The following is a 72,089-nucleotide window of genomic DNA, read 5'->3' on the forward strand; positions in this document are numbered from 1 at the left end:
TACTAAATTAAAAGGTAGAATTTATTTTTAGCACTGTACATTTTGCAATTGGGGAAGATGCAGTAAAACTGAAAGGGAAGCAAACAAATCCACTCTCCTCCCGCTGCTCCCCTTGCAGCAAACCTCTCCCCAAACTAGTTGCTCAAACTTCAGAAACTGTCTCACGTTTTACTTTTTTGAGACACTAGTATCGGAGCCAAGCTTAGGCTATTCAGAAATTGACAAAATCACAATTTGGAGAGATCACGATTAACTCCCTAACTTTGAGGAAACTGAAGTGTACTTCGTGGCAGAGAAGAACAATGCGGTTTTAGGAGGGACAGAAGGCGGATGAGCCTTGATGGAGCAGAAGTGACCGGGGCGGGAGCGCTGTAGAGCGTTGCTCTGGTTGAACTCGCTATCCGGGGAAGCCTGGAACATCCTGAGGTTCTGCGGCCAGTCGTCAACCAGCCTTCTCGCCTGGCCGGGCTCAGGCGTCTGGCAGTTCCCGCCTCCGTCTGTGCGACACCTGGGCCGCCGTGAAGTTCGGAAACATGAGCTGAGCGGCACTGACGGGCGCTCTGGGAAGAACCTGGCAAGGCTTTCCTTTCGCTTGGTCTACAGACCTGAAGAATGAGACTGCGAGTTTCCAAGGAAACGGATGCATGGGTTAAGTCGCCGGTTTCAAAATCTCAAAATGGAGAAGACTTTTCCTTTAAACTCTGCGATCTGCTCGCGTCCCTGGCTCTTCAAGCTTTCGCCTCCGGGCCACGAAATACTTTGCGTTGGTTTTTATTGTGGAGGCTTCCCTCGCAGGCCAGGGTTCTCGCCCCCTAACCTCAGGCTGGGATTGGTTGCTTGGTTTCTGCTCTGGCGGGTGATTGGGTGCTGGGAGTCGAGGGGGCGGGAGGCGGGAATTCGTTCGGGAGAGCGCGGGCGGGGGGCCTGGAGACAGCTGAGGAGGGAGCGGGTGAGGCGCCAGAGTCAGCACTCGGCCAGGGAGTGGCAGCCCAGTGAGGAGGCTAGAGGTTTGGGGCCTCTCCTCTCTGCCAGGCTCTGCAGTGTGTGCTCGCAGATACCATTTCCTTTTCTCCCGGGACTCGGAGCCCAGGCAGCGCTGCCTCGGTTTTCCTCAGAACAGGACAGCCTGTCTCTCGTGGGGCGGCACGCAGCCTGCACGAAGGGAGCCTTCTGCTCTTGCCTGGCCGCCATGCGGGCCGTCGGGGTGACCGTGTCCCCGGGCCTCGGGGGTCTGAGCACGTGGAGGCTGGAGGGAGCCTGTCCCAAACCCCGAGGAGAGGGCCCAGGCCCCCTCGGGTCCTGCTGACCCATGGCGGAGGAGGCGACGGCGGGAGGCGGATCAGGGCTCTTCCTTTATCCCCTGGGGGATGGCAGCGACTGCGGGCGGGATGGATTTCTAGGCTGTATCTGAGGAACTAGCCAGCGTTGCCTTATTGGCTGGAGTGAAGGGGTTAGAGTCCACCAAATCTCTACTCAAGAGTTGCACAGATAGAATCACAGAATATTAGAACTGGGAAATACCTTAGAATAGTGGTTCTTAGCTTGTTTTGGAACACATAGGCTAGGGGTCAGGGTATAATTGGCTTCATAAGCTGTTGAATTGCTCTTGTAACCATCCCTCCATCCCCAGGTCGAATTTGCCGTTTTTTCACTATTGCAAGGAAGTCCTCAGTTGATAACAGTGCATATCAGTCTCCCCTCTGTTTTCAGTTATTTTATTAGGATATAGTTCTGGGAATGAGAAATCCACGGACTTTCTGTTCAGAGAAACGCAGTCATGTACCAAGATTTCTGCACGCAATAGCAAGAGATCACAGTCTCCGACTTCCGTCTCTGGATCCTAGATTAAGCATAGGTGGTTTAGAAGAGGTGGGGATTAAAGTAGATCACCTCCTCTGTGTCAAATACTGGAGTTTAGGCACGTTCTATCCATTAACTTACTTAATTCTTAACTCAATGCCTGGTTAATTGTCGTCAAAACTCGATCAGGTGGATAATCTTATCTCCATTGCACAGATGAAGAAACAGACTGAGGTTCAGTGATTCACACAGTGGGACTCACACTTAAGCTTGCTTTACTCCAAAGCCCATCTTCTTTTCATTATACCCTTCTGACCTTTAAATCAGAATTATCAAGCACCTACTGTGTGCCAAGGCATTTTCTCCCTTACAACAGTTTTTCAATTAGGGATTAATACAGATAAGGATCTTAGTCTTGAGAAGTGAAGACATGATCAAGGAAACACATCTGAGTTGTGGGAACCTGATCTAGATCTCGTACTTCTACCTCCTGGTCCACAGCTTTGGCAGAGTAGGGATACAAATCCGGATTTGTCAGATTCCGAGACATGTTCTCAACCACTGTGATGCTTAAGACTAGGAAATTCTTTTACTTGCATTTGTTTTGTTTATACATTTAGGAATCCCCTTTTTATTTCTAGACTTCTGTCCTAGTCTAGTTGGGTATCTGGTTTTCTTTGAATGGCATTGTTTCAGTCTTGATTTTCGTTTCTGCTGCAGTTAGGAATCTAAGTAAACAGGAAAGCATGACTTTTCAATATGGTCTGAATGTACAGTTGGTGGGGTGAAGATGAACTTTCCTTGTCAAGCTTGTCCATCATAGCTTGCTATAATGAATTCTGCAAGTATTTTTCAGCAGTTAAGTCTTCATTAAGATAAAGATGCTGATAATTCATGATGTATACTGAATCTGTGACTACATTCATTTTCTCAGATAGTAAATGGATTGAAAATATTTGCTGGGTTCATGGAAGAACATGTAACCATTCGAAAAATAATCCTGATCCCCATAAACTGTATATGGTTAGGAGGCAAAGGAGAATATTCTGAAAACTATTCTCAGCTCATTTGGCACTTCTATTTACTTTACGGAATTACTACATTCTACAAAGTATTTACTGTCTTTTACACAGAATACTATATTTCTCACCATATTTTTTGAGATGTTTCAATCATATAGACAATCAATAGACAAATCAGTAAGCAAACTTTCCAGAGTTGTTCAATCTTTATATTTTGCCATATTTACTTTATACCTTGTTTGCAAGTAACATTACTAGTATGCTGAATTTATTGTTTTTCTTTCCTAGAGGTGTTATACTTTTGTTACGTATGTATGTATCCGTAAACAATATAGAGCATTACTTTACCTGTTTTTAAACTTTGTACAATGATATGATACTGTACCTATATTAGTTCAGAAGTGTTTTTAGTTGCTTAACATTATTTTTAAGTAGCCTTATTGATTGTTAATCTATTTTAATTGCTGTGTAGTATTCCATTGTATGAATATACCAGAATTTTTTTAACCATTTTCCTTTTGACAGACATTTAAGTTGTTTACATTCTTTTGCAATTCTATACAATGCTGCTATGAACTTTCTTATGCATGTTTCCTTATGTTCCTGTGGGAAAGGTTTTGGATATATACATAGGACTGGACTTCCAGGTGTTGGGTATCTTCAACTTTGCTAGAAATTGTTAATTTCTGTCCAAAGTGGTTGTAGCGATTTACACTCCCCCTAGCAGAATCCTCCATTAAGTTTTCATCCAAGATATTAGTGTACTCTAGTTTTACAGAAATGACGGTGCTTGCATCATTAAGGCACAAATTGCTTTGTTCATTTCTTTTATGCCTACATGCTTTTAAGTCCAACATAATTTTAGGGAGAATGATAAAGGAATAAGGTCTAGATTGAACTAAATACTAATTCTCCCTTCTGCTATTGCTATGTTCCCTCAAGTACAACCTTACTTCTTGTTGTGTTTGTACTTGTGATGGAGGCAGACCCTAATGAAGTAAATTGTTTGCTGATTTTTTTTATTGTTTTTGTGTCAATAGATTGTCCGAGGATTAAAAAGTAAGCAGCATTGTTTGTTGGAGAGCCCTACAGAAAGTGGGAAAAGCTTAGTCTTACTTTGTGCTGCTTTAACGTGGCAACAGTCTCTTCTTCGTGGTAAGTATTTGGTTGATATATTCAGGTTGATTATTGGGACTTGAAAAAAATATAATAAAGTATTTTTTATCCAGAATGATTCATTTAAAGAAATAGCAGTAACTAAGAATATACTTTTGGTCTTTCTTTTAATCCTCCCTGCTTGATATTTTAATAAGTCTCAATATAAACGAATACTCAAGAGGTTGTGTCTTTATTACATTATTAATCTTTGACTATTATCTTTTTGTAAGTTATGCAAATTGATGATAACTTCTCTATAAATGTCTCTGACATCATAAGTGTTTCTCTCCTGTCCTAATTTCATGCTACAGATAGGGTGACCAACTTGTCCAGATTTGCCAGGTACTTTCCCAGGTTTAGCACTGAAAATCTTACAGCCTGGGAAACCTCCCAATCCTGGGCAAATTCGAGTGGTTGCTCACTGTAGCTGCAGAAGATGATTAATGTTTGTTTAACTAGAAATATTATAAATAGAGGTTCTTTCACTTTTAGGGAAGCCAGCGGATGAAAGCTTAAGCGAAAAAGCTGAAGTACCCTTGTCACCTCATTGTACGTGCCACTCAAAGAATTTTACAAAGGATGGCGAGGACCGAGGAACTTCACGTCATTTCAACAGTCCAAATACACCACGTTCTGAAAGAAATGGCACTTCGTCAACTTGTCAAAGTAGGTTATATTTTTGCCTGGGTCTGTTGGTATGTGTAATAGGAACCTTCATTACTGTTGTTATGAGACCTAATTTGATAAATTTGATGAGCATAATTGGTTAGGTACCTCCATCTAATTTCTCTGGAATTATTTTTAGATAACACAAGAGTGGTCAGAAATCCTTGGACTACTTTATTATTGGCTTGGTTTTTAATTGATTTGCACATTTTGCTAGCTTAAATCATTTTTTGAAGCAAGCAAGGAAAAATAAATGATATTCAGAAATTGCTGTTATTTGTAGGCAGGATTGTTAATTATAGGTTAGAGTTTTAGAAAACATTGATTTGTATTGTAAGACAAAATCTACTTAGCCTCATTCATTCTTGATAAGTTTGCATGAACTTCTGAAGCCAGTATCCTGCATGAGGATGAGATATGTTTTAGGTATGATCCTTGACTAGTTCTAATTAGGTTTATTTAAGAGAAATATATTGAGTAACATAAGACTATTCATTTTTAAAAAATATTTCTCTGGCTTTGACTATATGGAAAAGATTGATCGTTATTTGTCTAAGCCAGAAACTTAGGAGACATCCTGTGCACGTTGCTCTACCTTATTTCTCCGTGCAAATCTCTATCTCCATTGACAACTCCCTGGTCCAAACTACCATCTCTTGTTTAGAGCATGCAATAACTTCTTTTCCTGCTTTCCCTCATGCCATTCTTTAACTAATCACTGGCAGGGAGAAAAGAGATGGCCATGACTGACTTAAGTCTCAACAGTATCCACTTCCTAAAATCAAGAATGGAGTCATCTTCCTCTAAAGCACATGACTATGTGTGGAGCAGGGTGGCTGCAGGAACCCAAGTGTGATTCTGTTAGGAGTGAGGAAGAGGAGATGGTATAGTTACTGGAGAGGTGACCAATAGTGTTTTCTACACTATTTTGACCCTTAGCCCTTTTGACTTTCTTTCCATTCCTTCAAAGGAACATGCTTTCTTCTGCCTCAGAGACTTTGCTTGTGTTAGTGTCTCTTCTGAGGAAAGTTACATCTTCAACTTGTTATCCTCTTCTTCCATTAGGTGTTGCTTAAATGTCGCTTCCTTGAGGGAGCCATACTGACCTTTCCGTTAGATCAGATTTGGTTTCCCTGTTATTTTGTGTCATCTCACTGTGTTTGTCTCCTTGACAGCACTTGTCTGTGAAGTTTTTATTATCCATGTGTCTGTGTGCATCTTTTATTAATCTCTGCTTCCCCTAGCAGACTGTGTTCTCCATGAGGTCAGGAACCATGTCAGTTTGCTCACCATTGTAACCCTGGAACCTAGCAGAGTGCTTGACATATAGTAGGTGCTAGATAAATATTTGTTGAGTGAATGAATGGAGTTGATTTTGAGCTAATTATAAGAACTCTGGTTTACAATATTTTATACAACCTGTATGATTTTTAGAAAAGCTTTATTGAAATATACTTGAGAAAACAAACTGCATTTATTTAAATGGTATGCTTTGATAAGTTATGACCTCCACCATAAGGTGTACCTCCATGAAACTTTCAGTCAGTGTCAAGATAGTGAACATATCCATCACCTTCAAAAGTTTTCTCATACACCTTTGTTATCCCTCCTTCCCACCCCTCTGTGACTTACTCTCCCCAAAGAACCACTGATTTGCTTTCTATCACTATAGATTAGTTTGCATTTTCGAGAGTTTATATAAATGGAATCAGACAATTTGTACACTGATTTTGTCTAGCTTCTGTCACTTAACATAATTCTTTTGAAATTCACCCATGTTGTGTGTATCAACAGTTTGTTACTTTGTGTTGCTGAGTAATGTTCTGTTCTGTGGATATACTACAAATTGTTTATCCAGTCAGGTGTTGATGTATATGTGAGTTGTTTCTAGTTTTGGGCTATTACAAATAAAGCTGCTATGAACATTTGTATGTAAGTCTTTGTTATGGACATGTGCTTTCCTTTTTATGGGCAAATACCTAAGAGTGGAGTGAGTGGATCACTTATGTTGAACTCTTTAAGAAACTTCCAAACTGTTTCCCAAAGTGTTTATACGTTATACCATTTTACATTCCCACCAGCAGTGTCCAAATGTTCCCATTTCTCTATATCTTTGCTTACACTTGGTATGGCCAGTCTTGTCAGCCATTCTAATAGGCATGTAGTGTTGTATTTCATTGTGGTTTTAATCAACATTTCCCTGATAACTTATGATGTTGAGCGTCTTTTCGTGTGCTTATTAGCCATCTGTATATCTTCTCTGATAAAATGTCTGTTCGAATCTTTTGCCTTTTTCTTTCTTACTGTTAGGTTTTGAGAGTTCTTTATATATTTTGCATACAAGTGTTTTTCTATCAAATATAGTTTTAGGTTTTACTGTTAAGTCTAAAATCCATTTCGAGTTATTTTTGGTATATGGTGTGAGGTATGGATCCAAGTTCATTTATTTTGCCTATGGATATCTCATTGTTCAGCACCATTTATTGAAACGGCTATGCTTTATCCACTGCATTGTCTTTGTGCCTTGGTAAAAAATCAGTTGTCAATATATACACAACTTGCATTTTAACATCATTGTGAGTTAGGGCTGTTTAGAATAATCTCTTGAAGCATCAGATGCGTTAAATCAGGGTTGTATTCTTTATATTTTTAAACAAATTCTTTAATAAGATATAAGCTAAATACAGAAAAGCTTACAAATCCTAAGTGTATAGCTTGATGAATTTTCACAAAGTAAACACACTCGTGTATCTACCACCTAGATAAAAATAGGACATTCCCAACACCCTACAGCCCCTTCTCATGCTCTTTTCTAGTCACTATCCTTTCTCTGCACAGGTATTTGTTCTCCTCCCTTCTGTCACCATTGATGAGTTTTGCTCTTTATAGAAATGGAGTGATATCGGTACTCTTGAGTCTGCGTACTTTTGCTTAACACTGTATTTTGGGGATTCATTTGTGTTGTTTCATATAGTAGTAGTTCTTGTTGTGGTATATTATTTCCTTCTATGAACATATCACAGTTTATTAATCCATTCTGCAGTTATTAGACATTTGGATGGTTTCTCCTTTAGGCTTTTAATGCTTTTATGAACATTCTTGTTCATACTTTTGCAAATAGGTAAGTATTTTCTGTTGGATATATCCCTAGGACTGGCATTGCTGGTCATAGTGTATGGATATGTTCAGCTATAATAGAGACTGCCAACATTTTCCAAAGTGGTCGAACAAGTTTATGCAACCCCTTCACTACATCCAGTAGTATATGGGAATTACGTTGTTCAGCATTCTTGTTAACACTGGATATGTACAGTCTTCTAAAATTTTAGCCATTCTGGTGCATGGACGGTGTTCTCATGAGTTTGAATTGGTATTTCTCTGGTGACTAATGAGGTTGAGAATCTTTATATATGTTTATTGGTCATTTGAATATTCCTTTTAGTGAATTGTCTATTCAGATTGCCCGTATTTCTATTGGGTTGTTTCTTACTGATTTCTATGAGTTTTTTTTTTTTTAATATCTTCTGGCTATGTCTTGTTTCTTTATAACTTTGTATTTTAAAGACTTAACCCCTCCAATAAGCTTCCTGCAAATGTCCCTGCTATAGAGAACAGGAAGATAAGCCTTTTTGTATATGCAAATAATATGTTTTTTTTTTTTAATGAACTGGGGTATATCTCATTTGGCACATGGCAGTTCAGTTTTTCTAAAATTAAATTATTGTTTTTGGTAGACGTTCCTGGCCTTTAATGGGCCCATGCAAATTTGCCCCTTGATTTATTTGGGACAGGGTTTCTCAAAAGTGGCACTATTAAAATTTGAATGGGATAATTCTTTGTTGTGGCAGCTGTCCTGTGCACTGTAGGATGCTTAGCAGCATCTCCCAGGCCTCAACCCACTAGAGGTTAGTAGTACCTACCCCCCACTTTGTGACAACCAAAAATGTTTCCAGAAGTTTCTGAATGTCCCTGGGGTGGGAGGTGGGCGTGTTAGAATTGCCCCGGTCTAGAACCTCTGATCTAGATTTGTTTTGTGGGTATTTTACCAGTTTGCCAGGAAATTACAGAGCTCAAAATTATGTATGTTTTCTAAAATACATATGGAAATACGAAGGACTAAGGATAGCCAAGATATTTTTTAAGCAGCAGGTCAAGGTGAGAAGACTTAATCTATGAGATATCCTGATTTATTATATATAAAGCTATAGTAACTAAAGCACTTTGGTATTAGCACGGTGTTAGACCAGTGGAAAACAGTAGAGAACCCAAATCCAGTTCCACGTGTATCCAGAAACTTGATTTCTTTTAATAGAAGTGCTCTTACAGAGCAGAGGGCAAAGGAGGGGCGTTTCTTTAAGTGGTCCTGGGACTATTAGATATCAGAATGGAAAAAATTCAAATTGGAACCCTACTTTACTCCGTACACAAAAAGCCATTCCAAGTAGATTAAAGACCTTGGCATGAAAGGCAAAACTATTAAGATGTTAGAATATAGTGGTTTTCAAACGATGTTCTTAAGAGTCTTAGAAAAAACATGGCTTGTAGTGGAAAGGGGACAGTGGATCAGGGAAGTTCTAGGTCTTGCGTGCTCTTTTGGAAATTTTAAACGCTATTTCTTAAAAAACTGTAGTCCTCCTCAGAAAAGGCTTGAAAACCCGTGCTGTGTGGCATAGATAGCCTTCTGTGTTTGTGCAGACTCAAACTTGTTTTTTCTTTGAAAATAGTATTGGACTTGCTTATAGGGCTTTCTCCCCTAATAGTCTGTAAATCCTTCAAGGCCAGGGACTGGTTTTTTTACATTGTTTTTCCATGGGGTCTGGAATTGTATGGACTCAATAATATAAATGCTTGTTAAATGAATTCAAGCACTGGGAGTGGAGGGAATGTATAGAGAAGAGCAGAGAGGAAGGAAGGTACTTTGAAGAACACTCTCATTTACAGAAAGGGAGAAACCACTGTATTGGAATAGTTAAGAACCGTGTTACGGACATTAAGGGAAAGCAAATGCATTTTTTCTGTTGCAAGAATACAGAGTGTTATGTTTGGCTGTATATCTAGAGGTTATACTTATGGATTTTAGAATCAGACAGCAGGAGTCAGTCATATCTAGGCTCTGCCTCTTACTAGCTAAACAATATTGGGCATGAACTTGACTTCTTTAAAACCTAGTATTCGCACTTATAAAATGGGAATAATATTATTAGGTGATTTAAGAGGTCATTGATGACCTTGAGATAGAGCTTTCCGGATTGTGGGATTAAAAGCTAGATTATAGGAGCTTGATTCTACTATATTGTTAAGCCTAAAGAACATTGAGAAGCTTAGTAGGAAACAAACATTGAGACACTGTAAAGAATGACTTTAATAGAGATGAAATACATTTTCTTGAGAGAATCTTAGAGTTATATTTTTTAAGCCACATTATTGGCAGTGGTCTACAAAAACATAAAGCTACAATTGGACTTTCCTGTTGAAAGTATATTTCTCAAAATGTTTGCTATATCTTTGTTAAGGTAAACTGAGTGGTAAAGTGCTTTTAAACATGTTGAGCATTTCATGTTTTAAAGTATGTTATGAAATTTTTAGAAATAAATCATACATCTTGATTCCAATATTTTTCTCGAAAAATTTCCTGGAGCAACCCCTGATGGCCTAGCGGTTAAAGTTTGGCACGCTCCGCTTCGGCGTCCCAGGTTCAGTTCCCAGGCGCGAACCACACCACTCATCTCTCATTGACTATGCTGTGGTGGTGGCTCATGTAGAAAAACTAGAAGGATTTACACGTAGAATATAGAACTATGTACTCGGGCTTTGGAAGGGAGAAAGAAGAGAGGCAGATTGGCAACAGATGTTAGCTCAGGGCAAATCTTTCCAAGCAGGGAAAAAAAAGAAAAAGAAAAATTGCTTAAGTGTAAGTTATTTATACACATTTTTTATGACTTCTTATATAAGACTCTCCTGAAAAAAACTATACTGGCTGCAAAGCTATCTGCCGATAAACAGGCATCCATATGGAGAGATGAAAATGGTGATTTTCAAGTAGAGAAGAATTCAACCCTTATAAACTACACAGCAGGTAAACAGAATTTGTTGGCAGTGAAATATTCCCGTTAGTTCTAGTAGAACAAGGTAGCCAAGCATCAATCAAGATTTCAGTGGTGCTTGTAGAGTGTAGATGGGTCATGTCACAGACGTAAATTGTAAATTATTGTAACTTCATTTTATATAGTTACTCATTACAAAGGAGTTTATTATTATACTAGATTATTGAGGCTAACATCATTAAAATGAAACTGCATGGTGCTTTTTTATATAAGAGGAATTTGACAGAAAAGTGTTTACTTAAGGCATATACTGATAGTATAGCTACTTTTTACTTTTAATTCTTCTGTTGTTTTGATCTAATAATGGCATTTTGGGGGGTCAAAATACCTTTTTTTAGAAACCTTGATACAACCATATGCTGTCTTCAAAATCTTACTTCAAATAAAGCAATAGAGGCAAGTTGGAAGTAAAAGCATGGAATACATAAACAAAATAATAAGGGAATTATGGTGCCAGTTATCAACGGATTGCCCCTGTGTAACAACATCAGAGTGTTGGCCTCTATTGTCTGTTCTGCAATAATGGAGCTGCACCCAGTAGACATTTCTCTTTTGCACCTGGCAGGGGCTAAGCTTTGTCAGAGAAGGTTTAGGACAAAGGGCCTTCCTTCCTAATTCCAGGGTGCTTCCATTCTTTTCTTTTTCTTTCTCCTGCAGTACAACCAGCAGTGGCATAATTCAGGGGTGTCTACAGGGACTCACCCACAGTGGGTGATCCACAGTGGATTCAGTGGATCCCCTTGCATGGCTTAATAAGGAGAGTGAGTGACATCCCTGCAAGTGGAATCCCAGTGAATCCAGTTGGCATCCCAGCCTCAGCCTACCTGCCCCTGGGAGGGGACAGGGCTTTCCTGTTTGCCAGTCTCAGCCTGCTGTTCCCTACCTGCTGAGCTCTGCCCTGACCAGGGACCGGTACTGGCCTTGGGAAACATGACAACATTCTCTACCATCCCTCTGCTGCAATCATTCCTTCTCTAACAAGGCCTGAAGGCAGCCTGGTGAGGGGGTCCTCTCCCAAAATTGTTTCTTTCTTAACTACTCTACTGTAATTCTGGGCTATTCTATATAGTTCCCTTTAAAGGTTAATGGTTAATTGTTCATTATATAAACTGTCCCTGCTCAATCTATTGGTTGGTTTCCCTGTCCTGATTGAACACTGATTCTTATCATTATATATTATTTTATAGAGTGTTAGTGCTAAGGGGAAAAATGAAAGGGGAACAAGTTGGATAGGGAGTGTCAGGACAAGAGGATAGTTTATATTTTAAATGAGATGGTCAATACAGCCTCACCAAGATGACATTTGAACACAGAATTAAAGATAGTGAAGAAGATGAGGCATGAAATCATCATGTGGAAGAGGATTCCAAGTGGAAGGAACATAGAGTGCAAGTCTACAGGTGGGAGAGTGCCTGGCATGTACCAGGAGCATAATGGAGGGCAGAGGTACAGGGGATGACTGGCCAAAGATGATGTTAGAGGGAGTGTGTGACCAACTGTATGGGGCTTGAGGTCCATCATAAGGACTTGAACTTTCCCCCTGAGAGAAATGGGGAGCCCCTGGAGAGATTTCACAATGTCAGGGTGTGACATCTGGTTTTAAAGGGTCACTCCAATTGGTGCATTGGGGATAGATTGTGGGTCAAATATAGAGGCAGAGAAACCAGTTATAAGGATACAGCGATAATCCAGGTCAGAACAATGGTGCAATGTGGTCCACCCAGCCATCAGGGAGTAACAGGGTGTGGACTTACATACCCACCGCAAGCAAAGAAAAAACTAGTCAAAATACGTGATATGATTATTTCGCTTATGATCAGTCTACATATGCAGTGGGTGAAAGTCCACTAGGCCAGAGAAAAGCAACCTTGGTGTAAAGAAAAATTCTAAGGCACTGTAAGTCACACCACCTGCAACAATCACAGATTCTAGAATTATTTGAGATACCAAGACAATGAGGAGGGAATAATCTTTTCAAAAAGTAGTGCTGGGACAGGTGGATATCCACATGTGAAAGAATAAAGGTGAACCCCTACCTCACACCATATACAAAAATGTTACATCTTCTTACCATCAAAGATGTAAATGTAAGACCTAAAACTATAAAACTCTTGGAAGAAAACATGGCCCTGGATTAGGCAATGTTTTTGTAATTATGGCACCCAACACATAAGCAACCAAAGGGAAAACAGATCAATTCAACTTCATCAAAAGTAAAACTTGAGTGCATTGAAAGACACGATCAAAAAAGTGAAAAGACGACTCACAAAAGGGGAGAATATGTTTACAGATCTTTACATATCTGATAAGGGTCTACTATTGAGAATATATAATACGTTCTCATCTCTCAACAATAAAATACAAATAGCACAATGAAAAATGGGCAATGCATTTGGATAGGTATTTCTTCACAAGAAATATATGCCTGCCTGGTGCTGTGCTGTCCCTGCCTGAGGCTGCAGTTCCTGTGCTGGCCATAAGGTGGCAGCCTCCTGTGTCAGTGGTGCCCACTGAGCTTTGCTGGAGCAATTGGGGAAAGGAGGATTCATGCAGAAGTCATGCTGACCCTCCGCCTGCCTCAGGACCCACTTGCACTTCCTAATACTAGTGTTCCTCTTCACCATCGGAGTGGAGCAAAAGCAGGAAGGAGGGATCCAAGATGCTCCTATTTGTTCATTCAGCAGCTACGTGCCAAGCACTCACCCTGGGCCAGGAGCCCTGGTGGGCCCAAGGGTGGTGCTGAAATGTACCCAGTGGTCCCTGCCCACCAGGAACTCAGTCTGGAGGCAGATGCACAAAAGCACAAAATCAGAGACACGTGAAAGAGAAGAGCATGAACTGGAATGAAAATAAAGAGTGTCCTGCAGGGAGGGCTGGGGTCTCACTGGGTAAGAGGGTCTGAAAGGCCTGACTGAAGTGACATTTGCTGTGACTAGAATGACATGAGGACCCAGCGCTGCACTCACCTGTGATCAGCGTGCCAGGGAGAAGGCACTGCTGGTGTGGAGACACCCAGGCAGAAATGAGTTTGGCCAGAGGAGGTTAGAGAGTTGGGCACTGTGGCTGCAGAGAGCCTGGAGGGGAGAGGAGGGAGAAGGGTAGGCCAGACCCGGGAACTGGGAGATGGTGTGAGGTGTCTCCTCTTCTCTGACAACTCTGCTCCCCACCCTGCATCTTTAAACCGCAAATATTCGCTCTGTCTCCATCTCTGTGGACCAGGAATCCTGCACAACTGAGCTGGAGCCTCTGCTCATCATGTCTTCCAGGTTGGGGCTGTGGCCTCCACTGAGTCTGAACCAGGATGAGATGTGCTGTCAAGCTAACTCCTATGGGCTCGGTCAGGATCAGCTTCACTGAGAGCCCGGCTCCTTTCTGTCTGTTGGCCAGGGCACTCCCTTGGTTTCTTCTGTGTGGGCCTCTGCATAAGGGAGTTCAGGACATCCATGTATGTCCCAAGGTCCAGGGGTCAGACAGACTGAAAGAGGGGAGCAATGGGAGAGGGTAGAGGGAACACAAGAGAGTGAGTGAGAGAGAATGACAGCCTCGGTGGTGGAAACTGGGAAGGTTCGTCCTGTCACTTGTGCTGGGTCTGCTGGTCAGAGCCAATCCCTAAGCTATCATTGGTCCACAGGGATGTATAAAACAGGCAGGGATATCATCCTTGCAGGGGCAAGCTGACCTTGAGTCAATTGTCCTGGTGGTGAAAGTCTCCCTTCCAACCTGGGCTCATCCTATTTTGAGCTCAGATCCTCCTACTTGGGAGTGTTGCTCTTCGGGGCCCGGGTGTGCTCTCCTGGGATCCATGGGCTCCTGTCCCCTCCAGGAGGGAGATGTACACTGAGGGGGCTGAGGCCAGAGCAAGCAGGGACCACTCCACCCTCCCAGCTCCTTTGCTTCCTTCCCCAGGAGGGCTGAATCCTCAGGAGCCTCTCCTCACTGCTCACCATCTTCTCTGCTTTGAGAGCACCTCGTTTCAGCCTCTGAAGAAGACCTGGGGAGAAGTTTTCAGGTGGGAAGGCCTCTCTCCATGGGAGCCCCAGAGTGGACAGGGATGTTTGAAAGGGCTGGGCATTGTCCCCTCAGTCAACTTGGACTTCCTGGGAGGCAGCAACCGCTGGGGGCAGGGCCTAGGCTGGTGGCAAGTCTCTAAGCATTCCCACAATGCCCATCTTCCTGGTCTCTCCTGATTGGGAACAGGCCTGCACAAGTACAAAACCTTTCAGACCCCCTGGGGTTATGTGCAGCCCATCAAGGCCGCTGTGTCTGTCTCACTGTGTGGTTGTCCCATGAGCATACAGATGCACACAGCTGAATGGGCACATTCACACACGTGCACACACACGTGCATACAAACGCAAAGGACTGAACCGGTGAACACTGCCTGTTAAGGGCACTCCTCAGTTTCCACTTAATTCCCTTAGAATTCATTCTTTTACTCTAATAAACGTTCATTGTCTTTGTAATAAAAACCTTTGCAAAGAAAAACTAAATAATGTACTTCAGTCCAAAGATGAGTGATAAATGGATAACATTAACCATGTGATTTTAATCTTGCTAGAATTATAAGAGGAATAGAGGCACATTCTATCAAGTTGAAACATCACGCAGGCCCCTAAAGGAGAACAGAAGCGAGTGGCAATTCCCATCCCCAGAGGTGAACCCCATGGACTATTTGGTGCGTATCTCTCTGGCTCTGTCTCTCTCTTTCTGTCTGTCTGTCTCTGTGTCTCCCTCACACACAGATTCATTTTCGTAGATGTGTGTCTCCCGGTTGATATCACATATACGTGGTCTTACAGATGGGACAGAGGGATCCCATCGCCTCGCCATGGACAGTAGCGTTCCTTCTAATTGCTTGCTATTGCAACCAGTGCTGTGATGAATAGTCTGGAAAATACATCTTTGAAAATTTGGGCAGGAATTTCTGTGGGGTGAAGTCCTGGGATCAGCACCGCCAGCATAGGCTTACCCCTGGGGACTGCGATGTGTCCTGCAGGCTGGTCTCCAGAGAGGAGTGTCCTTTCACACTTGTCTCTAGGGGTCTACTGGGGCCTCTGCTTCCTCACATTGTCAGCAGGGCTGGTCGTCACCACACTGGAACCCAGCCCATCTGATGGGGCCCAGTGCCCTCTCCCCAGTGTCTCCATTGCGCGTCTCCTCCTCGGGGAGCTCGAGCATCTCTGACACATGCTGCCCCTGTGTATCACGTCTCGTTGGCGTTCAATGTGTTTGCTCTTTATCTCTTTTTAAAACTCTGACTTTCGAGCATTTTTTTGGACCCCAAGGATGCGTAACCTTTCCCTGGCCTTCTGTTATGAGGAATACTTTCCGGTTTGTGGTTTGTCTTTACAGCTTTCTACCCTTTCTTGTTTTTGTTTTGGCCGCAAGAAGAGCAACGCGTTTCGTGTATGGCTTCTGGCTCTGGTGTCCCACTTAGAACAGCAGTCTGTACCCCAAGATTATACACATATTTACCAAAAGGGCTTACTTTGATACATCAAATCTAGACTCCATCTGGGATTTTCCTATCAAATTAGAGAAATTCTATTTCAAATAAAAACAGAAAAGGAAAACCTATCAGGCCCTGTGAAAATAAATGGGCAGAAAACACATGGCCACCTGTGGCATGATTTCACTTATAGGAAACATCCTGAACAGATTAAAAAAAAAAAAGTGACAGAAAACAAATTAGGGCTTGCCAGGGCCTGAGGGAGAAAGTGGGAGTGAGTGCTTTTAGAACAGGGTGTTCTTTTGGAGAATGAAATATTCTAAACCCATACAGCGGTGATGGCTGCACAGCATGGTGAATGTACTTAATGCTCATGAAGTGTACAATTTAAAATGAAAAACATTAAAGTGTTAAAAGACGAAAGTGAAATTTATTTTAAATAATCAAGATATAAACAATAAAAAAAAATCAATGAAAGAAACCAAGAAATAGAGAAACACAATTAGGAGGGTGGGGAAGGAAATTTGTGGTAAGGGAATAGGTGGACCAGGTGGGACTGGAGGTGCTAATGAGGGAGGGTCCTGAGCCAGCTCTCCCAGGCCACAAAGATTGGCCTCAGCTGCCTCCTTGTCTCCTGCAGGCGCCTGTGCAAGGGATGGCTCTGCCTGCACTGAGGCTGGGCCCTCAGCTGCCTCCTGTTCTCCTGCAGGAGCCTGTGCAGTGGATGGCTCTCCCTGCAAGGAGGCTGGGGCCTCAGCTGCCTCTTGTTCTCCTGCAGGGGCCTGTGCTGGGCATGGCTCTCCCTGCACAGAAGCTGGGTCCTCAGCTACCTCCTGTTCTCCTGCAGGAGGCTGTGCAGGGGATGGCTCTCCCTGCACAGAGGCTGGGGCCTCAGCTGCCTCCTGGTCTCCTGCAGGAGCCTGTGCAGGGGATGGCTCTCCCTGCACGGAGGCTGAGGCCTCAGCTGCCTCCTGTTCTCCTGCAGGAGCCTGTGCAGGGGATGGTTCTCCCTGCACGGAGGCTGGGGCCTCAGAAGCCTCCTGGTCTGCTGCAGGACATGGTGGATATGATTGTTCTCCCGGGTTCGAAGCTGGGTCCTCTGGTGGCTCTGAAGGTTTTATCACTGTCACTGCAGAACTTCTCCAGGTAGCTACTGATCCAGTCCTGTGCAACACCGGGGCCTCCATCGGGGAGATGGATGGAATATCACCTTCCACCAGCTCCACGCTGATCTCCTGTCTGGAGCTCTGCAAAGACAGTACTGGTTCTGTCCCAGAGACATCAGAGCCCTGCCCAGCTGTCCTTGCTGCTGCTTCTGCCCTCTGGAACTAATTCTCCCAGATCAGGCACACACCTGTGTCTGCACAGTATTCCACCCCTGAGGAAAGACCTACACCTCAGGGGCTTGGGATAAACCTCAGGCAGAAGGGCGCCACCCCCGCACTCCACGTCCCACCCAGCCGGCCTTGACCTGGGCTTTCAACCTGACTGACCCCTCCAGGCTTCTAACACCTCACCGACTGCTCCTGCTCATGTTGGTCCACCCACATGAACCCGCCCTTCCAGGCACACATGGGGAGGGGATGTAGGGCTGCCCAGATGGGACCACAGTGGTAGCCTGGTTTGGAATGGCCTTCTCTGGGCCTCCCGGTGTTATCTTCCCATCCCTCCGGGTAAACGGCCAGAGCCGTCGGCCGTGAGAGGGGCACCAGCATCTGCATCGGTCTTTGGGGGCTTTCCTGGGGCTCCGGCCCCTGGTCATCGGGAAGCAACAACTAAACATGTTGCTCCTTTTAGACAAGTGCTAGAGAAGTGAGCTCGCTTGGGGGCTGTGTTTAGGATGTGGGTGCCTAGTTACCAGGGTTCCAAGTTCTGTTGGGCTCTGTGAGGTCACTTCCTGGGATCCCCTTACCTAAGCTTCCTCCTCACACAAGACCTTCCTAAGGGCACCCCGGGCTGCTGACTGCTCACTCTCCAACTCCATACCCTGTCCAGACACAGTCAAACCAACACAGTCCACCCCACAGCCTCTGGGGAGGTCTGGACGCAACCGGGGCCCCAGCTTTGAGGACACAGAGTTGAATTCAGTCCCGATCCTGCTTCTTGCCAGTGATGTCACCCTGGACAACGTTGCGCCTCTCAGGGCCTCCCCTCTCAGGGTCTCTCCTGTGTTCATGTCCCTCTCTGTGTAGTGGGGGTCATTCTAGCATCTACTTCCTAGGGATGTCATCAGGTGTATAGACCTAGAGATCCCTTCAGAGTCTGTGAATCCCGTGGGCTGCTCCCACATGTAGCTCCTGCACAGACTTGGCAGTGCAAGGATTACAGAAAGGGCTGATTGTGGCAGAGAATTCAACACAAAGACGCTTGGCTCTGCAGGGCGCCTGGGAGAGGCACTTCCCCTCTTGCTTGTTTCCCAGTGTCCCTAAGGAGGGTTGAAATGAAATGAGGTTCAGACATCATCTCCTTCTGGCTCGCAACCCTCCAGGGCCTCCTGTTATGTTTAGACTCAGGTCCAAGTGACCGAGTGGCGGTCATCTCAGCCTATGTGGTGGGCAGCCCCCACAATGGCTCCCAGCGTTCCCGCTTCCTAGGCACACATCCTATGGAATCCCCGCTCCTCAATGAGAATGGACTTTGCGGCTGGCTTCTAACCAATAGAATAGGGCCGAGTGATGGGACGTCACTTCCATGGTTGGCTTAACGAAAAGTCTGTGACTTCTGCCTGGTTCTGTCTCTCCTGTGTTCATTCTCTCTCTCTGTCTCTGTCTCTTTCTCTGTCTCTGTCTCCCTGTCTCTGTGTCTCTGGCTGTCTGTATCTCTCTTGGTCTCTCCCTATCTCTCTGTCTCTCTCTTTGTCTCTCCTCTCTGTCTCCTTGTCTCTGTCTGTGTCTCCTCTCTTTGTCTCCCCTACCAATCTTTCTATCTCTGTGTGTCTCTGTCTCTCTTTCTCTCTCTCTTTCTGTCTCTCTGATCCACTATTCAGGAGAAGCCAGATCAGATATTATGAGCTTCCTTCCCTATGGCACCCCCTAATGGAAAGAACTGGCAGAGGGTACCAGCCCACAGACAGAAAAGGCCTGAAAACCCCCATCCAAACTGAATCCTACCACTGCCCCGATACTTGTGAATGATCTCTGAGATGGATCCTGCCTCTATCGAGCTTCAGTTGAGAACACAGCCCAAGCCTCCTGCTAGACGTTGATGGGGAGCCTCCCAGCTGACCTAAACCTGGACCCTGGTAGAAACACTGTCAGATGCTGAATGATAGGTCTCGTAAGTGCTAATTGAGGCTAATGCTGTCACCCAGCATAGACAGCTAGTACCTCCTTCCAAGCCTGGGTCTGGCCCTGCCATCCTCTCTCCCTCACTTCTCTCCTCCCCAGCTCACTCTAGCCACACTGGCTCTTTTCTCACCTCCTCTCTCGTCAAATTCTCTTCTGCCTCCAAGTCTCTGTGCCTCTGAGCTTCCCCCCGGCACACTGTTTGCAGACAGATCCAGGGCTGGTTCCTCTTGTCCTTCTGCTCAGGGCACAAATGTCCCCAGGGTGCCCTTTACACCCACCTAGGGGTTCCAGGCCCTCCCTCCTCCAGCACCCTGCTTCATTGCCCTGTAGCATCTGCTCTTCTTTTTCGCATGGGTTTGCTCATGATTTTGTCCCTTCCACCTCCAGGCTGTGAGCTCCTGGAGGACAGGGACCATGTGGGTGCTTTCAGCACTGCCCTCAGGACTAACATGGGCCCTGCTCAGGGTGAGTGCTGGGGCCACAGTAGCTGACAGAATCATGAGAGAATCTCAGAGTCCCCTCCCGCCTCTGAGCAGCTCCCATTGTGGACGTGGATGCCAGTAATCAAAGGTGCCTGTTGCTTTGGACAGGGGAACACCTAGAACGAGCCCTGGGAGTCCCTTCCCTGCTCCACTTGCTCCATTGAGCACGAGTGGACACAGGACACCCCTGGTGGTCAGCCCCAGCCTTGCAGCCCCAGGTAGGAAAGCAGAAAGCAAAACACACCTTTCTTTGTTTGGGGTCCTCAAGGTAGTGGTTCCACCAGGGCCGAGGGCGCAAAGGAGCAGGACCTGTGGGCTCCAGGAGGGACATGAGGGACCTCAGAAGCCTCTCTTGCTCCCCGCTTTCCTTACACTGGCCCTGGCATGTCCCGTTGACTCACAAGGCCTCCTCACCCCAGCCAGGGCAATGACTCCACCTCACTTCCAAAGGAGGACCCCGAGGCTCTGACACGGATGGCCTTGTCCCTGGTCCCCAGACAAGTTGATCAGTGCTCTGTTATGTTCTGCACTGCCCAGGGCCCCAGTCCCCAAGCTCTCAGGCTGCCCTCTGCTCAACAAGACCTCGAGGGAATGGAATGCATTTTACAAGGACTCAAAGAACAGTGGGTCATGGATGGAGAACAAAGGTCAATAGACTCTTCTACAAGCCTGTGGGACCCTGAGAGTCACCCCATCTATGCACCCCAATTTACAGAGGCCTAAGATCAGGCCTTCTCTCCTGTAGCTCCTCCCCCCTAGGGGGTCACATCCTAGTTCCCAGTGGCCAGAGTGGTGGACACAGGACGCCAGACCTGGTTCTCTGCAGGCTGCTCTAGGGATGGCCCCAACACCTGCATCCCCCTGTGCACCTTGGGGACTCCCTGCCCACCAGTCTGGCATCTCTCTCCTTCATGCTATGGTCCTGCACATGTTGCTAGGGGACCGGATGCCCCTGCCCCATGGCAGAGCTGCCTCCAACCTCTTTCTTCCTTCCTCCTGTCACCTCCCCAGTGTGCACTTCCCTTCTGACACAGGGCTGGGCAGTCAGAGTGTGTGTGTATGCCTGTGTGTGTGAGTGTGTCCACGTGGGGATGCGTAGAGGAAAGAGCCTTACATGGGGGTGGTTGGCAGGGGTCCGCCGGGATCTTAGGGGCTCTCATTCCCAAAGCAAACAACTTGGAAGTGTTGAGGCTGGCCTAAGAGCTTGGAATGCTCTCTTGTCCTCTGGACTCTGCCCACCTCATGGGCCCAGGGCCTGTCCATGCCTCTCCTGACCTCAGTTTCCCAACTGTCCTTTGAGGGTTGGACACGGAGCAACATCAGCCCCGATGAGCGTGGACATGGCACGGGATCCCTGTCCACATATGTGTCGCAGGGATACCCTCACGGTCTCACAGGCCTCTCTCCTGTGGAGCAACCAGGCCTCCTGTCCATGGTCAGGCACACAGAGGGACCCTGCAGACAGCACTTCTGGGTGACACAGCCCGCAGTACACACGTGTAACACCACGGTCCCCTGACATGGCTGCTTTCATCTGTCCCCTCCCCCAGCCAACTGCTCGGTGACTATCACATCCCCTACATCCCGGGAACATGCCACACAAACCAGGTGGGCCACACGGTCCGCAGTTGGGTAGGTTGGACATCTTGGGACTTGAGGGTCACTGAATATACACCGACCTCACTGTCCTGGTCCACATCCCAGGATCCAGCTCCATGCATGGCTGATCCTGCGGACACGAAGACAGTGGTGGACACAGACCCTGGGCAGGGAGAATGCCAGGTCGCCATTTTCCCTCCTTTACACGCCTTCCCTGCCACATGAGGTCCAGCAAGTCCCTGCCTGCAGCCCTGGCGGGTGTAGGAGGAGCTGAAGGGAGCCCAGCTGGTCAACTAGTGGAGGGAGTTACTGTTATTAGGGAGCCCCCTGGGTGCTGAGTGATTGCACCCCATTTTACAGATGACCAGTGGTCCCAGCATTCAAGGTCACTCTGCTCTAAGTGACCAAGTCCAGACGTGACCAGGGGACTAGAAATCCTTGATTTTCACCAGCATTGAGCCCAGCATGGACCATCTAGCCCTTGTCGTGCATTGGGGCTCCCCCAGCCAGGCGACCTCCTGAGTCCAAGCACTTTGGGCACCTTCTTCTCCCTGCTTGAATCCCAACACAGTCTCCTGAGGTCAGCGTCACTGATCCCATTTTTCATGGAGGAAACTGAGGCTCTGAGAAGACACCACATGACCTTGCCTGTCACAGGGCTGTGAGATGACGCAGCTGTGTGTTTGACCCCAGGTCAATGTGACCCTAAAGTCTCTGCTAGCACAGGAGCCTGAGCAGGTGGCCTGTGAGCTCAGCACAGAGGTGAGTCCATCTTGGATGGGGGCTCGCGGGAGGGGCACTGCAGGCTAGGAGCTCTGAATGGGGCAGGGGTTTGGCAGGGTCCTTGGGGAGGAAGGCTCTAGGGAGGTTGCGGTGCCGTGAGGGGTGCACTCTGGGGACGGTGTCTGGACCAGATCACACAGGGCCGTGACTCAGGCAAGGAGTCGGGCCTCACTACAGGTTGGTTGGATGTGAACAAGCAGTCTCATCAGAGCCTCTGGCGGTTAGATCCTAGATTTGGAGGGAGCTGGGTGTGGACACCTTATCCAACTCCACTCAAGCCCAGATCCCCAAGAACCAAGAGGATGAGAAGGCTGCCTCCTCCCAGGGCTGGGCATCCTGCATGGAGGGCTCAGAGACGGCTTCTTGTCAAAGTGGCCATTTAGGACAGGTCTCTGCTCAGAGAGCTCTGAGTGATGGGACCAAGGGCGTGTCCCACCAGTGGGCTAAACAAGATGCTCCTGTCCACGTTGTTGTTGTTTATTCCAGGTGGACTGGGATGATGCAGCATGGCCCACCGTGTGGATGGAGAGCGCCAGCGAGGAGTTATGGTTGAAGAGCCTGAGACACAATGCTTGTGTGTGACCAAAGCTGCCACGGGTGTGGTGGAGGCTGAGGAGGAAGAGGTGCTGCTGGAAGCCAAGATGAAACCAGAGACCATCGGGGACTAGGGGGCGGTTGATTTCCATAACTGTGGGTGATGGCATGATCAGCAGATTTTCTGGACTCGGCAGGACACCCCAGGCCGGCATCCAGCTCCTGGACTTCTTGGCCCTTTTGTGGGTGTGGATGTGAAACACTGGTCCCAGGCAAGAAGGGACTGGGAAGGGGCTGTCAGGGAGAATGGGTAGGGCAGTCACCTTCTTTTCCTTGAAATCAGGGGACTCTGGGTCAAAACTCATGTTACTCTCCTCACCTTGGAGCTGGAGGAACCAGTCAAGTGCTCGCTGAGCATTGGACAATGTCCCTGCCACTGAGGTCCTGGCCCCATCTGAGGTGTCCCAGCACTTGGTGTGGGAGCTGTCTCTGGTCCTGAAGCCTGTGTTGGGGCCTGGAGGCTTGGAGCCTGGATGGAAGGGCTGCATTTGCAGAGGTCACGCCCACTGGGTGAGTGGGGACTCTGGGACACCTGAAGTCACAGATGCAAGTGACCCACACCTGGGAAGGTGTGAGGGAGGTGCACAGAGGGCAGTGCCTCAGTGGCAGGCAGGGCTTCATGCCCATGGGCAGCACTTCTTGGCAAAGGTCAGCTAGTCCTTTGGACCCTAGAGGGCAGAAGGCACCTAAGGCTGCCAGTGGTCCACGGCAAGCCAGGACAGCCTGCTGACTGGCAGGAATCAGGCCTGCAGCAGGAGAGGTTCAGGGTGAAACTGCTCCTGGGTAGCCTGGGCCAGCGGGTTGGACAAAAAAGATGGCCACCTGGTTTTTGTCACTCTAGTCTGTACGTGCTCGTCTCCCCAGCTAGCCAGACCCTGGGGAGGGTGGCCCTGTGGCTGAACAGCACTAGGGACTGAGGAGAAGGTGCCCTTGGCAATATCGAGTCCCTCCTCTTCATGTGAGGCCGGGTTAAGCTGGCTCCATGCCTGACCTCACCCCCTTGGTGACGGTGGGCTTCTTCAAGCCAAAGTCATACTAGGCTTCGGGTTCATGACACTGAACACATTGGCATCCTCTGGGGTCTTGAGCATGGGGGGAGGGGTCAAAGGAGGATTGGCTGTGCTCAGGACAGCCATACCAGGGACAGGGAAATGCACAGAGACAGGAAGCAGATCAGTGCTTGTCAGGGGGTGGGGGAGTGGATATGGGGGCATGGCTGCTTCATGGGTACAGGGGTTCTGGTGGGGTGAAGCACTGATCTGGAACTAGATAATGGTGACGGTACACAGCATAGGAGATGTAGTTAATGGCCGGCCCTGAATTGTACAACTTTAAGTGATGAAAACATTAAACTTTATTGAATCTAAATTTGAACATATAAAACATAAAAAATCATAAAACATAGAAAAGGGAAAAGACATCCTGCCCTCACAGGCAAGGTGAAGGACAACTCTAGGGTAGAGCTGGAGCCGGCCGGTCCTTAGTTCCTGGCGATGAGGGCGGTGCTGCAGCTGCTCTATGCTGGAGCCACTACTGTGGCTGACGCTGGAGATCCCACCAGCTCTGGTTGTGCAACTGGCCCAGGAGCTGGACCTGATGTGGGGCTGGAGCTCGTTCTGTCTAAGGCCATGGTGACTTACCTGCTTCTAGAATTGGCTCCAGTACTGAGACTGACTCTAGTTCTGCATTGTTGACAGATTTGGTGCAGGAGCTAGTGATGGAAATGGCTGCTGCTCTGTAGCTGGTCAAGTGTGGGAGCTGAAGGGAGCTCTAGTTCTGGAGCTGGCCGCAACTGAGCTCTAGAGCTGGTGCCAGAGCTGTCTCTAGTCCACAGCTAGAGCAAGATCTGGTGCTATGTGGATCTAACTTTGTAGTTTCAGGTAACTCTGGCTCTGCTGCTGGTGACTGAGCCTTCTCTAGCTCCACAGTTGGTAAACAACGTGTCCTGACCTTTAGATGGGGTCAGTGACATCACCAACCCATCCTGATGTGTCCATCAGATGGTGGGAGCACTCCAGCAAATAGGATCTATTAGATTAGTGTTATTTCATCTCAGTTCCAGTTACATATTTATTTTAAATATACTTAGAAGGAGAATAGGATAACAGAAACCATTTACTCTTTGCTGAGATTTAACAGAGCACACCTTATTGATGTCGTTTTTTAAGAAATATTACACAGTGGAAGACACCATTCTCCTTCCTCTCTCTTTCCTGCCCAGAGGTAACTACCATCTTGACGTTAAGATATGTATTCCGTACACATGGTCTTTTGCAAAAAGACAATCATCCCAAATTTGCTGAGGTTTTTGTTATAAGTGGCCATCAAAGATATGAGTCATAGTGGATACTGTTAAAAACTCTGTCCTTTCAAATTAAAGACAACAGTTCAACAGTTAGTTGAGAAGCTACTTGCTTTGTAGATATGGTTTTTAAAAGAGAGTTTTGAAAATATCTCCATTATGTTACCATTGACCTTCCTTATTTGGAAGAGTTATGTTCTGTCAATTCTTCGCTGACATTGCATGAGCAAGAACGAACCAGTGCTCCCAGGGGAAAGACAAGGTGAGGTTTCTGCAGCCTCTGGTCATGACATGTTTGGGAACCTCTCAATTCACAACCTTGTCTTATGTGTGTCTCTTGAAAGACACCTTATTTCATATAGATTGTTGATTCATTAGTTGAACTCTCGTCCAACAGCACTATCTATAACTCATGCCTGAAGGAAGCTCATCTAACGCAAGCATTTTCTACGAAAGGCCCATCACAGGCTCCTTGTGCTTACAAACACTACACAACACTTCAGCACTACGTTTGAGGGCCATTCGAAAGAGCAAAAGCACCAAGGAGAAGCACAAAAGGTGACAAACGTAGCATTCCATAGATTAGAAAAAGGACATTTGTTGACGTGAGAATTAAAACAAGAGTTTTAATACTGTAATAGCAAAAACTGGAAATAACCCAAATGTGCACCAAAAGAAGAACGGTCAAAGGAGATGTCGTTTACTCATACTAACATGTAACAGTGAAAAAGAATGACATAGGTCCAAGCAAATTGTTACAAAAGTATCTCCAATGTAGTTTTGAGTGAAAAGAGGAGGCTGCAGAACCAGGTCCATGCCTCACAGGAACAGGTCTGCCTGAGGTTTGATCTCCAAGCAGCTCTATCAAGCCTAATGCCAACTGCTGTGAAAAAGGAAACAAAAATTCTGTTTCTGGAATGTGCTATTTGCCTAAAGAAAATCTTGCAAGCATGTGGCTGGTAGGTTCATCTAAAAGGACAGAGAGCTGAGACTTTGCTGAGCTTACAGAATAGGATTTACGAGTTCTTTCATTCCCTGATTCCTAAGGAATATTTTTAAGTAAATGTCTGCTTGTGTGACAACATTTCACGTGAGACTCCCTTGCATTATAACCTGGTAATGAGGTTGTGGGGCTTAGCTAACCATTACCAAGGCAAAGTTTTGCTGGCTCTCCTCTCTACCAAAAGCAACCTAAAAGTTGGGCAGGACTATTTTGGGTTAGCTGGTGGTATTTGGGCTGGTTTGCAGCACCCACACCCAAGAAGTCTCTCACCTCTGGGCCTTTGTACTTGAGGTAGCCTCTGCCTAGAACCTCTACTCAGGATGTCTAAATGGCTTACTCTTCATTTCTTCATGCCTTGGCTCAAATGTCCTCTGAGAGGTGGACACCAAGACAGGATTAAACAGGCAAGGATTTTATGAGGGGAAATGCTTCTGTAACAGAAAATGGGGTGGGGGAGCCTGGCAAAGTGGGAGAGCCATCAGGCCATGATGCAAGTCTGACTCTAAATGAGGGGGAGATAGAGGGAAGGATGGGTCCAAGTGTCCTACACTGTTGTATAGTCTAAGGAAGGCTTAGGAATGCCACTGGGGAGTCCTTGAGCACAAGCAAATCAGCAGAGGACTCCATGCCTCCCAGGAACAGGTCTGCCTGAGTGTCTATCCCTGCCTCACTCACTGATTCGGAGCAGTCCAAGGGAAGCACGACCTCAGTGCAAACAGAGGATAGATCTCATAGCCCAGCAGACTACTGACTTCATAGCTTTGGTTAATTACGTTCGCTGCAGGTGGAGGCCTTCGAGGAGCAGTCTCCTGGATACCATATCTTATCAGTCAGTTTTCCCTGATCACTCTCTGCAAAACAGCCCCACAGAACAGTAAAACATCCACCACATTTCACCAGGAAACACTAATTTTTCTATTGCTTCATCTAGTTAGCTGCTAAATGCACCCATTAAGTCGTTAAATGTTATTTTCAATTATTTTATCTATTATTTCTTAGATAGTCTTTTAGGTTATTTTTCAAATCTGTTTGATCCTTTTTTATAGTTTCCTATACTGTGAAGATCTTTTCAAACTTCTCTTCTTTCAAATACGCTAAGTATTGTAATTTAATAATGTGAGCCTGCTAGCTCTAATATTTGAAGTTTTTGCAGGTCATTTCTTCTTTCTAGTATTTTTGTTTTGGTTTATTTTTTTACTCTTGCTCGTGGTCAGCTATTCTTTTTCCTTGGCGCGTTATTTGTGGGAATTCTTTGAGGTCTAGAATTAGTGGGCCTCCTTCCAGAGAGCATTGACGTTTGCCTCAGCAAACCACCTTGGGACACTTTCACTTTATTTGTTTATTTTTTTGTGAGGAAGATCAGCCCTGAGCTAACATCTGTTGCCAATCCTCCCATTTTTGCTGAGGAGGATTGGCCCTGGGCTAACATCCATGCCCATCTTCCTCTACTTTATATGGGACACCACGACAGCATGGTTTGATAAGCAGTGCCTTGATCTGCGCCCGGGATCCAAACCTGCGAACCCCAGGCCACCAGAGCGGAGCATGCAGACTTAACCACTATACCACCAGGCCCGCCCCAGGACACTTCCACTTTAAATGAAACTTACATCCCAAGGTATTTGGGGCAGCTGGCTGATGTGATTTGTCCTATAAAGCAGCATCGGCAAGCTTGTGGTTGTAGTGTCTGACAGGGTTTTTTCCCTTTTCTCTGTTAAATGAAAAGGCAACTTTCCTTGTAGCACTTGGGGATGGCCGGTTTCCTCCTGGCTCACACACACTTAGAAGTTACAGTTCTTCCAGCTCTATGGTTGCTACCAAAGAATTCCCTCTTCTAGCCAACCTAGAACAGCGTTTCCTCCTCACTCTTCTCCCCTTTCCTTAGTATAGATTGAAAACTGAAAATCAGATTCTCCAGGCAAAACCCCATAGGTTAAAATTAATTTCTTTGTTTATTACAACATTCTGGGTTCCAAGTTTCATTAAATTTTTGTCTGATAATGCTTTAATAACCTGTAAGCTTCTAAGTGTTTTTAAGATGATTGAAAGAAACATACATATTCATAATTTTAACTTTTCAGCAGAAAGGTGTCAAGTCCCTAAGCAACAGCAATGACTACAGCTGTTAGGTCAGCTTGCCACTGTTCCATAGAATGGATTGGGAAGGAGACAACAAGCCTGAATGGATTTAGACAGCTTATTATCTATACCATAGCAAGCAACATTAGCTTCTCATCCACATTGGTTACTCTTGCTCTCCCAAGTCCCACGGGGTAATGCAGAGGCAGGCCAAGGCGAGGACCACATATATAAGTAGGACCTTTGTCACAGCTAAGGAATCTCAAAATTAGGAAACTCAATGTTTTAAAGATTCTAAAACTTGCCTAACCTTTCCCCACAGAGAATCATTATCTGTATATTCCTGGTCAGAAAAAAAAAAAAAAAAAGAATCTGCTGATGTGGAGAAATACATGTCTCTTGCTTCCGGAGGTATCTGCATTTCAAACACAATTGACAAAACCTGTCAATGCCCTTGGTTCAGAAGACATGCAGATAAAACAATTATCTCACAACAAAACGTTAAGTCCCAATATCTAGCCAACCATATCAATGAGATTAGAAAACATCTCTCTCCAATGTCATATATGCTAAATACAAAAAAAATATGCAATAATATATGTGCCTTAAAACAAAATAAAATAAGAAACACTTGTATCCACCATCAGCCCAGAATTCTGAAGGAAAGAACATATGTTCTGCTAAAAAAGAGAGCAACCTCTTTGAATTCAGTAAGAATTATTTCAATCATTCATAAGGTTAAATATCATTTATTGAGTCCCTACATTGTGCAGAATCTGGTGATAAAACAATTAGAAAAGGATTTATTAAATAATCAAATAAATATATAAATGAGCATTTAATTAAACAAAGGGAAGAAATGTGGTTCTTCAAAAGTACAATAAAACATAAATAAAACCTGCCCTAGACTGGAGAATTGAGATTATCAAAGAGGACTGCTCTGGGGAAGTGATGCTTCTGTTGAGAGCTTTAGGCTAGGTAGGAAATAAATGGCTTCAGTTTGTCACTTATTTTTCTGGAAATACACAACTTAGCACAACATTTTTAAATGGAAGTTTCGAAGTGGAAATGATGACAGTTCTATTAACATATCCTCACTTTTTGGAAGTTAATATTTTGATAACTTAGAATATCATCCCGTGATGCCATTGGTCCGGGGCTCTTCACATTCACTAATCTTTCTGATTATTTTCCCTGGATAATTCTCACACACGCAGCGAGGTCAACTTGTATTGAGTGGCCTCTCCTCTTCAGACCATTGGAATAACATCCATACCTAGCATTTGATGCTATGATCTATTCTGCAAGGCTCAATCTTATTTGATTTATTCTAATTTAATTAATAATTTCATAGAAAAATAACAGTGCACTGTGTTGATTTAATCAATAAAATAACTTATGTATGGTTTACAATTAGAAAGCAAAGTGAGCGCTGCCCCAGTGGCATAGTGGTTAAGTTCACGTGTTCTGCTTCCGCAAGCCGGGGTTCGTGGGTTCAGATCCCGAGTGTGGACCTACACATCACTCATCAAGCCATGTTGTGCGAGCATCCCATATGCAAAATAGAGGAAGATTGGCACAGATGTTAGCTCAGGGCCAATCTTCCTCACCAAAAAGAAACCGAAACAGCAGAGTGTAATAATAATCCAATACCAAAGACAAATGCCACGCAATATCTAAAAGGAAAAATACAAATACCACAGAGTTTGAAAAATCTTTATTCATGCCTTGAAAGCAAATCTTGTGGGTGTATATGTGTGTGTATTCCAAAACAAACGTTATTTAATAATTGTATTTTTCTTTTGTTAGTTTCTTTAAAAAAAATCTACTTGGCTGACTCATGCGGGTTACATTGAGCCAAAAAATGACTCAAAATGTTAAAAATATATAGTCCAAATTATTTAAAGATTCCTGTGAAGAGAAAAATAATGGAAGGTCTTTTAGTGTACCCCAAAATAATTAATTCACATATACAGAGATAACCGAAAATATTCACGTATTTTTTTAAAATTTTTTAAACTTTTAATCATTACCTGTTTTAACCCTTATGAGGTATATGTCCTGATATCTGTTTGATTTGGAAATGCTGCTTTGGGGCCTCTGTGGAGACAATTTGAGTCTAACAGAGTAAGACAATCATTTGAATTGCTGTCTGGAGTAATGGCTCCATCCAAGATTTTTTTCCTTTTTCTACCCAATAAAAATCTGGGTGTATTCTATAATTTTTAGTGTCTTAAGGGCCATGGCATGTCATGAATCAGTAGAGACACTTGGCAGATTTTATGAGTATCACCATGCACCTGTTCTGGTGGCCATCCTTGCTCCTTTATAATCCAAAGAGGAAAAGAGAACCAGGGAGCAGTTGTGCACATTTGTTCTTGTTAACCTAATGTCAAAACAAGTAGGCAGTTAAATTAATAGCTATGCAGAGGAATGAAGAGTGAGTAGAGGAATCCATCTCTGTCTCATAATTTAATGTCATATGGAAAGGACATCCTGATGTTTGTCTCACCTTATCACACTTCAACCAGTTTTTTATTTATATTCACATTTTATACTTTGCTATGTACTTGCAAGGCTCAGAGTGGCTTTCAGAAATACAATACCAAATGAATTTAAAATAGCTGAAAATTTGAGGTAAAGAAAAATACAGTTGTACGAGTAGGATTGAGAAAAAAATGTTTAGTATGAGATTTCAAAGAGAGGACTCTGTATTATGTAGTAAACAATATCAACAAGTCAAAATAACTACAATAATGACCATCAGAGAGAAGTTTCTTCTAATATCTCTTAGTATGAGATGCTGACAACTCACCAAACAATTCAGTAACAGGCAGTTGGGTGGGAGACCGATGTGAGCCAGACACACACAACTGTCTGAGGCTCTTGACAGGTACTTAGAATGTCTAGAAAAATGGGTGGATCAGCTATACTTAAGCAAATAGAGTTGTTTTCAAAGTGACTTTTATAGCTATTGAGCAGCTCTCAGATCCAGATTTTACTCCCTGGTAAGTATCTGAAAGACAACTATATATCCTATTATGTTAACTTCCATGTGCATTAACAATCTGAGAAGATAGATATTTTCTTGGAGAAAGCGAGAAGTTTAACAAGTATACTTTACTTCCAGAGTACCCTTAGAAAATGTATTTTTCTACTTTAGAACTGACAAATAAAATCATCAATATAAGTCACTTCTACCCATTCTGTTGGCCAAAGCAAGTCACATGGCTGAACTTAAAGTCAAAGAGTAGGTAATATGGTGACTCTGTGAAGATGAGAGCAAGAGAATATATATGTTTTAGCAATAGGCTAATCAAATACAGTTAAATATACAAACATATTGCAACAGTTTTTCGTTAACATATGTTTAAGATGTTCATCAATAGAGAATACATTCTATAAAATGAAGTGTTTTCATATAATGAGAAAACTATATAGCCATTAAAAAACTATTATTTCTGCAGGTTCTGATAACAAGCACAATACAAACATATCTTAAACAGAATAAAAGAGAAGTGTGCACAGTGTTGTGAGATAAGGGTTATAGCAACAGATCTTCAATCCACTTATATCCTGTACCTGGGGAGGGATTTTGGTGGGTAACACTCCTAGAAAAGAAGAAGGCATATAATCCAGCCCAGTCTCCTTATAAATACGCTGTGTTTTTTGCTAGCAGTAGATATCTTTTCTTCAGTATACTTTTAACAGAATGTACCTGGTTTTCAAGAATTGCTATGCTAAGCAAACTTGTAATCTATAAATTTATTGAGCATGGCTCCCTGGAAAATGTCACAAAAGCAGTATAACTGTATGAGCATGTGTTAGTTTTCTAGGACTGCTATAACAAAACTCTACAGACTGGGTGGCTTAAACAACTGAAATTTATTTTTTCACAGTGCTGGAGGCTGGAAGTCCATGAACACAGTGCCAGCAAATTTGGTTCCTGGTGAGAACTCTCTTCCTGGGTTGTAGTTGACTGCCTTCTTGCTGGGTCCTCCCATGATCTTTCTTTAGTGTGTGCACACAGAGAAAGAGCGAGTTCTCTGGTGTCTCTCTCATAAGGACACTAACCCTATTGGATCAAGGCCCCACCGTTACAACCTCATTTAACCTTAATTATTTCCTCAGAGGCCCCATCTCCAATTATAGCTATACTAGGGGGTTAGGGCTTCAACATATGAATTTGGAGGGGACATCTGGTTCATAACAGAGCATAAAATTAAGATATTTCCTGATTTAAAATGTTCTTCCTTTCTAAGGAAAGCATCTATATACTTCATCTGTTAACTGGAGTCAGAGGGCATCCAGTGAGAGAATAAAGAGTTGAGCAGTCATTCTGGGGGACTTGAACATCTTCTTGCTTCACCCGTGCCTCTTGACTATTGGATAATTATTAATAAAGCATGGCCTGAGTAAGACCTTCACTTTGTGTACATTTGACTTAACAATCTGATCCTGTGTGTTATCTCCAGTGTGTATAGTGTTTTAGCAATTATGGAGAATTTTTAAATAAAACAGTAAATCAAATGATGAATAAGCACATAAATTACTTATCATATTTAGTCAGCCATTTAAAGATATTCAAATTTACTAATGAGTAAATTCTAACATCAAAATTCAACTCCTCAGAGAATGCTTGTGCATAGTTAAAGGGCCTATAAGAGTTAATTTTATTAACCTTAAATCAACAAAATTAAATTTAGAGCTTAAAAATATAGGTTAGTACATAAAAAAATTTAAAAAGAAATAAAAATTAAAACAGACAAAAAAATAAAAAATAGACTAAGTGATAAAGATAAAGAAAGGATCATAATAGTACCAATAATCTTTGTTTTTAATTAGATTACATAACGAATAGCAATGTGTAAGCAAAAAAAAAAAGTGACAGGGTTTGAATTGTGTTTGTTATATTTATTCTCACCTACTGTGATATAATGACAAGTGCTAGTCTCATAACTAAGTGTTAATGAATAAATCATAATTCTCACTGTGGGATGCATTTCTTGACACATACTAATTCCCATGAAAAATATAAAAAAGGTAAAATCTTTTCAAAACTGAAAGCTAGAACTTCTAATTAAAAGTTCTTCAATATGTTCTATAATGTGGAGGGCTCCAATAACCTCTGTACATAGGTTAGAAGGATGCAAAGTTCTTGTTGGTGGAAAGTTCTTGTCTTTGCCACAGGTGGTGTACATATAGATCAGCAGATCAAACTGAGAACAGAAGCTTATCTTTTAAACTGTCAAAATAGAATCACACCCCTCCGCTTATTTCTGATCATTTAAGCATATGAACCTTGCTCAGTGGTACAATAAGGATGTTTTTCCCTACATTTAAATATTCACTGAAGAATTCAGTCCTGGGACATTTGTAATCCAGTCCCGGGAAAGTCTTACTGGACCACGTTAGCATACATTAATTATTATTTTGTCATTATACTCCAAGTTCTATATAAAAATAAATAAACACATAAAACATTTTTATTCAGCTCCTTAGAGAGTATTCGTCTTTTTGAAATATTTTCTCAAAGCATTATTCACTGTAACTCAATATACCTAATATAAATCCCATTTTCTGAATTGCTGACTTGAGAGTTCTTTCCACACCTGCTTGCTCCCATCCACATCCTTGGTTTAAATACAAGCTTTTTGAATCAATAGATAAATCAACCAAAACTGTATAACTTTTTGCCTAGATCCCAAAACTAATGAATCGTGCAATTAATTAGCTCACCGTATAGGCCCATTAAGTGATCTAGAGTCCACTTTTGGGTACTTTTAAAAAAAATTTTATTAAAGTTGGGTTGTGTAAGTGCTATGTGAAATCATTTTGTAAGTGAGAACAAAATCAAGGTATAGACATAATTTTTCTCTGTTTTACATTTGGGTACAAAACATAATTTGCTCTAATACCCAAGGAGACTATTTGACTTGAGGGATGTGACTTAGAAACCCAACTATGCTCTGTGAATATCAAGGGTAACAAGAAGGGGGCTGTTGGGGAAGGGTGTTAGTCCATAGCAAGTCTCTATTATTCCTAACAATCCAAAGTAAGCCTATGATTTATTTATCAAAACAAATGAGTTTATATGCAAAGACATCTTTAAATCACATTAAATTATTACACAACCAAATTCAAAGAGTATTTTCTATTCCCAGTTAGTGTCAAAAAGCAGCTCTACTAGCCCTGATAGTCTAGTGGTTAAAGTTCGGCACTCTCACCACTTTGGAGGCCTGGGTTTGCTTCCCAGTGGCAGAACCACACCGCCCATCCATCAGTTGCCATGCTGTGTTGGCAGCTCACACAGAAGCACCAGAAGCATTTACAACTAGGATATGTCACCATGCACTGGGGCTTTGAGGAGGAAAGAAAAAAAAAAGAGGAAGATTGGCAACAGATGTTAGCTCAGGGCAAATCTTTCCCTGCAAAAAAATAAAAAAAGCTCTAGTCCCAGCCCAAGCCCCTCCTAGAAATTTTGAAGGTGCCACTGAAGAGTGCCCCCACCACCTGCTTCTCTCTGTGACAGTGGTGAAATAATGTAATCTCAGCTCCTTCACCTCTAACTTGAGAACAACAATATCCAGTTCCCTGGCATAGCTGTTACTTTCTCCTTGAACCCTTACTTCCTGGATCTAAAAATACTGAGTAGCACATTGCTACCAATAACCTTCAATTTTAGAAGGCAATTAAGTGAGTTTTTCTAAGTAAAAATTGTTGCTAATTCATTGAAATTATAATTCCACCTGTTTAAAAATATAAATTGGATGATTATGTGATAAATCGTCAATGAAGGAGGATCTTACATTTTAATGCCAGCCTATGGAATCTGGGTACCACTGGGACTGAGGCACCTAAGATAAAATTTATTCTGAAGTAGGGAAAGTTCTAGAAGCAACACCATACAAAACAAAAGGAAGAGCTATTATCACTTTTCATTACTTTTAGGTGTTTTTTTTTTTTTTTTTTTTTTTGGTGAGGAAGACCAGCCCTGAGCTAACAGCTGTCAGCAATCCTCCTCTTTTTGCTGAGCAAGACCAGGCCTGGGCTAACTTCCATGCCCATCTTCCTCTACTTTATATATGGGATGCCTGCCACAGCATGGCTTGATAAGTGAGGCGTAGGTCCGCGCCAAGGATCTGAACCTGGAAACCCTGGGCCTCTGAAGCAGAGCATGAGAACCTAACCACTATGCCAGTGGGCCAGCCCCACTTTGTGGGTTTTTAAAAAACATTTTTGATATCTCTTTTTGATATTTAATGTGAAGATTATTAGTTATGAATTCTCAGTAAAAGAAAATATTTGCACAAAATGTTTGAGAAGCCCTTCTCCCTTGATTTTAATGCCCCAAATCATCCAGTCTGCATAATGAAGAATTGTTTCGCCACAGAGCAGAGAAGGGAAAAAAGACAGCAGGAATCAGGAGAAGTAGAGCAATGTGAATGGAGTAAAGATAAACAATGCTTTGAAGAAATGTTTTGGATTTGAAAAAGAGAAATATTAATTTATATAGTGGATTTCAATTCATTTCTTATATAAGTAAAGTGTTTTTAAAAAGAGATACTATTCAGTTAGGTGATTTCATTTCACTTTATCTATTTTCTAAAATCCTAATAAAATACTAAAACAAAAGAAAAAAGCATCACGTGTCAGCATTACATGTGGACTTAATACAAATATTTCTTATCAATATATTCCTAATTAACAAAACTTATTTTTAGCTAATGTTATTTGAGCATCATTAAATTAAATATATACATTAAATATTTAAAGAATTTACCCTTTGAGATTTAAATAATGTATACAGTAACATTTACCTCATATGTACCTCATCTCAGTATATATTTATATTTCAAAGGGGAAAGTTGAGAAATAGGAATTAAGGAATTATTACAAGTGAAAAAAACATGAGAGGGAAGAAGATCTTTAAAGGATCATTTACAGGCTTAGGAGTTCACTAAATTGAAAGCGCCTATGACCCTGACAAAGCGGTACTGAAATTCCAGTTGAAATAAACCATTTAAACTCATAAAATGATTTTTATTACCCTCTGAGAAAAGAAAAATCCAGTGGAGTCATCAATCGATTTGTTACATTTTTTTGTGCGTGGCGTTTGAGAAAGCGTCGTCAAAATCATTTTTCTGAGTTTATTATTTCAACAGCAAGGAATGCTTCCACAAGGCTTTTGTTATTAAATAACGTGCATATAGTGTGATAATTTATGTCTAGTTCATTAAGCGGGTGTTCTGGGCAACATAATATAGGGGAAATGACAAATATGACACACTGTTTTCCATTAACCCCTCTGGCACTGACAGGCTGAAGCTCCCTTCTGAAGACTAATCCATTTTGCTGAATGCTTAGCATTTTCAGATCCTAGCTCTGGGTGCCAGAAAGGTTTCATGTTTGAAGTGGAAGAAAAGTATGTGGGCATTTTGGGCACCTAGTCAGCTATCCCTTATGAAAATCAATTGATAAAATCCCCAGTCATCAAAAGGAGAAAGCCTTTGTACACACAGTGCACACCAAACCAGGATGCTTCATACTCTGTCACTGGAGCAGATGCTATAAATCCCTTCTCATCAAATAGAAGGAAAGCTTTTTTTTTTCTTTTTTAATATGACCACTATTGTCACCCTTTAGAAGGCTCCCTAACCCCATTTATATTTATTTCAAAGACTATTACGTAGGAAAGGTCGGGGGGGGGGAGAAAGATATTGAATATAATTATTCACAATATCTAAACCAATGGTCACAGGACCACAAAACGCCTCCCCTCCATGGTCAAATTTAGCTCACAAACTTCCTTTATCATTTTGGACTTGAATGGATTTGCACGTTGTACTTTAGCTCCAGTTTGCCACGATTCCCACCAAGCCTGCTATTCCTAACCTGTTTTCCACATTTACTTGATCTGCTTAATCCCCACAGGCATTGGAATCCCATCTAAACATTCATCTCCCCAAGTAAGGCTCTACTAACTTTTTCCTTTGGTTTTATTTTTTCTAGGATTCAACAGAATTTACTATTGTTCACGGTTAGGACCACTCTGCTCTCAGATGACCTAGATTCAAATCTGAATCAGCTTCTTTCTATGTAGGCTACTTACTTAACCTCCCCAAACCTCACATTTTTCATTTGTAAAGTGGCAATTGTAATAATACTACAGTAACATTTATCGCATATGTACCAGATCTGTCTAACCACCAGTGCAGACTCCTGGGTATGCACAGAGACCCACACTCAGAAGGGCTACATGATGGGTAAGTACTCTATTGTCTCTGACTTTAAATTCTTAAAAATATTCCAACAAAGAGCCTAGCATTTCATTTTGCACTAGGCCTTGTAAATTTTATAGCCAGTTGTGCTAATCACAGAGAACTCTTCACCACTTAGTTTAGAGCTTTCTCCACATTACATCTTAAAATTGATTAATATGATGTCAAAATAAATGGACTTACAATGATATGGAAAGATCCACATCCCATTTGACCCATTATTTTCTTTTTATTGCTTCCCTTTTCTCAGCTGTATTTTTTCTTATGTATATATATTGACTCAAAATTATTGACACTTTTATTCTATAACTTTTGGAAAGATATAACAAACCCTCAAAACCCAACTCCTTTGGGTTGCCAGATTTAATAAATAAAGATACAGGATGTACAGTTATATTTAAATTTCAGATAAACAATAAATAAATTTTTTAAAAGACATCTCATGTAACATTTGAGAAACACTTACATGAAAAAAATTTAATTTGCATTAGAATCAATAAAGAAAAAGAATGGCATTGCATTACATTTAATCAATAATGTCAGCAAAATTCTGGAATAATTCTCCAGATTTCAAAGAAAAGAAAACAGATGGAAATGAAGAATTGTATGAATATGTATGGAGGTCAAAAAAAAAGAGACAAAATCATATGAATGTGCATCCTTGAAAAGATTGGGCTATTCATTATGCTCTATAAAATATTTAAATAAATTATAAAATAATTTTCTTCTAAAAATAGAGGGTGTACTATTAGTCTCCAGGGTACACATCTCTGGTCAAGCTACTATCTCCCCATGTTTTAAGCAGAAGAAACAGCATAAGCTCTTAGCCTGTAGAGGGGTCTGAGGGTTTCCACTCCTACCATAGATGGATCTCTCAGATGTTCTCTCAAAACCGATTTCCTGATGATATCTTCTAACCCGCCATCTTGCCTTTCTTCAGGAGCAAGGTATATGTTTACTGTTTATCTCCATTACTCCATTAAATAAGAAATGTCATATGCTCTTACTTCTTTAAGAATCTAAAATTTGTTGACATTTCTCCAAGCTCTATATGACTGATGTATCGAGAAAGTGATAGAAATCAAGGCTCCACATTTCGGCTTCACCTGGTTGTGAACGGCTCTGATTCCACAGAGCTGGGGGAGACAGCCAAGATGAAATGACAGGCTTCCTATCTTCCAATCTGGATCTACAAAAGTAAAATTAAGCTGCTAATTGCTGAAATTATTCAAAGTATTCAGCCAAATATCCCCAAATAATCTGAATTTATTTATGAAAATGTTTTCCTATCTACACTGGTTAGTAATCTTTCTAAAAATAATATTGTATTACCTTCATTTCTAGGGATGTTACACAAGTAATTCAAACATGAGATGGTTCTTCCAGCCCCACTCCCCCAGAATGAAAAATCAGTTATCTCAAGTCCATGTTACAATTTTTTTAAGTAGATGGTCATTATATTAATTATCAAAACCGTGAAAAATAGAAAAAAAAATCAAGTGTGGAACATAACATTAATTTCAAAGTGCTTCTTTTTTCCTCCAAAAAATCTGACGTCTGAAGAGAGCATGCTGGTGGAAGTTTAGCTAGATTTATCTACTCGGAAAAGTAACCATAAAAATCCACACAAGAAAGTGGTAACAATATTGGAAGTCAGTTTTAAGCGGGACTGGGTAGCATAAACAACAGAAATGGATGTTTCCACAGCTCTAGAGGCTGGGAAGCACAAGATCAGTGCCAGCATCTGATGAAGGCTCTCTTCCTGGCTTCTAGATGACCACCTTCTAATTGTGCGCTCACACGGCGGAGACAGAGAGAGAGCCAGCGCTCTGGTGTCTCTTCTTATTACGGCACTAATCCCATCACGAGGCTCTCGCCCTCACAGTCTTATCCAAACCTAATCGTCTCCCAAAGGCCTCCACCTTCAGACACAATCACACTGAGGGTTAGGACTTCAACACACAAACTTTGAAGGGACACAGTTCGTTCCGTAGCAGTGGACTTGACATTGTGAAACAGAAACTGCTTGAAAAAGATGGGAAGGCGCCTTGCACATTCTCACCATATAGTCGCTAATTTAAAGATGTATGAACCCACGAGAAAACAGAGCAGCTCGCTTTCTAAATCCCTCAAAAGCTGTTTGTGGTTATGACAAACACAATTTCTTTGACATTTATTCCACCAAGTCAAGCCATCCTTCTGCTTTCCCTAGTAATTTTCACCATCAACATTTTCTATGTAAAATCATCAAATCCAGAAAACACTTGCCCAGATATTGAAAAAAACTCTCAGTAAGCTAACACATATTGAGTGGTATATTCTAGGAGGCAGACCACACAGTGGTTAAAAGCCTACTTTCCAGAACCAGCCTGCCTAGGTGTGGAGCCCAGATCCACCACTTACAGCTGGGAGAAAGTAGTATCCGCTTGCCCTCCTGTAAAATAGAAAGGAATTGTAGTAATAGCAGTACTTATAGGGTTGTGAGGATTTAATGACGTAAAGTGTCTGAAGCGCTTAGACAATGCCTAATACGTGGTAAATAAATCTACTGGTTTATATCGGTATTATCTGCAAAGACTGTTAAAAATACATATGTCCGGGTCCCATCCAGAGCTAGTAAACACCAGTTAGGAATATATGTTAGTAAAACTAATGTGCTGGTGGCTAGTCCTGTTAGGGAACCACCTACGTATTCTCCAAACAGGAAGCTTATTCAGGTGCTTAGTGAGACAGATAATACCTGTAGCAGCGTTTGCTGTAATTATAGGTTTTTATTTACTGTGTAAGATTGGATGGAATGAGTATACATTAACCTGCAATAAAGTGCATCTGAGAAGAGTATTTGACTACTGTCTCATTGGGCAGAGAGCAGAATCTGTCCCCAAAAAACAAATCAAACCAAAATTAAAGTTCACAATATAAGCAAATATAGCCTTATTCAAACTGAGCCCAGGGAAATAAATGCAGCTTGAGAAAGAATATGGGAAAACAAGAGAAAAGAAAGAGCCCTTGAAATACTTAAAAGGAGGCGAGAGGAAACTTTTGAAATGAGCAGAAATCCTCAAAAAAAAAAGGACATGGAAAGAGTTAAATAAAATATTGCACATCTAAATAAAAAGACTCTATGTAATTGTCAAAAACAATACCAGATTAGTATATGTATTAATGAAAATGTAAAATAAAATTGGACAAAGTAATCTTTTATATAAGATTGTAATATTTCATTATCATACATATACCAATTATTATGGAAAACCAGAATATAAAGATAAATAATCTCTTATTATAGCTGTATTCAGAGAGAAGAAATTGAAGTTAAGATACTTTATGCTTATATTTATGTACATGTATGTATTCATATATGTATGTATATACTTACAATATCTTCTTGGCATCCTCATTTGATCTCTTTATTGTCACCCTTACTTACCACTCACGTTTTCTCCACTTTATGACAAAAGATTATTTTAAAAATATAAATCTGATTATAATACCCTGATGTTTAAAACACACTCCAATATCTTCTCGTGTCCCTGAGGACCAAGTATTAAATCCTTAATATGTGTGGAAAGACCATCTATACTCGAGTTTTGTCTAATTTCCTGCTTCCTCCTTCTCTAACTACTCTAGTCACACTTACTCTACTTGCTTAAGTCTCTCAGACGTGGCATAATTTTTCTTTCCTTCAAGACTAGAGAACTCTCCTCCAGGATCTTACCTATCCCTCCGTCTTTTCCCTAGGTAACGTACTCATTCTTCAGCTCTGCAGTATTTTGAACCAAATGTTTCTCAGATTAGAGCATTGATAATAGTGCAAATAATGCTTGCAAGACTTAAGAAGAGGTAGCAGAATTTAAATTGGCTTTTGCTAGAAACCCAAAATAATAGGTTAGGCAACACATTTTATGAGATTAAATGATGAGTAAAACGTAATCCAGACCCCCAGGCAAGGAGAGAAAGGTAAATGGACTAAACATTTATAGAGTATTCAATATGCTCTATATGCTTTACAGACAAAATCCCATATAATTACCAAACAATCCACAAAATACGTATTTACCCTATTTTACGAACGAAGAAAGTAAAGATTAAAGAGATGACGAAAGATTCCTGATATCAAACTGGATTCCAATCTAGAACTGTCTAAATCCAAGACACACACGTTTTCCACCATCCCCTCCACCACAGCTCAGCAGCTTACAGCCCACAAATAACTCTAACACAAAGCACAGCGTGATTGGCGTGGCAATAAAGGTGTTGTGGTAACGCTCTGAAAAAAAGCGTCTTTCAGTAGAACTTTATCTGGTTGCTACAAACAGTGTTAGAGAATCATAGGCGAGGATTCGGGAACCCTTCCTGAGGGAGGGAGTATTTGAGTCGGACCTCACTTACCAGGATTTTGAAATGATTCATAAAACACTTAGAAATGAATCATAAGTAGAAAAACCAGAAAGAATCATATTAGAAATATAGGCCACCAGAGGTACTATTTTCACACTTTGCTAGGGTTCACACATCCTACCCAGTCCTCCTATCCAACCTCCCGATTGTCACAGATAGCTTGGCAGAGGAGGTAACTCTGGCAACTTTTCAGGGAAGGCAGTTAATCAAATTCTTACAGCCTTAGACAACAAGTTCCTGAGAAGTTCCCTTGGGTAGATGCAGTGTAGACTATCTGTCTTTCATATCTACCAAGGAGAGAAAGCTGCGCTTAAATGAGATGGTAGCAATGAATGATAAGGTTTAGGTATATGACAACTCAGGACCTTTCCCTGATAGGATAGGCTGCCACGCACTGAGGTAGATTGAAAAGAGAAGTTGAGGATATTTTCATTTGTTATTGTGAATTAAAATTTTACAAATTCTGGTATCAAGAGTATGCCTAAATCCCCCTTTTTTGTAGATTTTTTTAAATGGAATAACCAACAAACATCCTTATAGAAAGATTCTAAAGATAGATATAGAATAACAAGCATATGGGAGCAGATCATGAACACAAAATATGTTATGCTTCCGGGAATATTTTCTCAGTCATGTTCTGGGATAAAAGTATTTGTAAATTCTGCTCTATAAAATTATACAGAAAAGTCACATTTCTTTAGCTTCTTGTTTGAATGATAAATGCAAGTTCTACTTGAGAATTTCTTCAGAGAAATAACTATCCATAATTGTATCAGAGACTTATTTGAAATAAACAGACAGACTTAAATCTTTCACATATGGTTAATTCTAACAAATTATGTTTTTCCCATATTTACAAGTAAAAAACATAGCATATATTTTAGTTGCCTAATTACTATATATCTTTATTAACTATTTTATTTTATTAAGTTGGAAAAAATAGCTATGAATATACTTTGCAATTTAAATCCCCAAAATTAGTAGAAACAGAAGCATGGGACATTCACATCCTTTAGATTCCACAAGCAGGAACAGAAGGGCTATCAGTAAAGTAGCAATATGATAAAATCAGTGAATCTTTCTAAAAGAGAGTCGCATTCCTTGTTCTGTCAAACCTTTTATTAAATCAAAACTGAAGTCATTTCGAGCGACTGAAATTTACAAATGTGTCTTTCTACAAATAGATTATCTAATTGCCTGGATAAGTGAATAATGCAGACTCTTCTGTTCCTCTCTACTCAGAGCACCTGCACGGGCTGCTCTTTTTGCAGAGAAGGTTCTTCTCCCAGGTGGCCCTGTGGTTGGCTCCTCTTCATCACTAGCCATTGGTTCAAAGTTCACTTCCTCAGAGAAGTACCACCCTATATAGAATACTGACCCAACACACACACACACACACACACACCTATAATGCTCTACTGCATTAGCATATTTTATTAAGTCAGGGTTCTCCAAGTGTAGTACAAGGACTTCTGGGGGACCACCAGAGTTTTTCAAGAGGACTGAAATTTAAGACTATTTTCATAATAATGCTAAGGCATTATTTGCCCTTTAAATTCTCATTCTCTCATCATTGTAAGTATGAATTTCATTGATATGGTTTCAGATTCCACATTGCAACTAACCCTTAAGTTATATGCTTCATTTTAAGTTATAAGAAACACTTGTTCTATATACTCAGGATATGCTGTCTACATGCCCTAAAAAACTTTAAATGCTACATGTACACACATATATGTAACATATATAATGTATATATCTTAAATGTTACACATATATATGTAATTACTGTGGGTGTATACACACACACTAACATTTAAGGTGCTTTAGAGCATGCACATAGCATATCAGGAACTTTGAATTGATTCAGATAATAGTACCGTTACTATTCCGTTATATACACTATTCCAGATAACATACCATTACTAATAGTTCCATTACGTAGAACCATATGAAATTGCCAATATTGGACTATGTTTGATCTACAAAAATTGCAATTTATTATGACCCAACAGTAAGAAAAAACCTTATATGAGGAAAAAGTTAATAGGAAAAGTTTACCTTTTCATATAAATAAGCATATTCATTATAATCGAAAGTACTATCCAGGTCTTCTTTTCCCCAAGAATTTAACCTTGCACAGGTAGTACAAAAAAACATCTGCCATAAGACCCTAAAAAGAATGTTGCAGTCTTTTCAGTCAGCGGGGACAGGTGTACCAAGAAGAGCAGGCTAGTTAGTTCCATCAGCTCCGGAAAAGGATTGATCCCAAAGGCAATGAAAGGGGGACTTGACCATCTGCAGTTCCCAAGAAGAAAAATAAATCAGCTTCCGGTGTCTGCTGCAGCTCTGGATATGATCAGAATGTCCCCTAATTCTTTATAGCATGGAACAATGACATATAAGATATTGTTGCTAACTGGCACCAACTGCTCTACTTGGCAGTCAGTCAAGGGAAAGAAGGTGGTTTTCTATCCCTAAATGTCTTCAATCATGCTTTTATTTTAGAAAATAAACAAGGGAGGGTAAGTACTAGTTATATATTACATAGCATAATATAAATATTGTTAGATAAATGGTAAAGTGTTGCTTTGAAAATAGCATATCCTATTTTTGGATCATTTCAACGTGTGTGGTGATGTGGGAAATGCCCTATTTCTAATATTTCTCTCCAGGGGAAGAAGTTCACTGTCTATAGCAACACTGGCCTGTCTCAATTCCCTCCCTCACTTTTCACCTAATTATGAGTTTGAAAGGAGAGTTGTATGTGAGTAGAACAGAGACTGCTTCTGGCCTTCTTGGAGTTGAGCTATTTCAGGAAACACATGTCCCAATCTGTTCCTCCATGCCACCAATTTTAAAGGAGCCTCCCAGAGTGGCCACAGAGAAGCCTGCCCAGTCCAGCCCTGTTGTGTGGCTAAGGCTACTACTTCTCAGGTTCAGTGTTGCCCATAAATATAAACTTTTATAAAAATAAAGGTGATATTTTGGCCTCCATGAGCTAACCTTTTGATCTTCTTTCTCAATTGGATCAAGATCTCCGCAGAGAAGATTGTTATTAGGTGTCAAGAGCCTCAACATTTGGCATAATCAACTTCACTGAAAATAAACACACATTTACAAATCAATTCTCTGAGCACTATCATCTCTCTCACCTCTACAAGCTTGGAATTAAAGAGGTTGCTGGCCATTGCCTTACACGGCAGCTCAGAGAGCCTGGGAAAAAAGAGAATTGGGGAACCATTGGCTTGAAGATGTTACATAGTGACTTGTTTCCTTTTCTGCTTTCTAATGGATCAACTCAGGACGTATCTTCTGCCACTTGAGGCAAAAAGCCAAATAAACAAAAAACTCACAAAGCTATCCTGCCTTTTAACACTCTGTGAATTCTGATGGATTAATACAAATGAGGTTGGCAAAACCTGTGTCTACACTGGCGGGTACCGCCAAGCTATGGTGAAACAACGAACTGCAGCCAGTAAAAGCTGCAGCCAAGACTAGAGTTACAAGAACTTCCCTTACTTCATTTTGCTATTGTGAGAAGACAGTTATGAAGAAGAACTTTGCTCAAATTAAATAGCACTCTATTTTTACATAAGATAGATGATCATAACAGTTGATGACACTTTTTAAGGGAAATGCTGCTGGAAAAATTATCAGGTGGAGCAGGCCTAAACAGCTGCCTCTGTTGGACTGGGTCTTCGCAGCTGCACAGAGCCCAGGATAAACGACAAGCAATTCTTCTCACTCAGTCCTCTATTACTTCCAAATCTTCAGACTCATATTTCATACTTCAACATCACATCATTTTTCTTATTGAGCTGCCAGGGGAAAAAAAAGATAATTTCACTAAAGATGATAAAATAAAGTGGACAGACTCTTTGTCATAGGTATGAATGAGAGGAAAAAGTCATCTAATTTTAACCCTGAGTTACAGAAGTATTTTCAAGTTTTTTACCTGGGTCAGCATGGAACCTCTGGGGCAGATAGTAATAGAACTAGAGTTTCATAACCAACAAATGAATTGAGAGGTCACATTAACACAGTAATCAAAGCAGTAATGTCATATTACAAAAATAGTCCTGCTGTATCCAGAGTTCCAGATTTCCCAAAATTAAGCAATAAAACGAACTAGAGTCCAGCGAACCTGCCTACAAATCAGGAGATAACCCTGTCACAACATAAACTCTTGGAGCTCAAACACCATCATCTGTAAAATAAAGCTGTGAGAATTGCTGAATTTTAAGGTTTCTTTTAACTGTAAGATTTTCTGTGTCTATTATCTTTGTTTATTGTAAGAGAAACAGATGGATAACAGGTACTTCTGCTGAGGGAAATGGGAAAGAAAACAAAAAGTCAGTACTAATGATAGCTAAACATTTTATGGAGGAAGGAAATCTAGTTATTCTGCTTTTCGTTCTGTGCTATTTCTTTTAAGTAATTATACTATCAGTTCCTGATTCTAAAATCTTCATTTTCATTGCTTGCGTTTAAATGTGCCAATTACAGATGCATTTTTTAAATCATATTTATTATTTTTTTCGTATTAGAAAAGTGCTACATATTCATTGCAATGAATACAAATACAAAAATTCACAAAACGAAAATGAAAATTATCTATAATCCTATCACCCAGACATAACCATAGTTGACATTTTCTATATCGGTGTGTGTGTGTGAAATGTGAAATAAGTTCCCAGATATTGGTTTATCAAGTGGTACTGAAGTGCTTTGAGAATGGGTCCCTGTTTAGAAATATTCAACTACATATCCTCAGTGGGCAAATTGAAATTGGCACCATGAGAATAAAGAAATCACTTCCAAACAAGTAATTATTGAGGTCCAAGAATCCGTACTGGGGAAACTGGGATAACGAGGGAAGAAGAAAATAAGCTCCTATGCTACAATTTGCTGAGCAGAATGGACTAAGAAATTGAGTGCCCCAATTGAGAGAGTTCCACTTATTAATTACCCTGCTACATGGCATGCCTTTTTAATTGGAATAACCAGCAAGGCAGAGACTTAGTTCAGAGCATTCAAATGACTCCTAATAGTAGTTAACTGGCATGCCCATCTCATTTAAATGGAACACCTGGCATTATATCTCAGCCTCCTTCCCAGGAGTTGGCTCTACGATATTTACTCACAAAACTTCTGCAGGGCAAGGCTTTTATGGTTCCCTCACTGCTACCCCGTGGGGAGTGCTAAGAAAGTTTCACCAGGGCTTAGTTTCCTTCATAGCACCTTTATCAAGTAATTGCACATTTGACACTGAAAATCCAGAGTGGTAGACTGAGGTTAGTGACACACTTAGAGCTTTACTAAAGAGTATAGTCTTCAAGAGTATATCTTCAATTTTATGAAGTACCTATTCTGCAGCCTTACAATTATAAATCTGATGTCACATTCAGCTATTATGGTAAAATTTCATTGATAAGAATGACAAGGAGACACAAAATGTCAACCTCAAATCAGTTTAGTTCAAATTATCCAGTTAAATTTAAACTGCTAGAAAACAGATTCTCTACTACACCTGCCTCTTTAAACAAATAACCATTAAGACTATTGTTCTGGTGGTGATAAATAGTGTAGAAATTTCATTCAGTTCAAATCTTACAAGCTAAAATTAAAAAAAAAAATCAATCTCAATACCATGACCTGAAAAGTACTCAGTATTTTTACAATTGAATACAAAACATATGAAAGCCTACTGCTGTCTAACAACCATTGAAATATACGCAGCACTTGATCATTTTTTAATATCCCACAAACAGTTTCTTGGCAAGATGGGGAACTAACGCAGACAGTTGGCTCTCTCTCCTAAACCCAACTCTGGTGAACTGACAGAATCAACAAGGAAATTGTTGGATGTGAGAAACTAACAGTCAACTTTTAAGAAATTTTATATTTATGTCCCTTTGTTGGAGGAAAATGGCAATCCAGAATGGAAAGACCAAAGGAGAGCTTCTAATCATGTTCTTTCCCTCCTCCACATTGCACAGGACTGCACATTGCTCCATGCACTAACGCTGTGAGCCACAGACAGGGATGACAGGGTGATATCAGGGTAGCTGTCATAGGTTGGGTTTTTCTGAGGCAGATGCTGAGATAGGGCTTGAGGGACAATGCATTTATTAGAGACCAATACCTATGAAAGGAGAGAGACTAAAGCAGGCCTGGACAAAGGGAGAAGTCAAACTATGATGCTGGCCTAACACAGCTTTGGCCTAACAACAGAGAGTTTGGGAGCAAGAACTACCATCACAGGTGTCCTGTATCAAGCCGAAACAGTCAGGTATTTGTACCCCTGCCTCACTCAGTCACCAGATGTGGATTTCCCTGGAAAGGGCATGACCTTGTTGAGTCAGCTTTCTGCTTCTGATGAAGACCGTGAAGGAGTTGACACATGGCTGGGCAGTAAGTCCTCTCTTGAAATGGGGTCTGGGTGGTACATCTCCTGTCTACTACAGTGGTCTAGTGGCCAGTAAGGATGATGAGTGGATAACAGTATCTGTCTGCACCCACAGACCCACAGTCCCTTAGCTCTTCTTGTTTCATCCTCATCCTTTATACTCTCAGGATTAAATTACCGTAGTTAAGAAAGATATGGAAAGGGAAAGTATAGATGAATTTTACTAATGAATATAGAAGCAATAATTATAAATAAAATATTAAAAAATTAAATATACATATATTTCACTTGTATATGAAATGTAAGTGCTGGAACTATGTGTACGCAATGACTGAATGACTTCTCCAGCATTTCTCCCATATGCATATCTAGGCTCCACAGTCATGAGAAATTCATGTGGCAGCCATATTTGTTGTGGGGGGATTCCTCAAAGAATTAAGTTAACAGCAAGGCTTAAAAACATAAACCAATAAACAGAAACCTAAACGTGGATGACTTTAGTAGAGGCTTGGTAACAGACTTACTGTTAATAGTTTATCATGGCTTTGAATGTCTATGACATGTAGCTCTTTGCAGTTCTGTTGTGCATGTGATTTGAAAAAAACATGCACAGCAGGCAGGTAAGTGAGATAAGCTGATCGCCAGAAACCACTGCTCCATGAGGCTGTAGTAGTGGTCGTAGTGTTTGGAATTGTATTTATTTATTCATACAGAAAATCCTCGCAAACTTCGTTTACGTAAAATGTAACATGGTTTAGAAGTGAAAACCTACTGAGAGTGGATATAGAAGTGAAAAATATTTGATAAGGCCAAAGAGATTCTAAGCCATAAAACAGTAGTCCTGTGGACAAATTATATGTTGTCTTCGTGCTCACACACTGGGGTTATTGAGAAGCCCTCTAGATATGTTCCTCTGTGTCAAAATCTATTCCATTTCTGGCCTACTTGACAAGGAAGGCCATAGGTTTTGAGGCACAGGTTTTTGAGAATAGATTTCTTCAGCCATTCACCAGCTGTATGACCTCGTTCAAACTACGTAGGTTTCTTCAGTTTCAACTTCCTTGTTTGTAAAATAGTTTAGAATATATTTAGAATTGTATGATTATTAAATGAAGTTATAATAATGCTACTCACTTATCCGTATCCACATCACTCCCTCCTCTTCGCCAATCGCTTGCAAAATTGGATTCTTCACTTGATTATACCACAATTATAAATTTATGTATTCTAGTGAAATTTAAAAAAAATGTGTCCAGGGCTATATAACAACTCTTACTCTATTTATTTATCTAAATAGATATTTATTTGATGTGTATTATTTCAATGTCTTCCTAGATACGAATTAGCCTATTCTAGACAAATTTTTTCAAGCTCTTAGATTATTACCACATAATGGAAGAAGAGGAAGAGAAAGATAAGAGTCTTAGGGATAATCAGTAGTATATCAAGTTAGAAAAAATATCTAAAATCCACATCTAAATCCAGTAGAACTAAAATTATATTTCAAAAGTCTAACAAATGGGAGCTTTTTGAAGTATTATTGAGAAAATTAGTATTTTTAATAACTCAGCTTCATGAAATGCATGATGTTTACATTCTGTTATAATTTTAGATTAGGAGAGCGGCATCAAATAATTCATTGTAATAATCTGAAATTCACTTCCATGTGTAAAATAGGCCTAAAGACAGAATACTGAATCCAGTTTTATTTAAAGAACCAGGAAAATTTATTCAGATATATGTAAGTCTAGGCACCGAGTGCAAAATTACTATAGTCTGTATGGGATAAAAAGCTATAAAATTTTCCTTTTTCCATTAAAGATTAATTTGGAATGTTAATGACTAATACTAAATCTAAATAAAAATTTTCTTTGCACTTATATGTCAGTATATTTCTTCTTTACTTTTGAGTAAGCTGTTACCTGGAGTTATTGCAAAATAAATTACAAATAGACCCCCAGTACTAAAATAATGAGATAGTAATCCAACTTTCTAGATAAATATATAATGCCATTTTCCAATAACAGAAGAGAGCTAAACAGCAATGGACTTGGATATCTTTAGCGATATATGGCACTCAAATCCATTATTAATTTTGTGCCTTACCCAGCACATAGGGGTGTAGCTAAGATTAGAGCTCACTGGATAATTTAAAATTCATAAAGTTTCTTGAGCTTCTCAGAGTAAGGTGCTATATAAATATTAAATAGCAGTAATCATAATGACGAAATTATTATTCCAATCTTCATCTTGCACATGCTGTAAGTAATTCTCAACCACTTTATCACTTGGCTATATGCACATACACACAGTCAGGGAGGTTTTTGGGAGTATGAAATTCCCTTTGAAATCAATGAGAGTTCAGCAATCAATTCAACTCAGCAGGAGGCTTGGGGGTGTGGAAGAAAGAAAAATTGCACCATAACACTGAACAGAATCAAAGCAAATAGAAAACACAGTTCAATGGTTTCAAAGTTAAGAAAAATGAGGTAAGGCTGCTATTTTTAATTAAAAGAAATAAAATTCTAAATATTATTTTATAGGAAAAAAATAAGAGCAAAGAGAATAAATTAAAATTGTAAAGAAAAAATAAAAAAGCCATGCACTTTCTTGTATAAGAAATGAAAACTCTCCATTCTTTTAAATAAGATCTAAATATGTTCATTTGTATTTCTTGCAAGTTCCTAAACCTTATTTTGGATTTGAAAATATCTCTTTTGTATCATAATTTAAAATCCTCTTTGTGCCTGCTAAAATTGGTTGCTGTAATTGTCCTGAAGAGAAGGTAATAGATTGTATTAAAAAAGACAGCCTTCTGCATTACTGAAGACTACATCAGCACCTGTGGCCAAGAAAATTATAAAAATGGATGCCTTCCAAAAAGATGTGATAAAGTGCATTTCCTTATAATTAGAATAGTGGAAACTACAAATATGGTCATTTTTAATATTGAAAACATGGTACAAGTTTCAGGGAAAGGTATCTTTATGAACTGCTATTTATATAGCTTAAAAGCTGTCTCTTCCCTAAATTTCTTCTCAGACTCACACTTAGCCCAGAGATGGAAACCATATTTACGGAAACAATCTTCAGATTCTTTAAGATAAGAGGGCACAAACCAACACCTACAAGTTTGTAGTTTACTCAGCCAGCCTGTAACCATGGAAACAGATGGCCCATTTACACAGAGCCAGCCCTTGCGAATTCACCCCTGCCTCCCCGTCTTGAAAACTGCTAACAATGTAATCTGATTACTTTGTCTAAGAATGTGTTACCATTCAAACAACAACCAATCAAGAAAGTATATTAAAAAGTTCTTGCTACATTAGTGTATAAAAAGGCTTAAAACACGTCTCACACAAAAGTTTAACATAATCCTTTCCACTGAATCTTCTTTTATTGGAGAAAGACACAGATGCTACATCAATAAGGCTCTTGATTCTGTGCCATCTGCCCACATTGTTCCCCACTTATTGTATCCCACACTTTATTGTTCTGTGCATCCTCAAACCTGCAAACTCTGTCATGCACGTGTTCTTTATAATATTGACTTCACATCCTGTTCAGCCTCCGTGGAAATGTGTAGAGAACAATGACTATTGACAATTCTTTGAGAGATGAGATATATCATGAGTCTTTGGTCTTAAACAATGACAATTACCTATTTTTATTTGATATTATTAATATAAATAACCATAAGCATCACATTTGCTACTTTAGTATATCTTACAGCCTAAAATGAAAATCTCACGTATATTATTAATGTTGACTCTAACAGCCCTGTCAGAAACACATCCTCATTACTGTCTGCACAGAGAAAGTTCAAGAGACTTCAAGTATCTTGTCCAAGGTAAAAGTAAATGAATAAACAAAATAAATAAAAGTAAAGTTTTTTATGGCAGACTCAGGATTCAAACTTTGATTTTTTGACCCTAAGTCTGTCTTGCACTCTGTACCTACAATTATTCAATTCCCAGGTAACATCCTAAGATAAACTGAACTTTTTTAGTTAACCATATTTACTGAAAAACAAAGTTTCTCTGTACATCTAACTGTCATCATACATCATTTATTCTTCTTATATGGCCCGTGGTGACTATAAATATTTTTATTGTGGCATAGTCTATGTAATCAAATATCAAAGATTAAAAGATTATGCTAAAAAATATTATCAAACTAATAACTTTCCTTTTGTTATTACAAGTCTCGTATTGTGATAAAATATAGATTTAAAAAAAAAACCCTTGACACTTTCTGCCCATGATAACGAAGGCATAGTTGACATACTGGAAAAAATGATTCCTTAATATTTCTACAACACTATAAATTGAGTGCTTTTATTTTCACTATCTTAAAGGTTACAAAACATAGAAAGATAAATGAAGAATAATGTACTTGTTTCAGTTTTTATTGGAGGAGATTAAAAATTAAATTGTATCCTATTCATATTTTGTTGTTTATAATGAAGATAGAGTTCAGGAAAGTATTGCCTGTGGCATTTAAACAAATACAGTAAAATAAAATCCCTTTAGTATACCCTCTACTACTATAAATTTCTATATGCAGTGAATCAAAATTCTTTATTATCTTCGCATATTTCTTATAAAATTTATCACATTTTATGTTTCTCATCTGTTTCTATATAACTCCTGAAAGGTAGAGACTATAAGTTATTCAGGATGTATACACAATTTCAACAAAGGACATGGCACTTACTTGACATTCAGTGGAAAAATTTATGAATAATGTAACTGAGTAATATATCATAGGTGTTAGCCAGGGCCAAAGACACCCATGAAGTTGGGATTACTCTGAAGTCTGTAATAGATTATATACACACATATATTATATGTATATAGATTATATATGCATATACATGCACATATATATGTTTAACATGAGGAAAGACATCTTTTCCCTTGATATCATTTAAATAAATTCATTTTTTTGGAATAGCATTTTTCAGACTTTTTTCTATAAAAGTGAAAGTTTAGAAATTCAAAGCATTTCAGAAATCTTAAGGTATAGCATTGCAAGTTACTTATAACTCTGATTTATATCGAGCCAGTGGTAAACTGATCCCACACGTGAAATGAGTCAAACTCTTTCAAAACATTAAAGGTGTACTGAAGGAAAGGGAAACTAGTAAACAGTTCATGCTGCTCTACGAGATTTAATATTTCACAGGGGAAATTTCTTCCTCCAAGAGAGCGGCTTACTTGTCAAGGCTTGCTGTGTTATCAGATCTATTTGGATTGGACCTAAGCCTAGAAACATGGGTTAAGAACTTACGTTTACAGAAACTGCATCATACGCCTCCTGTATAACCAGACCCCTTTACAGAGGCTCTCAAAAAAAAAGAAAAAAAAAACCTACTCTTACTGCCAACGATGTAAAACCAAAATAGATGTTTACAAACATATTAAATCATTTGAAGCATTTTAATTAATTAAAAAGAAATCAGAACATTTTTATGATTATTTATGTTTTAATATCATATTAGTTTTCTACCGCTGTGTAACAAAGTACCACAAACACAGCACTTTAAAAACCATTCCTACTACCAGAGGGGAAGGGGGGAGGGAGGAGGGTGAAAGGGATAATTCGGTACATGTGTGTGGTGATGGGTTGTAATTAGTATTTTGGTGGTGAACATGATGTAATCTATGCAGAAATAGAAGTATAATGATGTACACCTGAAATTTTTACAATGTTATAAACCAATGTTACTGCAATAAACAAAAAATTAAGAAAAAAAAAAAAACATTCCTTATTTCCCTGTTGTCTAAGTTAGAAGTGTAGGTGGGCTTCACTGGGTTTACTGCTTTCGGTCTCACAAGGCTGAAATCAAGCTGTCAGCTGGGGTAGCTCTTCTCTACAAACTCGGGGAAGAATCCACTGCAAGGATCATTTAGGTTGTTGGTGGATCTAGTTCCACGTGGCTGTAGGACTGAGATCGCAGTGTCCTTGGTGGCTGTCAACCAGGTGGCTCTCAGCTTTTAGAGAGTGCACCTCGGTCCTTGGATTTGCTCGTCCCTCTTCAAAGCCAGCAATGGAGCAATGACTCTTTCTCTATGCTTTGACTCTCTCTCTTGCAAGTGGGAAAACTTCTCTGCTTTTAAAGGGCTTGTGTGATTAAATTAGGACCGACAGAAAAATTTACCTTTTCCCATATAACGTGACATAATCATGGAAGTAACACCATAGAGTGAAGGTCATGGGAGCCATTTAAAAATTAGGCTTACCACAAATATGTATTAAAATTTTAGTAGTTAAAAGAGCAAGCAATTAAAAAAATTACTATACTAATGTTGAATCTAGAGAATAGATTTAGTTTAAAAATGAAACCCAATGAAGGCTGAAAGCTATTAATAACAATTTTAATTGTGTAAAATTTCAACATAACGACGACATACATAAAACAGAAATAGTAATGGTTTTATATTAAAAGTATTTAGGCTATTAATCTGTATAGCTAATAACCTAATAAGTAAACCATCTAAATTTTAATTTATAAGATAAAAAATAATATGGATAAAAAGAAAGGTAAAAATGGTTTCATCACATGAATTTTAAAAATTCTTTGAAAGTGTCAATTATATTTAACAGTAATCATGTTACAATAAATTAGCATTGAGGTATAATTTAAATGTTAGAAAATCTGATTATATTTTAACTTCCTTCAAAAGGTGTTGGAGTCAGTCTTTTTCACCCATTTGCCTCTTAGCATCCTCAAAATAAATCAATAAAATTAAAAAGTACATGAAAAGAAAACTTCATCTTTAATTTAATTATGCAATAGACACTATCTGCAATTAAAATAGTATTATTATCTATAAAACAGAATGGAGTATGGCCCAAATCAAGGAAAACACCAGTTATTATGTATATCAGCCAAGATGTCTAACGAGATGCATTATTCTCATGTATTATGACCTACAAATAATTCACGTAATCCTTTAAAACTCCAACAACATTTCCCTGAAGCCATGTGGCAAACACTACTGACAAGCCAATGGCAAAGTCAAAGATTCCCATCGAATCTTAAAGATTTCCTTAGGAAACATGGAGCAAAAAGTGATAAAACTCAAACATGCGATCCTTTTCCTTTTCTGTGACTCTGTCTTCAACCAACAGAAATGGCAAGAACTTGAAGAGTAAAAAAGAGAGGAGAAGGCACAGTCACCGTGTAGCTGTGGACCAGCGTCAGTTCAGCAGAGATAATTAAACACAAGATCGATAGCTCAAAATGCTGTGGTTGTACTACAGTCAAGAGAAACCTCTGCTAGACGCTCTTCCTCCAAATTTTTTTGATTATTCGTGTCATTCAAGTCTCTGCTGACATATAACCCGCTCAAGACTGCCTTGCCTGACCAACTTATCAAAAAATACCCCTCACAAACACATATACATACCTAATACCTTTTATTACCTTAACTGCTGTTTTCACATAGCATTAATTATTCCTAAAATCATGTTTACTATCTTTTCTTCTAGAATATAAGTTCCAATAGAGGAAGAAGGAATTTTTTCTACATTTTTTTACTGCTTTATCCCTAGCATTTAGAATAATGCCTAGTATATATTGGGCATTCACTATATACTTAATGAGTGAATGAATGACAAATATTAAAACAATTTTAAATACATACTTGAAAGAGAAATGTCAAATTCATGATAGTTTCTTCTGGGGAAAGATTAGATAGATAGATAGATAGATAGATAGATAGATAGATAGATAGACAGACAGACAGACTGATTGATAGACAGATAGATGACAGATAGGCAATTACAGATAAAGAGAGAAAGAGAGAGAGAGAAGCCTAGAAACAGAGTGAGACAGAGAGACAGACATAGTGAATATGTTCTCACAGGCTATGCTTTGCCTTTTTACTTTCTTATGGGAGGGGTCCAAAGAGGACTATAACTTTGGGGCAAGCTTATATTTCTTTATCAAAAATTTGAGGCTAGGGGCCAGCCCAGTGGCGCAAGCGCTTAAGTGCGCCAGCTATGCTGCAGTGGCCCAGGGTTCGCCAGTTCGGATCCCGGGTATGCACCGACGCACCACTTGTCAAGCCATGCTGTGGCGGCTTCCCGTATAAAGTGGAGAAAGATAGGCATGGATGTTAGCCCAGGGCCAGTCTTCCTCAGCAAAATGAGGAGGATTGGCAGATGTTAGCTCAGGGCCGATCTTCCTCACAAAAAAAAAAGAAAAAAAAATTGAGGCTAGGGGGCCTGTCCGGTGGCATAGTGGTTAAGTTCGCTCGCTCCAATTTAGTGGCCCCGGGTTTGCAGGTTTAGATCCCAGGTGTGGACCTACACACCGCTTATCAAGCCATGCTGTGGTGGCGTCCCATATAAAGTAGAGGAAGATGGACACGGATGTTAGCCCAGGGCCAGTCTTCCTCAGCAAAAAGAGGAGGATTGGCGTGGATGTTACCTCAGGGCTGATCTTCCTCACAAATAAAAATAAACATAAATAGACAATACAATTCAAAAAGGGGCAGAGTATTTACATAAACATTTCTCAAAAGAAGATACACAAATGGTCAACAACCACATGAAAAGATGTTTAACACCATTATTCACTCAGAAAATGCAAATCAAACCAAAATGAAATATTACTTCACGCCCACTATAAATGGCTATAATTTAAACGCCAGGCAACGACAAGTGTTGACAGGGATGTGGAGATGCAGGAGCTCTCATATGTTGCTGATGGGAATGTAAAATGCTGCAGCTGATTTGTAAAACAGTTTGGAAGGTTTCCTTCCTTCCTTTAAGGAAAGAAGTTTCCTTCCTTAAAATGTTAAGCATACGCGTTTGACAAAATGTTACCTTATAACCTAGCAATTACATTTCTAGCAAAACAAAAAAATGAAATTATACATCCATACAGAAACTTGTACATAAACGTTCATAGCAGCCTTCAAAGTAGCATAAAACGTGGAAACAATCCAAATGTCTATCAACTTAATGAATAAACAAATGCATGGAATATTATCTGGGAATGAAAGGGAATGAAGTGATGATATGTACTACAATGTGGAAGAAACTCAAAGGCACGCTAAGTGAAAGAAGCCAGACACAAAAAAGCACATACCGTGTGATTCCATTTATATGAAATGTCCAAAATAGGCAATACCAGCGAGACAGAAATTAGAGTAATGTTTGCCCAGCAGAAGGTAGTGGTGGGGGGAAAAAAAAAGGAAACTAACTGGAGGGGTATAAAGCTTCTGTTTTGAAAGGCAAAAAGATTCTCAAGTTAGGTTGATTAATTGGCAACGATTGCATAACTATGTAAATGAATTACCAAATAAACATGGAATTGTATACTTTAAATGACTGAATTTAAATGGGTTAATTGTATTGTATATGAATTATATCTCCATGAAGCCGTTGAAAAATATGAGTAAGATCAACTTATGTATTTATTAGAAGGAAAAAGGGATGTCAGACTGAATCAAGAAACAATATCTATTTTTTATGCAGTAATTAAATTAAAACTGCATCTTGAAGAAAATAGCTCGGAAATGTTGCAAGTAGCAGGTTACACAAATACACATCAGAGAAAAACAAAAAGAAGAGTTCATGATATCAATACCATATAAAGTTGAACTCAATGCAGAAAGCACTAAGAAAACAAGGAGTTCTCTCTCATATGAAATGTTTCAAATCTATAAAAAATCATGTAGTATAATATGAGGAAGAGCTATGTGCCCTCCACCTAACGTTTGCAAATTTTAACTTTATGCCATATTTGCTTCAACTTTTTTAATTTCTTTCATTGTTCTGTATGAAACTCCATGTGTTGTCCCTCATCCTATCTGCCTCCTTCCTTTAATTTTGTTTTTTTACTTAATTATTTTATGGAGGTCATATTGGCTTATAACACTGTATAATTTCAGGTGTACATTATTATGTATCGGTTTCTGTCTAGACTGCAGCGTGCTCACCACCAATAGTCTAATTTGTATCCCTCACCGTACATGTGTGCCCCTTTACTCCTTTCATCCTCCCCTCCTCTTTCCCTCTGGTAACCACTGATCTGTTCTCCTTATCTGTGTGTTTGTTTATCTTCCACATGAGGGAAATCATACGGTGTCGTGCCCTGTCTAGCTTATTTCACTTAGCACAACACCTTTAAGGTCCACCCGCGTTGTTGCAAATCGCACAATTTTCTCTTTTTTATGGCTGAGTAGTATTCCTTGTGTGTGTGTGTGTGTGTGTGTGTGTGTGTATATATATAGCAAATCTTCTTTATCCACTCATTCATGGATGGGCACTTGAGTTGCTTCCATGTCTTGGCTATTATGAATAATGCTGCAATGAACATAGGGATGTACACACAGATCTCTTTGAATTGTTTGTTTCATGTTCTTTGGATAAATACCCAGAAGTGAGCTAGCAGGATTCCACTAGTATTTCTATTTTTAATTTTTTGATAAATCTCCATACTGTTTTCCACAGCGGCTACACCAGTTTGCATTCCCACCAGCAGTGTATGAGGGTTCCCATTTCTCCACATCCTCTCCAACACTCGTTATTTCTTGTCTTGGTAATTATAGCCATTCTGACAGGTGTGAGGTAGTATCTCATTGGAGTTTTGATTTACATTTCCTTAATAATTGGTGATGTTGAACATCTTTTCATGTGTCTGTTGGCCAACCATATATCTTCTTTGGAAAAATGTCTGTTCATATTCTTTGCCCATTTTTTGATTGGACTGTTTTTTTGTTGTTGAGTTGTGTAAGTTCTTTATATATTTTGGAAATTAACCCTTTGTTGGATATATGATTTGCAGACATTTTCTCCCAGTTGGTGGGTTGTCTTTCATTTTTTTCATGGTTTCCTTTGCCTTGCAAAAGTTTTTTAGTCTGATGTAGTCCGATTTGTTTATTTTTTCTTTTGTTTCCCTTGCCTGAGTAGACATGGTATTTGAAAAAATACCACTAAGGCCAATATCAAAGAGTGGACTGCCTATATTTTCTTCTAGGAGTTTTATTGTTTCAGGTCTTACATTCAAGTCTTTAATCCATTTTCAGTTAATTTTTGTGTATGGTGTAAGATAATGGTCTACCTTCTTTCTTTTGATTTCTACATACTTTCTCTCTAGAGAAAACCTCATGCAAGGTCATATTGCAACAGTGTTCATAGCCACATTGTTCATAAAAAGAAAAAATAGTAAACAATATAAATTTCTATCAATGTGTATGTTGAGGAATATTCTTGCAACTCAGTATGTTATGGAAATTACAAATGAATGAAATGGGGCTGGCCCCGTTCATTAACCATTAAGCCGTAGTGGTTAAGTGCCCACGCTCCGCTGCTGGCAGCCCAGGTTCGATCTCGGGTGTGCACTGATGCACCACTTGTCAGGCCATGCTGTGGCAGAGTCCCATATAAAGTAGAGGAAGATGAGCACAGATGTTAGCCCAGGGCCAGTCTTCCTCAGCAAAAAGAGGAGGATTGGCATGGATGTTAGCTCAGGGCTGATCTTCCTCACACACACACACAAAAAAATGAATGACGTAAGGCTACATTTATCCTCTTAAAAAAATATATATATATTATTAAATGAAAAGAAAAACCAAGTTAGGATGTTATTTATGAAATGTTCATATATATAATGTTTGAAAATCCATAAATATGTAATAAAGTATTAAAAACAAGTTAAGGAATAATAAAAAATGAAGTTGTGTGATACCTTTTGATACTCAGAATACTTAAATTTTAATGAAGTCAATGCATCAGTTGGTTCCTTTACGGATTGAGCTTTTTTGCCTTCTTGAAATTATCCTTGCCAACCACCAGATAGTAAATATGACAGCCAATATTTTCTTCTGAAAGTTTTTAAAGGTTTGCTTTTTGCGTTAAGGTTTTTTAATCCTAGCTAGAATTGATCTTTGTGCCTGGTGTAATTAAAATCTAAATTAATTTTTTTCTATAAGCTTAGTCAATTGTCCCAGAACCATTTGCTGTATTCTTTCTCCACTGATGTGCATGCTCCATCTGTCATGGATCAGGGCTCCATATACTCATAGCCTGTTTTGGAGCTCTCTATTTTGTTACATGGCTCTATTTTTATTTATCTCTACCCTAATACTACTCTGTCTTTATTCTCCTAGATTTATAGTAAGTTTATATAGGATAAGGAAAGTTTCTCCAACTTTTTCAAAAATGTCTTGGCTCTTCTTGGCACTTAGATCTTATGTATAAATATCAAGATTAGCTTCTGAAAGTTTTGTGAATCTTATGATCCCTAAAATGGCATATCCTTCGTTTATTCAGATTTTCTTTTATACCTTTAAATATCTTTCTATAATTTTCTCCATATACACATTGCCATTTTTTGTTAAGTTTATTCCTAGATGCTTATTCATACCTTACTTGGGAATATGTAAATCTTTTTATCAAAATACCAGGCAAACAGTACATACTCAAAAACTGTTAACTGCTATTATTAATGTGTTTTTTATTATATTCTCTATTAGTTTTTCTTGTTGTATAGGGATGCTTTTGAGCCTTTGCATGTTGATTTTTTATGTAAGAAAACTTGCTTCACTTTCTTATTAGTTCCAATGCTCTTTCTGGGGATTTTCTTGGATTTGCTTCTGGTTTAACATATTTTATCACTTTATGGATATACTCTTCAATTTCTAGTTTCCTAAGAGATATATCTTCAGTAAATGTTAAATCATTCAAATGTTTTTCCTGTATATTTTTCTTTAATGTACAGTCACAAGTCACTTAACAATGGGATGCATTCTGAGAAATGTGTCCTCAGGCAATTTCATCGTTGTGTGAACATCATAGAGTGTCCTCACACAAACCTAGATGGTACAGCCTACTACACACCTAGACCATATGGTACTATTATAATGGGACTACCATTGTATATGTGGTCCATCATGGACCGAAACGTCATTATGCCACACGTGACTGTACTAGTATTATTCCATCTCTAGTTGGGTTTCCCACGATGCAGATTCTGAGATAGAAATTAACATGTAGGAAGATGATCAGGAATCAAGACTTGGGATCATCATCTATGGAAGGAAAGGGAAAGAGGCAGGATGGGGCAGAGCGAGAAGTTAGTCTGTAATGAAATCTCAAGGGAAACATCAGCCAACACTACAAGAGGCTCCACAGCTGAGGTGGGATGGTATGTCAGACTTTTCTTAAATTGGCGGGAGGGGGCCATGGCCTTAACTTCCTTCGTGGACCAGTCATTTAATGCAAATTGTTTAGGAAAAGGAGCTTAACCTCGGACAAGGTGACTTTCTTCATCCACTCATTTCTTGGAAATGACCAGTAGCTGAGGGCTATCTGCTAGGAAATAGCATTCCCAGGCATAGGAAAATAGTCCTCAAGTCCAAAAAGAGTATCTAGTGGTACATCACACTATCAACTAAATATACACTGCGATAATAGATTTTGTGGTGTTGAACTTCCTTGGATTACTGGAATAAACCATATTTGATCATAATATGATTTTTTAAACGTATACACTGATAAATTCAGTTTGCCAATATTTTATACTTTTTTATAAGCACTGCTGAGTTTTATTTGCTAATATTTTATTTCATATCTTTAGTCTTATGTTCATTAGTGATATTGGTCTTTTTTTTATTAATTTATTCATGGAATATTTATTGAGGGATTACTATGTAACATACACTGTTGGAGTGTTTAGGATATAATTTTTGAGAGCATAATTTTTTATTCTCTTTTCATAGAAGCTAGGTATTAATTCGATTTGTTCAACAGCCACAACATACTTAAAGTCTCTATCAAAATATTATAGAAAATTGTTTTTATCCAGGAAAAATTATTTTTTATTTTTTTTTTTTTTGTGAGGAAGATCAGCCCTGAGCTAACATCTGCTGCCAATCTTCCTCTTTTTGCTGAGGAATATTAGCCCTGAGCTAACACCCATGCCCATTTTCTTCTATTTTGTATGTGGGACGCTGCCACACCATGGCTTGAGGAGCAGTGCATAGGTCCGCACTCCGGATCCAAATCAGTGAACCCCAACCCGCTGAAGGGGAGCACATAAACTTACCCACTACACCACTGGGCAGGCCCCTTGTTTTGTCTTCTTAGCATGATATTAAATGCACTTTAAAATTTTATTCTCAGGTTCACATTTGGTGGAAGATTTCTGTTGTTATTACTAATACCGCACATGCTCTCCCTCTCCCTCTTCCCCACTCTCTTTCTCCCTGTGCATCACCCCACTTTGGCTCTTTTAAAGATGCCTGTAGCTGGCCCTATCTGTCAAGAATATGGGTCTACTCCCAGTGTGTTAAGGGACATGGCAGAGTCAGTCAAGGTACTTTGACTGGGCTCTCGGAAATCAATTTACAAACTTGGAGGCAGTTTTCTCCGGCCACATCTTGTGAGCAGGTGCCACATCTTAATCTCTATTTTCAACCAATGAAATATTTTATTTGAAAATCATTTCTAATGCACTTTACTGATAGGAGCTAAACTTCTGGCTTCCACTGCGCATCTACTAACCCAGAGGCCAGCAGGCCCACAAAATCAGCTCTTCACCATGGTGCACATTCTGCTCCGTGGAGATACGTGCCTTATATTTGAGCATAGCTATAACTCTGTATTTGTTTTTATTATGTTATCTTCCATTAACATTTAAATTTAAGCACTAACTCACTTTACCACCTTGTCCTAAAATATCTGGGAGGCATGTTAAAAGATAAATAGGGGCCGGCCTGGTTGCATAGTGGTTAAGTTCATGCGCTCTACTTCTGCAGCCTGGGGTTTGCCAGTTTGGATCCCGGGTTTGTTGTGTTTGGACCTACACGACACTCGCCATGTTGTGGTGGCATCCCACATACAAAATTTGGGGAAGATTGGCACAGATGTTAGCTCAGGGCCAATCTTCCTCACCAAAAAGTAAAAATGATAAATAATGTAGTACTGCCTTGATCTTCAGTGAAACAAATAATAGTATCTATATTATTTATATAGATTATTATCTGTATTATTATCTAATATATTATCTATATACTTATATAGATTATATATAATATTCTATATTATATATCTATAATAGTATCTATATAATAGTATCTATAAGCAGACATAAAATTATTTAGATAGAGAAAGGAAGAATACATAGGAATCTAATAAATCAAATAGTAGGTGGATCTAACAGCTATTTCTCCCTCTCTGCAGTTTGGGAATGCAACTCCTTTTCATAAACACATGGAACAATTAGATAAATGTTTTAGGCACTGTTAAATCGTACCTTATTTAAGCCTCAAAACAACCCTATGATGTACATGCCATTATTCTATCATTTTAGAGATAAAGAAACCAAAACACAGAGAAGTTAAGTAATATCTTTAAAAGACACACAATTGGTAAGTGGTAAAGCAAGGATTCAAACCTAGGTATCTAACTTCAGAACCAAACTCTTCATTATGAGACACATGAGGAAAAGCAGCTGGAGATGCCCAATCAGCAAATCACCATGTTCTACAAATGAAGACATAAGAGTTATATTACTGATGATAATTACACTGTTGGAACAAATCAGGTTACTCAAGCTGGCGGATAGCAAGAGAAGGAACTGAAGTCAGGATTTGGAGAACAGCAAGTTTAAGTAGAGGTTAGAGACCAAGAAGCCAGCGCAGGAGATAAAGAATCAACCCAGAAGTAGGAGGAGACCAAGAGACGTGTCTTCCAATAATCCAAGGTATTCTGCATATAATACAAAATTTTTTTTAAATTTTTTGTTTATTGCAGTAACATTGGTTTATAACATTGTATAAATTTCAGGTGTACATCTTTATACTTCTATTGCTGCATAGATTACATCATGTTCACCACCCAAATACTAATTACAACCCATCACCACACACTTGTGCTGAATTATCCCTTTCGCCCTCCTCCCTCCCCCCTTCCCCTCTGGTAACCACCAATCCAATCTCTGTCTCTGTGTGTTTGTTTATTGTTGTTATTATCTACTACTTAATGAAGGAAATCATACGGTATTTGACCTTCTCCCTCTGACTTATTTCACTTTGCATTATACCCTCAATGTCCATCTATGTTGTCACAAATGGCTGGATTTCATCGTTTCTTATGGCTGAGTAGTATTCCATTGTGTTTGTTTTGGGTTAGGGTTATATGTTATGTCTAAAATTCTCTGTTAGACTAAACAGAGATAATTTCCATAATAAAATTCTACAAAAATAAAGTGCGAATCGAATAGACCACATGATTCTAGCAAAGTTTAGAAAGTAGTATTTTTCCAGTATCATTTAGAATTAATTAAATTGGCTCAGATTTCACTTCACAAAAAAATTCAAATGAGTTAAATATCTTGAGATGAAAAGTACATTCATAGAAAAAAGACCTTATCCTAATTTTCCTGGTACGTCATGACCCATACATTCAGCTTTTAGTAAATTATAATATATTAGAACAAGATTTAATCACAACCTTTACTGATCTGGATCAGCATTTAGTTTAGATTCTTAGAGTGATACTGTTTATATTATTTGAAAAAACATATTCGAATTAGATTCTCAAACACTATTTGTGCTAATTCTTTTTAATACACTGATTGTAGACAGAGATACAGAGCTTTCTCAGCCTCACCCTCACATAGCACAGTATGACTTTCCTGCAGAGCACTCATCAGCATTTATGATTAAACCACTACATTTGGTGATGAATTGATAGATCCTTGGCTTCCACATTAATCAGTCAACTCCAGGAGAGCAAGGTCTGCCTCCGTTTTCACTCACCTTTGTAATCCTAGGCATATCACAATGTCTGCATCATAGGAAGAACTCAATCACTATTTTTGAATAAATAAATCATTATGGATAGAGAACTTTCAATGTTGTATTTCAAAGCTGCTTGGGGAAAAATGCGGCTGCTGTTGAACGATGCATCTTTTTCTCCCTCTTGCCATAGTTAACTTAGACGACGCCCAAAATAAAATTCAAAAAAACAAATATCAGACATACTTTTATGAAGGAAAATTCCTAAGATGTCTACAGAATGCTAAAACAACTAAGTGAAAATCAAAAAGTGCATTTATCTGGTTACTCAAATAATCAATCTAATTTTTAGCAATTGACTTGAGTAAATCATTCAAACAGCTGAACTAATCATTTTGACATATCATCTCAGCCTTGAAAAGGAATCTTCAATAGAACTTCTGAACTTACTGCTGATTCCCAAGTAAAGTTAGTGATTTATACACAGAAATAAATTAAACATCTTCTTTGATTCCCTTGCAAACCTGCTGGTTCTCCTCTTCCCCGGCTCAGTTAAAAACTTCCTCCTCTTTCCAGTCATTCAAGCTGGAATCCAAAAATATTCTCCTTCATTCCCCACATATAATTAGTTACCAAATCCTCTCAGTCACACCTTTCCAAAGTCTCTCTCCTGTGTCAATTTATTCTTATTCCCACTACCCTAGTTCACACCATCATCTCTTCTCACCTAGACAATTCAATAGCTTGCCCCTATTCCTAATTCTAGAGAAAAGATTACTTGGGTTAAAAATTCAGAAATCTGGGTTCTATCATTTCCTGTGCTATCAATTGATATGAGCCTCTTTTATCATGTATTAAATACGGGGATTGTGTTCTCTGAAAATTCCCCTAAAGTCATGTAATTTTTCCCCAGCTAAATCCTCCCTTCACATTTCCTCCAATTACATTCTCAGAACATAGATCAAACATCAACTTCCTACTGAAATCCTTCCACAGGGACTCAATGTTGATAGAAAACGGTTCAAATTACTTAGAATGGAATTCAACTCTACCCAGCATCTGAACCCAACTCACTTTCCCGTCGTTTTCTGCCACATTTACCTTCTAAATTGATGCAATCCAGAAATTCCTGATTTGTTGGTTTCCTAAATTTGCCCTATACATTCTTACTTCCATATGTTAACCCCTCTGAGAAATCCTCCTGGATAATACCATCTGTCAGTATCTTTCCCATCCTTCAAGAGCCATGCCAAATGCCATTTCCTCCAGCATTCCTGATTCCTGGCCACACTTAGACTCTCCCTCCCCTTTGTATCCATCAAGATTTGTTTAGACATTTATTTACTTCTCTTCTCATTTTGTTTAGTCTTATCAACCAAATTTTTAGTTTAGACAAGATCTAATTATTTCCTATTTCTCACAACACTTACTGCTTTACAATGAAAATAATCAATGGAAAAATACTTATAAATATTTCAACTCCTAATCTATTTCCCTCCTCCTCCTTTTTCTCTATTTTTTCATTCCCTATTACCTCTAATTTTAAATTAAAAAATACTTTTTCTTTCTAAAATGAAAGTTATTTGTGTAGTGCTTGCTTAAATATATTATTTCCTCAGTATACTGTGCATGCAAAAAAAGTGCTAAAATCACATAGGCTAAGATCATTGATGAATTTTTAATGAATTAGTGAGATTCTTTTGTGTTATTGTAAATTATAATAATAGCTCAATAGTTTTCACAGATATATATTTGCGAAAATCTACTCTTTGATTTTTTTTGGTGAGGAAGTTTTGCCCTGAGCTAACATCCATGCCAATACTCCTCTATTTTGGATGTGGGTCACCACCACAGCATGGCTGATGAGTGGAGCAGGTCCACAATCGGGATCCAAACCCATGAACTCATGAACCTGGACCACTTAAGCAGAGCATGCGGAACTTGAGCCACTCGGCCACAGGGCAGGCCCCGCCAAAATCTTCTCTTGATGAATACTTGGATAGTTTCTAGTTGAGAGACATTATGAACAACGCTGTTATGTGCCTTCTTGTATATATATTTTGCAGCATTCATTTCTCTTTGGGAAATATCTAGGAGTAGAACTGCTGGATGATAAGGCAAGTTGGTGCTAAACTTTAGTAAATACCGTCAGATAGTTTTACAAAGTGGTTATACCAATTTATAGTCCTTTCATGTAAACAGCATATATTGAAATTTTATTACCTTTACTCAAGCTGAAACTTTTTTCTTGTCAATACAATGGTTTAAGCATTTACATTTTTAACAGAATTTTTAATGTTTGACATATATAGTTTTGTTATGCATGCACACATACATATTTATCTGCTGTAATTATACATTCCACATTATGGTGGTGTTAATTTTATTACTGGTTACTTTTAAGAAGTTTTAAAAACATCATTGAGGCCACGTGTATTAACACAACTTAGATTAACCTGAAGACCACCTATGTCAACATGATTTAGTCATTTGTTCCAAAAAAACGTGGTCTATGAATGATAAGGCTGAAACCACTATACAACTTCACTATTTCATTCAGGAAATTCTCATGATCAATTTATCAGACATAATCTGCTCCCTTGGGTAACATTTTGGTTATCAGTCAAGACTCAGTTCAAGACCCCCATTTTGTTGTGTCCACCAAACTTAAACTAATCCGTCATGAATTCAGCCCTGTCTCCATCAGATACCCACTTGGAAAGACCTGCCTTAAATCATTTGATCCTAGGTTCAAAGTCTATAAAACCCCACTTTAGTTTTCCCTTTTTGAGACAGTAAGAAGACTTTGTGGTAGTCTCCCTTACTAGAGGGAAATAATAAATTTCTAAATTTATTAGAACGTTCTAATAAATTTAACTTCATAACAAGTCTAGAGATAGTTTGGAACATTGAATAGCATTAGACTCAAAATAAAGTGCCTCTTTTTTATAATAAGCAGTTTAACACCCCTTAATTCTCCCCTGCCCATTCCCACATTACAACATTTACTAACGTAACACGATTTACACCAAGGTTATTGCGATTAATTTTACACCTCATAAATTCTCTTGAACAATGATTTAGGCTTAATTTGTACTAGTTGTCACATTTTTATACCTGACTTCTCCAATTATGAGCAATTAATTTGGAATTATTTTATAATTAGTTGGAATATTACTAAAATATATACTGAAAACTTTTAAACACTTTTCAAAGTAATCTGTAAGTGCATCTTTTGTATATTTGAATACTTGTTCTATTTCTCAGGAAATTTATTTGGATAAAAATTATCTCAAGTCTCCATAAACATCCTCCCATAACATCTCATATTTAGAGTTACAGAGAATTTGGAGGCTAGACTACTTCTTTTACAGATAATCTGTTTTCCTTTTTCTTTGTTTCCTCTGTGTTGTAGATTTTCTTTTTCCTCATGTGCCTAGTGGACTTTTTTCTAAAATAGAGGTTTCTTTTTTAAAAAGTTTTTCCTGAAGTGGTAGTTTTCCTGGAGGCTGTTTCATTTGGTATATGTTGGTAATTATTTTTCTGAAGAAACATGTCTCCAACAATAATTTAATGTCTTCAACAATAATTTAATCTAATTATCTTGTTTTTTTCTCCTGCTGAAACACCTATAATTCCATTGTCTGTCATTCCTTTTTATTTTTCTTTCCCTGCTATGAATCAAAGTGTCTCAAGTCGATCTTCCATATCATTAAATTGATTCTCTTCTTCCAGAATCCTGTTTGTTAATTTTTCTGATGAAAATTTAATTCAGACATTGCATATTTTGTTTCCTTGATTACTTCTTTATGTTTTCCTTCTCTGTTTTAATCTTATCCCATTCAGTCTTGATGGTTTTCTATATCAAGGATGTCAAAGTGTTTTCTGAAGTAATTTTATGGTTTCTGTAATAATCGCTCATTTTCAGAGGTACGGTCTTTTTCTGAGTCTTCATTTGATATTTTCGCTCCTTTGATCTGCAGCGCTTTTACCCTTCTCATCATTAAACTTTGTAGGAGTTATCCAGAGTTGGTGCTTACCAAGGGATTTGGTGTTGGGTTGCTTTGGCACAGCTTACTGTTTGGGTGCTAGCTAAATCCTCGTTGTGGAGTCAGGGCTGGAGAGCAGGTTGATATACACAAGTCCCAGTCTATTACACAATTTCCAGCAAATGTTCTGCTTAAAGCAGGGCTTCTTTATGTTTTTGTGCCATGGAAAGATTTGCCAGAACACTGAACCACAGAGAAACCTTAAAAAGGCAAACAGAATTCCAAGAAAGAAATTATGCTGAAACACAGATAGCAATCTACTTTAAAATAAAATATACATTATATACCAATATATATGTGCTTCTTTATTAATCATTAATATCAAGATCTAGTGAAAGGTCTCATAACTACCATAAATCCAAAGTATCAATGAGCATAAAAGATATTTTGAGACACCTAAAGTTACTTAAATATGTTATCAAACTATTAATGATCTCTCTTGGGGAGAAAGTCACGAATCCTGCTAGTATAACTGTGGTTTATTGCCTACATTTGTACTTGAAAGGAATGCTACATTTCAGTTACAGACTAATGAAAATAAAGATTTCTTTTTTCCCATCCAATTTCATGGAGCCCCTGAATTTGGACCCCAGGTTAGGACACTTGCTCTAGTGTTATTCTATTGGATGTAAGTGGAATAACCTATTTCCTTGCCTGACATCTTAAAACTCTAAATTAAAGAATTCCATGAATAAATATGAGACATAGAAATACAGTTTTCAAGACATCTCCAGTTTTGCCCTTATCCATCATAGCTTAGTTGGGGGGATTTGGGGTCCTAGAAGTCATAAGAGGAAAAGGATCGCAGTCTGCTGTTTTTAAAAAGCCACACCTTCAAAGAAGATGAATAGCGCTCGGTTTTCTGCTTGATACTGATCCTGTGTCTCCAAGAACAGTTAGAAGATAATGGTTAAAGAACAGAATACACTTCTACTGTGCATCAGGTGATGCGGCTGCTGCCGGATTTCTTGAAGTGTATCATATTTTAGTTACCTATCAAAGAATTCTACCATCAGATCCCTCAGTCTTTTTTCTGCGTAACAATCTTGAAGTTTTTGGAGGTAATAACTACATGACAGTTGCTATCCAGATGCCAAATTAAAATACAGGTATATAACACTATTTTAATTTTACACAGATAGCATAAACATAACTAAAACATAATTTTCAAGATATAGCTTGGTCTTTTGGAACACCATTCCAAATCTATGTTATAATATTGCTTCACAGGATAAATTAAATAATTTCCATGAATAAAATGGATCAGAACTATCCTTGAGTATAGAATCCCAGGAACAACTTTTCTCCTGAGAGGTTCAACTTTGTGTTTGTTGGGTTTACCTTAGGTCAAAATACACATTTGTGAACTTGAATTTTCTTTTAAGACATACACATGCACACACACACACACACACACACAAACTATAAGTATTGTACTAAACTAATCCACACATTTAAAAATTCTACTTTATGAATAAGTTCTTTTAGTTATACATATTGGATAGATAGATGGATGGATGGATAGATAGATAGATAGATAGACAGACAGATAGAAAATCAATATAGTTATACTTTTGAGTCTTTCTTTTCTTCTCATTCTTGTTCCTATGACATTACTGAATAAGCAGTTAGCGTTGTGGAGGGAAGCCCCTAAAGTATTTTTTTTTAAATTGTGACCTTAAAATTGTGTGTTCTAAACTGCTGCATGGTCATCATCAACTAAAGCATTCTTCTCAGTTTCTGCCTCACTATAACGACACTCTAGGCTTGCTGATCTCTGGCCCAGCTTCACACAGAACCACAGAGAGCACAGGGCTAGTAACAAGTAACCATGACCACCAAACTCCATACATGTTTGCACAAAAAGGAGGAGGTTATATCGCTGTGGACTTTCATCTAAATGAAATTTTCTGATTGTTTTATGAATTCAGATTCTCTGGAGAAACAAAGCATTTCTCAAGTCAAGAGGTTATCCGTCAAATGCAGGAACTGTGCTCTCAGGGAAAATGATGGAATTCCATAAGACAAATATTTTCAAGATTTTACAAAAACGAAATACAGAAAGATATCCCAGTTGAAAATACTACTTGGCAAGGAGCAAAGAAAGGGATCTGTATTTGCTATTGAGCTGGAGAAGACAATCTTTAGAAAAGGACAGCCATCTGAGAATGAAGGAAACTTTAAACTCCATTAACAGATGGACTCATTAATATGACTTTGCTGCTCCTTTTGAAAAGGAACTAGTGACTAAACAAAACCCACAGAGGGAATCTTTGGGTGTGGAATTTATAAATAAAATATTGCCTTGATCTTTGTGTACACAATAAATGTATCAAAACAGTATCTGCAAAATTTAACCAAATATATTCAGCTGAATATAAAAAAAACATTTTGGGATGCAAAGATATTTCCTCCAAATTATTTTCTTAGAAGAGTTATGAAAGATAGTCAAAGCTAAGAAGGGTAGCTATTTTGAAATATTATTGGTAATTTGTAGATTCTCACATATTTCTATATCTAGACTTTCTTGTTAATTCAATTTTTTTAAACACCTAAAGAAAAATAAGGTGCTATATCTCTTTCCTCTCAAAATTTTTGCACAAAATTTCCATCTCCTTTTGATTCTTTTGGGCATGTTTGGTCTATGATAAATTCCCCCATTGACACCTTTTGGTTGTTATAATCATCTTTGACAAAGAAGGTGCTATAGTAAAATTGCCTCTCAGTCCTCATACTGAAAAATATCTCAGATTAAAAATTTGAGACATGTAATTGACAATAGTGCAACAGCCAGGCGTAGAAATAAAGGGATCCATGCAAGGCCTGCAAGAGACCAGAATGCCTCAATTATGATAACA

The sequence above is a fragment of the Diceros bicornis genome (genome assembly GCF_020826845.1).
Source record: "Diceros bicornis minor isolate mBicDic1 chromosome 16 unlocalized genomic scaffold, mDicBic1.mat.cur SUPER_16_unloc_1, whole genome shotgun sequence".
Lineage (NCBI taxonomy): Eukaryota > Metazoa > Chordata > Mammalia > Perissodactyla > Rhinocerotidae > Diceros > Diceros bicornis.